Source organism: Populus nigra, chromosome 4 (genome assembly GCF_951802175.1).
Source record: "Populus nigra chromosome 4, ddPopNigr1.1, whole genome shotgun sequence".
Classification (NCBI taxonomy): domain Eukaryota; kingdom Viridiplantae; phylum Streptophyta; class Magnoliopsida; order Malpighiales; family Salicaceae; genus Populus; species Populus nigra.
This window is the reverse complement of record NC_084855.1, coordinates 23,836,156-23,886,723: the sequence shown is the minus strand read 5'-3', so window position 1 is coordinate 23,886,723 and position 50,568 is coordinate 23,836,156. Positions and strand designations below refer to the sequence as shown.

Below are 50,568 nucleotides of genomic sequence, written 5' to 3'. Positions count from 1 at the left end.
GCCAGCCAGGCTTCGATTTGTGTGGAGAAGGGTAAAAAAAGACAATTCAGTCTTGTAATCCAGTGGATTGTGTCGCACGATACAGCTGTAAATGCAGGGCTAGAATTTTAAGCAGAGAAATATATACAATTGGGATTGACTCTAGTATGAATACAGGTGCAGCGAATTAATATGATCGTGCATGTGGACAGAACATAGAGCACGATCAGATTCATTGTTTATCTTTTATCTTAGCTTAATATATATATATATATATATATATATATATATATATATATATATATATATCCACTGTTTTCTTATTTATTTATTTGCTTACTGAAAGGTTTGCTCTCCCACACTTCAGTAGGAAGTCACAGATTTTTAAATGTCCTGCATATGCTAGAACAGCTTCTACAGGATACTTAATTATCAAGGAATACTGTAAAAGGTGCGGGAAAGCACTATACCACGCCTTTCATTTATTAATATATTATATTATATTATAGAACTGTTTTAAAAAAAAAAAAAAAAATTTTTGTTTTTTTATAATTTTTTTGTTTGATTTAGTTTGTTAATGTTAAATTTTTTTATTTAATTATCAGATTTTCACAATACAGATCTCGGGTTTGATGGGTTAATCTGATTTGACGAGTTAACCCGGATTTTTTTAATTAATTTTTTTGCATTTAGTTTAGTTTGTTAATGTTAAATTTCTTTCTATTTAATTATCAGACTTTCATGACACGTATCCTAGGCTTGACGGGTTAACTTGGTTTGATGGGTTAACACAGTTACTTCTGGGTAAACCCGTCAATTTTTTTTTCTATTTAGTTACCAAACTTTCATGATGCGAATTCCAGGTTTTACGGGATAACCTAGTTTAAAGGATTAACCCAATTAATTCAATTTTTTTTCTTCATTAGTTTTTTTTTTCATGTTGGTTTTTTTCTTTTTAATTAATCTATTTAATTATCATATTTTTATGACACGACCTTATAGCCAGACTCACATCCAATATTCTTGGGTCCGGTGTTGCAGCTAGGCTCACTTAAATTTAGGTCATGCAAGTTTAATTTTATTATTAATATTATAAATATTACTCTTAGGTTTTGTGTTGCAGCCACACCCAAGACTCTTGGGTATAGTTTTGCAGAAAAACTCAAAACTTTTAAATTTTAGTTTTTTTATGCAAAAAAAATAACCTGCGGAATCACACGGGTTATGAAACTAGTTAATTATAAAAGGCATAGTTGTAAAACCGTGTTGACTTGGCAGGTCAACCTAAAATTTCGATTAATCCGGGTTAGAAAAAAACAAAAAAAAAACTTAGTTGACAACGTTAAAAATCTAGGTTTACCAATGACCTCGGTTTGACTCGGTCAAAACCCGACCAATTAACCTGGTAATTTTTTTTATTAAAATAATATTGTTTTAATTTTTTTAAAAAAATTAAAATTTAGAATTAATACAAGTTGACTTGAATCAACCCATATTTTTTTTATTAACGTGGATATCCAGATTAGTTTGCGTGCATTTCAATTAATCTCATAAGTCATGAAATTAATAATTATATAAATCTCTAATAAATATAAAAAAAATTAAATTAATGATCATTGAAGTGCAAACTGATCAAAACCGGATCATAATCTTACCTCATGTTGATCCTCGGAACGAGATTTACAACTATAATAAAAGAATGCTACCGTGATTTATTAACCAAGGTGGGAAACGGGTATGAAAGGTTTGCTTCAGAGCATTTCACAAGTAATTGGGATTTCGAAATTTGTTTTGCATCTCTTGGTAATAAATAATAATGTGATTTTATTGTTGAATGTTGTGGGTTAAGATGGAAAAGGATGGTTTATCCTGACACTTGTATTTATGATGCACCGTTTAACGAGAATATAGTTTATTAATTCTCAAAATCCTTCAATAATATAAAATAAAATAAAAAATAAAAAATTAGAAAGTAATGATATCTAAACAAGAGTAATTTAGGCCTTTTTTGCATATATATTGAATCATTAAAGGGGGGAGGGGGGTCCAAAATGGGTTTTTAGAGTGGATTTTGATGAGTTTTTGGCTATTTTAATCTCACCGTCGAATAAAGATATGTGAATTAGGTTTCCGAATTAATATTTATCAATCTGATATATATAATTATCAACTATATGTTTTATGTCAATTTATTTTATTATATGTCTAAGAAAGCAACCAAAACCTTATTAGATTTAGATTAAAGATAACATTGATATAATCCATCATATTATTCTTAATTTTCGGACAACTCAATCCCACATTACTTTGCGAAAATTATTATAAACAGCATGCTCTAATAAGCTTTGTCCAAATGTTCAATAAACAATCATGTCTACTAACTTTCTATCAACATGTTAAAGTTGTCGGGATCCGGTGAAAAAGCATGTCAAAGTGTCTGTGTTCGTACTGCAGTAGTTTTTGCAGTTAAGGTAGGTTTTTCGTAACTAAAATCCTAAAATCCATATAAAATTACAGCGTGTTAATTAATCAAATATTTTTAAAATTATGATTAAGAAAAAAACACATTCCGGACGGTGGTCTCTAATTATGGCTGTCTTTTTAGCAACAAGCATAAGCTCATTTAACATTTGAAAATCACTCAGGATGATGAACACTTCTTTCTCAAACGGACCAGGGTGGGCCAAACCTCGCAAACTTCTTATCATGTTAATTTGGTATGATTAGCTGACAATAATCGGTAATTAGTAGATAGTAGAACTTTTTAGTAGATTGGTGAAACATGGTGGAAATCTCTAGATGGTCAGCTATATATTAATTATTACACAGCTGTAGTAGAAGACATCTTTCAAATGACCCATCCTGTCTTGTGCTCAAGGCAAGAAGGATCAGCTTGTGGGGCATAGAATTATGATCCTTTTCTACATTAGCATCATTTCTCCTCAAGGGACAAATCAATCACGCACAATTCACCGTTTCAGCCATGGAAAAAAAAACCCTGTGGACAAACGAGCTGAAAGCTTCATTGATGCTTGCTTTTTTAGCTTGCCTGGATCAGTAAATGGCAACTTGGGATAAAGATGTGTTATTTAGAAAATCATGATCTCGTGTTATATTCTCTTATGAATATGAGAGGATCTAGATACTTAATGACCAACTCCAGCTTCTGTACATCGTCTACAATATTTATCTAGCTTACAGAGGAGGTCCCCCGAATTTAGTTTTCTAATAAGTTGTTGCTGAAGATATTTTTGGTTCTCTGTTTTGCTTCTCGTAAATACATCACAGATTCAGGAAGGGATCAACATTAATTTAAGGTCTAGCTAGTGTAGCCACTGTGTATCAAAGAGATGCTTCGGTTCTCTCAGAACCACCTCCTAAGGGTTCAAATTCTGGTAAAGTTGTCATCCGAGATGATAGATTTGGAAGGGTAAATTAGCCGTGTAAAATGTTTAAGAAAAGTCTAGTTTAGAGAAGTTGAAGAGTGGGAATACACGAGATTCATCTCTGATACAGTGCAAACAATGAGGACATGCTAGGCTGTGAAATCTAAATGTGTTTTTCGTTGTAATCACGCTCTCGACTTGCTTTAACAAGTGGTTCGATTATGGATTCTAAGAATCTTTTCTGCAAACTCATTAACAGGTAATTCTAGTTACCTTCAATCTTTTATCCTACAGGGATGAAGAGCTAGGACAAAGTACACGATAGAAGACTCTTCTGGTTTCTCTTTCTAATGATTTACACCAGTCTTATTATTCATAGATAATGAGCTAGACATATCATCAATTTCTCGGAGCCTCCTGCTGGGTCTAATCAACCAGGCTACAACTCAGCCTGTTTGGTGGCGCAGCCAAGAGCGCGGTTGAAATTGCTATCAAACAAAGCCTTAGAGACCCACCCTAATACTTCTTGGCCCAGTAAATATAATTCAGCAAGTTCAGGAAGTTCAGAATACAAAGAATTGTGTAAAATAGATCCAAACGGTTGTGATTCAAATTACGTCCCCCAAGCCATTCATGATCCAATTTGCCAGTAATAGAGTTGATTATGGACACTAGTACGGAGCTAAGGAAGTAGCCCATAGAGGTAGAGCACCATGACAAAGCAGTGCAAATACTTCTCATGCTATCAGGTGCTTCCGAGTAGAAAAATTCAAGCATCCCCTCAAGAGTCAGCATATCTGAAACACCCAACAAAAGGTACTGCCACCCTAGCCAAAACACAGACAATGTGTGCCCGTTCTCTGCTGCTTCACGTCTCTTAAACTCAATAATAGCAGCCACGGCCATGGATGCTGATGCTAGTGCTAACCCAAGTCCAATCCTCTTGAGTGGGTCGAGAATGTAATGGTTTTCCGACATCTTGTTTTTGTAAGAGTTTGCTAGATGTTCGAATGTAGGTATGCTGGCAAGCACGACTATGAGGGGGAACACTGTCAATGACTGGGTAGGGATTTGGAAATTGTTTAGTTTTCTATTCATGATGCTCCCTTGTTCCACTGAAAATGTCTGTAGCTGGGCCAGGCAACAGTTCATCATGATTGTGCTAGCAAAGATGGGAAGCAGGCCAAGGAAGGTCCTTGTTTCCTTGACCTGAAATGCACTAATGGTGTCATCAAATAATGCCTTGTCTAGGAATCTGCATATCACATAGTCAGGAACAGAATTATATTCAAAGATTTGTAGATCAAGAATAGTTTTATATTACTCTAACATACTCCTTCAAGTGCACAAACCCAGCACTATCTTTTACTTAATGATATTATGTTACAGAATCATACACTATCTTTTACTTAATAATATTATGTTACAGAATTATCTCCATTCAAAAACTAAAACTGTTGGATAAAGATAGAAGAACAGTTTTAGTTACTCTCTAACAATTTGAAACACTAATCTCAGGAAGCATAACTTTAAACACAACCAAAGATTGAAAATCATACTGTGAAGTATAAAGTAAAATCTACCTGAACTTCTTATGGGATCTTTCTCCAACTTCATCATTTATCAGCTCTAGTCCTGATGAGACTTTTCGGTTCCGAGAAGCAGAAGCAAATACCTATGCAGTGCCACACATGCCAAAGGAAAAGGGTGCCTAAATGATTAGCACCTAGTAGACTGGCTGAGTTTTTAATATTCTTGATTAATTAATGTTTGTTACAAACTTCTCTACCTTTAAGATTCTTGTGATTGGACTCCCACCAGGTCTTTTGAACCTGTAAATTGGAAAACCTGCAATGAAAATGCAAAGCGCCACACCCAAGACAACAACTGATATCTTAAAACTCCAATTCCAGCCTCGGTTCTCTTCAATCCATACCATAATAGTCGAGGACAGCAAGCCTCCTATGCATAAAGAGAAGAAGAACCAATTGAAAAATGAGGAAATGGACCGCTGCTTGCTGTGGTCGGACTGATCAGCACCATGTGCAGGCAAGGTAGCCTTGATTCCACCAACTCCTGTCGCAATGGCATAGAGTCCACTAAAAAGAACAGCAGCTTGAGAACTAGAAGGCTTTTCTTGCAATGCTGGTTGCAATCGAGTGTCATGAGCTTGAACGGTCAAAAGGATCATCCCCTTCATATAGTCCATGAATTAGATAAACACAACCTAGTCGCTTGCATGTAACTAATCAAGATCACAAAAATGAGCGTAACAGGACTGCATACCAGTAACTCAATTATACAGAAGACAACGAAAGTCCTGAATCTGGTGAAGAAAGAGTCGCCGATGAACCCACCAAATATTGTGAGAAGAAAAGAGGTTCCAATAAAATTAGTCACCATGTTTGCAGATTCAGAGAAAGTGTAATGCATTGTCTTAGTGAAGTATGCCACAAAGTTGGTGGCGTTAGACAGGAATACCAAGTTCTCTAACACCTCCACAACTGAGAAAAGAAAATTACATAGATGATTAACAATCTTTCTTGTGTAGACAACTTCAGTTGTGTTAAATGTTTCTAAATTTCTTTGTTCTAATTGACAATAAACTAGATCTCATAGCTACTTTTATTTGATAACAATTATTTTCAGAACTCGACCTTCAGGCCCTTGCTATATCCCTTCCCTTATTTTGCTGGGAGACTATCATTGAGCGTAAACCCTTTAATGATAAAAATAGATGCCAAATATTTCTTGATTTTTTAATTAATTTTATTTTGTCAATGATTCCATCATTCTGTCTGTAATTAAATTCAAAATTTTTGATAGACATATGCCGCAGATATTATTATCGAAAAGTCCCGACGAAATATCCGTTTCTATTTGAAATTTTCTGGTAGTGACCGAATATTTTCCTCTTCTACACTGTTTAAAAAGATGAAAACCACAGTACCACCTTTATATATGAAATACCACTAACATGATCTACCAGTTGTAAAATCCTTCCTAGATGATGCAATAAAATCAGTTCTATTGAATGCATGATTGACATAACAGACAGATTTGACCTCAGAAAATGCTTTATGGTTCAGAAATCATAGTTAAAAAGACCTGGATCCTTACAAGGACACGCACACAAAAAAAAAGCATGCATTTTGACAGAAAAGAAAAATGGTACTAGTTTTAACAGTTACCACAAGCCAAACTAGCAGCTCTCATTCCACCATGCTTTTTAGGATCTGCCTTCTTCCCTTTCCAGTCGAAGTACTCCTCAATTCCACTATTCCCCTCCTTAGTTTCCTATTATATTTATACAAAGAAGCAAGAAAAGAGAAGAATATTGAGCAAATTTTACTAATATTTTTCTCTAAGATATTAGTCCATTCTGAAACCACAAAGCATGTACGAACATAGCTAGCCTCCTCTATATGTGACTAGCTACCACCATGATCACCCAACTGGGGGGGGCTTGGAGTGTCAATATAGCAAAAAGTATGGTAGCAGTCACTCACCATGAGGGACGGAATTTGAGCTCTCTCTCTCGATCGCCAAATCAAACTAAACTATAGCTCAAAGAAATTGAGAGATGAAGTTAATTATGAATAAGGGGTTGGTGTTACTTTCGCTTTCCAATATGTGGATTGGTGGCTTGGTGTTGATCGCATCTGGAAAACAATTTTTTTCTACTAGATAAGAAAAGAATAGATTCCTGTGTTAAGGTTTCTGCAGAACAAAATTCCTAAGTAGGGAAATTGCGGTTACCTCTATCACTTAACAAAGTTGACATATGGACAAGGATTCTGCATGCTGTCAAGAGCAAAATAGTAATCAATGCATGGGTAGGATTCACCGGGTTCTCTCATTTAACAGCTTGCATGGAGGTTAAGGATTTGAAATATGCCATTCTAATCCTCTTCTTCCCGTTCGTATTTACTATATCAAACCCATTACTGTTACAAAAGTTCAATGTATCTGCACTTAATAATGTATTTAGATTATTTTTTTATTTTTTGAATTTCAGGATTAGATAGTCACTAGATGATTGCTCCGGGCTACACTGCCACTCGTATCAAAAACATTCGGACATAGCTAATATTTTGTTAATAAAAAAATTTAAATTATATGGAAGTTAATCCGATGTGATGCGGTTAACTCATCAGATTCAAAAATAACCTAAATAATTAGTAAAAAATATAGTTTAATTTAAAAAATTAAGATAATATTTTTTAAAAAATATTGAGATAACAACATAATGAATAGACCCGGGTCAATTCAGGTTAACCTTTTAAATCTGTAACTAAAATCATGAGACCACAATGATTCCATATAAAGCAAATTAAAATAATTTATAAATTTAAATTCTCAATCAACTTAATGTTGAAGGATGAAATTAAAAAAAAAAATTAAAAAAATAATAATAATCCAAGTCAACCTGAGTTAACATGCTACATCCATAACCCGACTCAAGAGATCATGATAACATCTTAATTCTTAACCAACTCAAAGTTGAAAGTAGAAATTGAAAGTAAAATCAATTTCTAAAAAAAAATAAAAAACAACACGATTCAATATGGGTTAATTAACTCACAAAACCCATAACTCGAGTCATGAGATCAGGATAACCTCATAGAAAGTAAACATAAAAAATAACTCAAGTCAATTCGGGTGAACTTGTCAAGTCCGTTATACGAGTCATAAGACTAAGATAAACATATAGAAAGTAAATCAAACAAATTATGAAGCCTAATTTCTAATAAACTCATTATTAAATGATAAAATTTTAAAAAAATCAATCTAAAAAAGGATACATTAAAACGACTTTATTCTACACGGGTTAACTCGCAAAACTCATGACTCGGAACATAAGCCCCGAATAACCTCATAAAAAATAAATTGAAACAAATGACAAAGCTTAATTTCTTAATCAACCAAATATTGACGTTCAAGGATGGAACTGGAAAAAATTATCAATTAAAAAAAGATATAAAAAACACTTGATTCAACTAGGTTAACCTGTCAAACCCGTGACATGGGTCTTGAGACTAAGATAATCACACAGAAAATAAACTGTAACAAATCATGAAATCTAATCTCTAATAAGTTAAATGTTGAAGAATGAAATTAGTAAAATAAACATAGATTAAGAAGAAAAAAAAGTAAAAAGCACTATTACAATGAATAATATTTTGTAAGGTGAAGCATAGTAAAAGCAACACCACTAAGCTTTTTTTTATTAATTTAATCATCACAAGATATTTAAATTGGGGTGGAAATTAAAATTAATAGCTTACAGGAGGATGAGTCCCCCTCTCGGGTTTGAATCTTGTACTTCTACTTGCTTTGTTTTCCACTTTTAAAGATTTTGTTTCTACTGAGATGAGGATAATTTCTTAAATTCTTTTCTCGTCTTAATCATTTCCCAAGAATTTCTAATATTCTTTTCCCGTCTCATTCATTTTCCAAGAAAAAAAAAGGTTTATTTTCCTCAATCGGTAGTTAGCATTCGGATTCGTTGAACTTCGAAAAGTCAAGAAATCTTTTTCTATGATATGAAATATTTAGGCCATGTTTCTCGGAAACTAATTTCCGGGAAACCACTTTACAAACTTTCCTGTGTTTATTTGTCATTAGAAAAGGTAGTCAACGGAAAAAACTTTCTAGTTAACAGAAAACACTTTCCAGTTATAGAAAAATTTTACTTGGTTTTCAGGAAAGTATTTTTCCTTTTGGCTGTGTTTGTTTTTCGGAAAGTGGTTTCCGGGAAATTACTTTCCAAACTTTCATGTGTTTGTTTGCTATTAGAAAAGTTGGTCAACGAAAAACACTTTCCAGTCAAAGAAAAATTTGGCTTGGTTTTCAGGAAAGTGTTTTCCTGGAAAATTTGAGCGGAAAACACTTTCTGGAAGTTGTGAAAAAATTAGAAATGTTATTATTTGCTGATTATATCAAATTTGATCCTCAAACTTTTGATTGCTATATATATTTTGTTTTGAATATTTATTTTTTAATTTCATCTCTTAAAATTTAATTTTTATATTAACTTTGGTCTTTATTTTTATAATTGCTCATTTTTCATAACATAACCAAACACTGGAAAGTGTTTTCAAACTTATTTTTCATTACAATATCAAATATCGAAAAATACTTTCCTGGAATTCACTTTCTCCCGGAATTCATTTTCCAAAAGAAAACTACTTTTCAGCAAACAAACGGGGTCTTTGTTCTATTCGAGTGGACCGACGTCTCTTAATATCCATGGTCTTGTTGTAAAAACATCTTTATGTGATGAAAAATGAAGGAAAGAATAATATTATGATAGTTTATTTGAATTCTATATAGAATTTGTAATGAGTAACATTTGTTTATGGATATTAAAGATGTGATTGGTGCTTAATTTGCCTATGAACGTACGTAAGTTAGCAAGGAATTGAATATAGTTTTTAAAATTAATAAACTTAATGTGTGTTAATAATTTTTAATTCTAGAATTACAAAAATAATCATTGTATAAGATGAAAATTTGTATTTTCAAATCAAAACCAAGTCTTAACTTAGTTGTTATAACTACGCTTTGATATTTAATTAAGTTATCGTACACTTGATTAAATATTTACAATTGTATTGATAGATAAATGTGTGAAAGAAAGTTAAAAATATATCTATGCTAGCAGAAATTAGAGGTTTTGAGCAATTACACGGGGATTTGTCATAATTAGATGTAAATCTGTTATAAACAGACTATGTGGATGGTCTAACATATGTTTTTATGAACCAATAAAACAAGGTTAGTCTATATAGGATATCTAGTCATGTCAAATTCGCAAAATGGCTAAAAAATACTATAACTTTTTATCTAATTATTGAATTGATCTTAAATATTTTCAGAAGATATCCAAGCCTAGTTTTATTGAGAGTCCGCTTTGTTGGTCCATCTATTACATGAATTTCCTCAAGACTTGGAGATTATGATTGAGTCAATTTTGTTGGTTTCCATTATTATTACATATTTTATTATTTTTAACTATCTTTCCCTTTTAGGTTTGTATAAAGACTTGTAAACCTTCTAAAAAGGTAAATTTGATCAAATTAACATTTCAAAAATAAAAATAAGACTTAAGGGTTTTTTGTGTTTTAACCTATTTCTATTTTATGTTTGTTATTGTCCTTGTTATGCTTCTACCTGCATCAGTTAGTATTGAAGTTAAACAAACCTTAGTGGTTATTTTGTTTTGATGTATGTTGCAGAATAATCATGATTGGAAGAGAGGCCAATGGTTTTTTGTGGTTGTTTTACTTTGTTTTGTGCTGCAAAACAATCATGGTTGGAAGAGGTTGCAAAATAGAACATGCTTATGTAGGATGGGATAAAGAGGTTCCCCATTGAAAAAACGATATCTAAGAACTAATGTGTTGGTTTCATCCGTCTTAGTTCATGTTATTCAAAATTCTAATGGTGGAACCCACGATGAAGTAGTCCACATAGATGTTGTGTTAGTGATCCACGACAGGACATCCGACACAAAGGTGTTGTGTTAAGGACCTATGATGGGTTAACCCCATACAAAGGTGTTGGGAAATCATGATGGAGTGACCTCTGCATAAAATAATGTTCTCAATAGAAAACAATTTTTAATTTAAGATTAAACTCGAGGACGAGTTCCTTTCAACCCGAGGAGACTAATGCAAGACTTTTTTATAAAAATAGATATTTTTTTATTTTTATTTTATATTATTTATTTCAATGCTTTTTTTAATTATTTAAAGAGTATTTTTCTTCTAATTTATTTGTTCATATTCAATATTATTAAGATTTTTTAGTTTTTTCTATAAAAATTACTGTAATATTTTTTTGAAAAGTGAATAAATAGATAAATAAAATTAAAAAATTTATATGTTGTTGTTTTTAAAAATATTAACTTATAATAAACTTCATTGTCAAAATGCTATGAACATCAGTTCATATACATCGTGATTGTCTTCGTTGAACTATGGTGTTAGGGTTTTGACTTCTTCAATTTCAGTTTTTTAAATCTAAATATTATGAACATCAATTCATGTACATGATGATTGCGTTCATTGAATTTTAGTTTTTATATCAAATTAGGTTAACTCATCAAATCCATGACTTACATCATAAATTTTATTAAATTTAATAATTTTATTTTTTTCAAAATAAGTTTAAAATTAATAGATTTATTGTATGTTAAAGAATTTATTTTATTTTATTCTAGAGCTACAAGTTAGCGTTTTAGGCTTTTGTTAACCCTATTAAATTTAGTTTTGACCCTTCCATGCTTTAGCTTTTACCTTATAAACAAATGGTGAAAATGTAAAGAATATAATTGAGAGGGGCAGAGAGGAAAACATATGTTAAAAGGGCATATGCTTTTTATATATATAAAAAATTAAATTATCTTTTACTTGAAATAATTGTTATTTTTTTTACAGTTTTGATATATTGATGTTAAAAATAAAAAATCATAATTTTTAATATATTTTTAATTAAAAAATACTTTTAAAAACTATCTATTGGACTCGGTTTATTCCTCAATTACATCATTAAAATTGATCATAACCATGCTCTTGTCGATAGTATCAATTGAATCGATGCAGAATCGTGTGATTTCTTCCTAAATGGATAAAAAATGGTAAGTCAAGATGAATACCAGAGGAAAGTAATTTCCGAGCATTAGTATTACAAATATATATTTTTATTTTAATTGTCAATAGAAGAACAGCTCACTTAGGGGCAGGGCAGTTTTGAGGATTAGATTGCAAAATCTTAATCCTTAGGGGCTCATATGCTGGGCTGAAGTAATAAATGTGATTTACAAAACCTTTTCACTATCCTCCATGTCCTCCGGCAATAATCTTTTAGCACATAACTTATTTGTTTGTAAGCCGAGCTCTCAGAGAAAAAGATGTTTGGGTGTGTTCCGTGGTTTTTTTTTAAAATGTATTTTTGTTTAAAAATATATGAAAAGAAATTTTTTTTATTTTTTAAAATTTATTTTTAACATCAGTGTATTAAAATAATTAAAATACACAAAAAAATCATTCCAAACAAAAAAAATTCCAAAATTTGCAAAACAAGATTTCTACCATAAAAATAAACACCTTCAAAGAACTAGATAATTTTTTGTTCTATGATGTGATGGAATAAAAAAAATTGACATGTAAAAAATAATATCCAACTCAAGAAAAATTATTTGACAGTGTTATTAAACTTAACTCAACAGATCGAACATGAATTCTCTCAGCCATACTTTTTGTCTGGCTCAATCTTCAAATTAAACTGTATAAGAGTTGTCTTGACATAGCTCGATCAACTTAATAGGTTAAAAAAAACTCATACAATTGATATAAACATGACTTGATTTTAAAAACATTTTCAAGATAATATCTCTTCATGAGAAAATAGTGGGATGGTGACATGTTAGATCAACTTGGGTCAACCTGGGTTATGAATTTCATTAAGTTTAATAACTTTGTTTTTTCAAAACAATTTTTATTTAATTGTATGATAAAAATAGACACTTGCAGAGCCAAGCACCAACTCAATAGTGAGAGTGTTTTTATGAAACCACAATAACCCCGTAAAAAAGTAAATTAAAATAAATCATGGTTTTCTAGAATTATATTTTATTTAATAATATGATAAAAAATAGATGCTTAAAAAACAAGCACCGGCTCAATGTCGATATGCCTTTCCAAGATCGCGATAACTCTATGAAAAATAAATCATGAAACCCAATTCATAACAATTATGTTTTTTTTTTATAACCATTTTTTATTTGACAATATGATAGACCAATTTTTATTTATAAATATGATAAAGACAAAAATAGATGATCGTAAAAATCAGCACCAACCTAGTTTTGTGATTTTTTTTTAGACCATAATCCCATATAAATATAAGTGAAATAAATAATAAATTTTAATTTTTAATAAATTCAATATCAAAAGATTGGATTAAAAAAAATCATGTTAGTATTCCAACAAGCATTAACATGCAAGGAGGAGAACCTTGATTTCCTCTCCAAGATTAATTTAAGTTAATAATTATAGAATAATCCATTATTATTTTTCACGGATCCAATGAATTGTCTATTTAGAATTTAATATAAATCGGATTTTATTTCAAATTATTTTGGATATTGACTTGATCAAACTCGAATGACTTGACAATTAAATCATTACTAATGACTCATCAATTTAAAAATTGAATCAGAATGGGTTCTATTTTGAATTGTTTAGACATTAACTAGATCAAACTCCAATAATCTATCAAGTTAAATTATAACTTGATTAACCCTGTTAAACACAATTATCTAGCAATCCAATAATTTGTCTTCTAAATTAGATTAAACCCGGATTAGAATTTCCAACAATTATGTAAATAATATTCTTGGGGATTGTTTGAGAATGTAATAGAGATTATTTTTAAAAGTATTTTTTACTTGGAAATATATTAAAATAATATTTTTATTTATTTTTTTAAAATTATTTTTATTATTAACTTGTCAAAATAATTTAAAAATAAATTAAAAATTAAAAAAATTAAAAACGTGGAAAAAGGAAAAGGGAGCCCACGGCCCAGAAAAACATTCTGATTAATAAAGCAGTCCAATCAGAAAACCCAAATTTTGTGGGCCAGTTAAGATAAATCCACGGCACAGTTTATTACGGTAGTACTGAGAAACACCAAATCTAAACTCACTAAATATATATATCGCATAAAACCCTAGCTCATTTCTTTATCCTCCTCACTCCTTTAGGGTTTTCGAACAGGAGAGGCAGCGCAGCTATCCAAGCAGGTTCCAAACACTACTCTCTCTCGATCGACCCTTTTGCTTTTCATGCATAAAAAACTATTCTATGAATCTTGTAGATCTTAGATCTCTTATTCATTTCTTGCGTGCTTTATGTTTTTGCAGAAACAATGGCTATTCCTTTGCTGACGAAGAAGATCGTGAAGAAGCGGGTCAAGAAGTTCAAGAGGCCCCAAAGTGACCGCAAGATTTCTGTCAAGGTATACATATTAATAAGTAACGACATTGAATTTATGTTCTTTGTTTGGTTAATGAATCTGGATCGATGCTCAGAGTTGTCTTATGCAAGGCTAGGTTATTGTTCGAGTATTTTTCTTGTAGTGTTCTTTTCTCAGATGGATTTGGGGTTTGCCCAGTGTTTTGTGGTGCCTGTCAAGTCGTCTTTCGATTTATTGTATATCTTGCTCTGTTTGTCTTTGAATTTCAGAAAATGTATGTTGTATTTTATCTGTATTGTGCATGTATGATTTGGCTAGAATTTAAAGCTAATGATCCGTGTACAATAAGCCGATGCTCTGGATTGACTTGATGAAGGAAGCATGGTAAGGTACACGGAAATTGAAGTTTTGGGTCGGCATGTCTGCTCCCTCTGATGCCTCTCTTTGGAGGATTTGATTTGGAGGCCTGGTTTAGACCCACATTTTTTCTGATTCTACTTGTTTACCAATGGATAGGTCATATTCTAAAAATTGGGAGCTCAAGAGCTGTACTTTTTCCAGTATATTGTCTCCTGGACTGCAACAGCTTTATGTTCAGATCTATGACTAGGGCTGTTGTTTTTTTGTTAATTGTAACCCATTATCACCATCAAATTACAACTACGGAAGTCCTAAGGGGCTGGGGTTGATATTGGTGATTTAAATTTGAACTGCACAAAAAAATGAAATTTGATATCTGTACTGCTATTGAAATTTAGATATACATGTTGAGTGGTATTTGTGTGTTCTTGTTTTGTCTTTTCGATGTTGATTTTTTATGTTCTTTGTTTTTTCTTTTCAGTCTAGCTCTTCAAAAAGCTTTATATGGCTTCTTGATGTCTCTTACACGATATGTTAAATGCTTATTAATGTTTATGGCAGACAAACTGGAGGAGGCCCAAGGGTATTGATTCAAGGGTCAGGAGAAAGTTCAAAGGATGCACTTTGATGCCAAACATTGGTTATGGCTCCGACAAGAAAACTCGACACTATCTCCCCAATGGGTTTAAAAAGTTTGTTGTGCACAACGTGGGGGAGCTTGAAGTCCTGATGATGCATAACAGGTACATGACTCATACCTCGATACTTTTGCTTCTGTCTAGTCCACTTTCCTCCTTATACGGAGACCTGAATTGCTTATAACTTGTGATAATTCTAGAACTTACTGTGCTGAGATCGCCCACAACGTATCAACCCGGAAGAGGAAGGAGATTGTTGAGCGGGCAGCACAGTTGGATGTTGTTGTCACCAACAAACTTGCTAGGTTGCGCAGCCAGGAGGACGAGTAAAATTTGGTTCTATGTTATGTCTTGTTTTGCTTTTGCTAAGATACTCCCCTTGCACTAGGCAGTTTCAGCACCTCGAGTTGACTGTTTTTATGATTATATTGTCTTTTGATCGGAGGCCTTTAATTTTGAATCAAAACAGTTCAGTTTTCTATAAATTCTTGTCTACAACTCAACTATCCAAGACTTAATATCCTTTGATGTCTCGGCTTCCTATGCATGGTATGACCCATTCTAAATGTTACTTGTGGATCATGCATAGTTGATATGGTTGCCCCAGCAAAGCTTGGCTAAGAACCGGTTGGGTTAATTTTAAGGATTTTTTTTAATTTTATTCAAAATTTCATCCTTGTGGAGTTAACTCAACAAACCTGAAGCTTGAACCTCAGCTAGGTCAGATCCCGGGCTTGGTTTCGTACTATGATTTTATGGTATCTCATAACACTTGTAAATTATATGAAATCTTTTAATTACTAATGCTGGATAGATGGGAGGGTTGCAGGTTTGTGTGATATTGTTTAATTTTGAATATATTTGAAGCAAAATTGATAAAATGAATAGGTTTTTGACTTGATTAATAGCTGGGTTTTGCGTAAGGGGCTCGAATGAGGTTTCTCCAGCTGTTAACGGTAGGTTTTGACTCTGAGGAAATGAAAGGTTTAGTGTGTTGCTATATGAATTTATGATCAAATATATGTTTTTTAATTATATATCCATACTATTAAATTCATCAATGGTGAAATTTTTCTTTAAAAAAAAGGTTACATTGATTTCATATTAAAGCAACCTAATGAATGAATAGACGTACAAGTCACCTTAAATCAATATCTTGTAATAAATTAGTTTTTTTCATTATAAAAATATAATTAATTATTTTTTAATGTATAATACGTAAATAAGTGAGAAAAATAAATTGATGGAAATTGTTTTAAAAAAAAGAAACGTAAAAAAAAACAATATGTAACCTAGGCTTGGACCAAGCTAGCCCATGCAAGCCCGGGCCACTGTGCAAGCACAGGTAGAAGGAAAGGAATGGAACGAGGCGTCATCTGTATGGATGATTAATATCTTCTTCCTCAAAGTTTTATTTCAAATTTAAGTTTAATTGTTAATTAAACATTTCTAATAAAATTAATGACGCAACAAATCCCATTTTAAAATAAATCATAACTGGACTTGCGAAGAAAAATCTAAATTGAAAAAAAACTAAGCTAAATAAAAAAAAAACAAGTCAAATTAATTTGAAACGGTTTTTATTTTTAAAAAAATACTAAAATTGATTGATTTGAACCGATTTCAATTTAAAAAAAAATCAATTTCATTATTTTTTTTTATAAAATTCAAACTAAACCAAAAATAATAATCCCTAATTAAAATCCATTAGAGTTTTAAAGTTAGGATATAAATAGATGCACCCATACAAAAGATGATGTCACAGATACATATCTTTCGTTAGCAGGGTCGGTTGAGTTCTGTAAGAGGGGTTGGTATTTAATGGACTGTCCTTTTCCTCAAGTACGTTCCCATGTGCCTACTTTTATATAGCATCTCTCAATAGTGCATTAATAACAAGCATGATGCATGTTTTGTGGTGGTAGAAAAGTTGAAACCACGTGATTTTGAAATAAAAAATAAAAAAAAAATAAAATCGAATCTCTTATGAATTTTAAAAAGATCAGTTAAGTTATGAGTTAATCTATTGAATTAACTGGACTTGATAAAGTACACTCCTCGCATAGTTTGATATGAAAATCAGGATAGGTTAAATCCCGGGTTAAAAAATTCAAAGCGGGGCCCTTCAAAATCTGATCCACGTGCTTTTAGATTTTTATTTTTTTATTTTAAATAAGCTATAAAAATTACAAATATTTTTTAATTTCATTCCTTTTATATTTTAATCTTTTAAATTTGTTGATCTTTTTTTAATTACTATTTTCTTGTTATTTTGAATAAGTTATAAAATTATATATATTTTTTAATTTTTAAAATTTAATTTTTTTAACTGCTATTTATTTTGTTTGGTACTGTTTATTAAATTGTTTTTTTATACATAATTTCATCCTTTATGATTTTTTACAAATTTTATCGCATCTGTGACGGAGCGTGCACAAATTTAGTTATATATTAATAAAGGATGGAGACGAGAAACAATGCTTTTGGTAATGGTACTCACTACTTGGTATATATTCTCAGACCACCTCCTTCTCTGACTTGGCATATATTCCTGGACCAACCCCCTCTCCTTGACTTGGCATATTTTCAATATTATATATATATTGCAATAACCCAACAAACCATATTAGAATAAAAAATTTGAAAGAACAAATTGGAGGAAAACAGAGCAAGGAAGCCGCTGGGAAAATAACAGCAGCAAATGAAACTACACAGAAGGGATCCAAAATGGACCAAAAAATGTATCCAACAGATTTGCTGCTGCTGCTGCCGCTGCCGGTAAAAGCTTGAGTTTTTTTTATAGTTTTAAGTTCGAGTTATTTGGTTGTTAATATGATAATTATTGAAGATTTATATAGTCGTTATTTTAGGGTATGTGAGATTAGTTAAGATGCACGTAAATTGACTCTAACACCTATGTTAATAAAAAAAACTCAAAAATATAGAAAAATATAATTTAAAAAAAAAATTTAATTGACGTAAAAAAGAAAAAGCTCTTCCATTACTTTAAGACTAAGCTATTTTAATTTCTTAGAAAGCTCTTACGGTTGTTATGTGGGAACTCTTGGAATAAATTAAAGTGAAAGATGGTAATCAATTTGCGTGTGTTGTTGAAAAGTTATAATTTATATTATTTTTAATGAGTGTAAAAAAACCCAACGATAAGATAATTTAGAATATACATTGTTACATGTGCAAAATTTTAAATTTTAAATATAATTTTAAAAAATAGAGGATAAATATAACAATGCTAAATTATAGAAGATAAAGTAATTTTTCCATTAAAAAATTAAGGATGTTGAAAATAAACTGAAATTTAGATTTTTTTGTACAGCGCAACGAGCAAGCTGCCATATTTAAAGATCCTTAGCTATTAAGTTTCCCAAGTAAAAACACAACTACTACGTGTTGAAATATATATATATATATATATATATATATATATATATATATATATATATATATATATATATATATATATATATATATATATATATATATATATATATATGGCCTTGTAAGCCTTGTTCAATATTGGTCCCTCCATCAGGACAACGCAAGCTGGCATGTTTGTGGATGTGTTGAAATTGTTTTTTAAAATATTTTTTATTTAAAAATTTATTAAAATAATATATTTTTATTTTTTAAAAATTATTTTTAATATTAATATATTAAAATATATGAAAATATAAAAAAGTATTAATTTTAAATAAAAAATTAAAATTTAAAAAAAAAAAACAAACAGGATATTAAAATAGAATCTTCGTATTAAAATAAAATTAAAAAAACAAAGAAAAGAATGCATCAAAGAATATCCTTATAATTGTGCCGGCACATATATATTAATTTGATTCGGCAGGAGAGTTTGATTAAAAATATAAAAGAATATGTCTCGAGTAGAATAAATTTATTTTATGTTTATATTTTTTAATCAGACAAGTTTCTATATTTTTTGTATTTATTCATTGTATTCTAAGACATTAACCAAGCACAAATATATTAATATATTAAAAAAAGAAAATCACTTATATCTAAAATAAATCATCTGTAGTAAAATCAAATAGCAGTTAAAAATATCTCAATATTCATGTGTATGTATATATGTTGGGTTAAAAAAATGAATAAATATTACAATTAATTAGTCAAAATTAAAGTTAAAAAACAAGAAAATTCTCAGCCTCACACGGATGGTTGGTATTGAGTCCATTAACCCAAACCTTTTTATTCTCATTACCATGATGATGACTACCATCAAGATTCTTCTTTTTATCATCATCACCAGCACCAAAAATTTCTTGGACAAATATCTCCACATCAATTTCCTTAATTCCATTCTTACCCTCTCCCTCACTCCAATTATCCATGAAAGGAATATACGGTGGCCTCAAGATTTGCAGCAATAAATCCCAATCAATTCCTTTAAAAAAATCATGACCCTTGATTCCCTCAACCCTAATCCTCTCCTTAGGGTCCTTGATCAACAACTTCCCAATCAAGTCCCTCAAAGGCGTCGCTTCACCAACTAAATCAGGTTTTTTAGTTAAAATCCTGTAAAAAGACTCCTTCCTATTTTCCCCCTTAAACGGCGTCACTCCATACAACATCTCGTACAAAACGACACCCAAAGACCACCAATCAACACCAAAATCGTGACCGTCCCCTTGAATCACTTCCGGTGCCACGTACTCCTCCGTTCCAACGAACGAGTTAGACTTGGAGGTCGAGTCTGGCTCCGACAATCTGTGGCCCAGTTCCTCCCCTGAGTCGTCCGGTGAAACCCCCCTGTTGAAAAATCGGTGGAGAGGAGACCGTCGTTTTCTCCGATCTGCCACTACCGAAACTGGGCTTGCAGATTTTGGAGGAAGTTCTGTGGATAGATCGAAATCTACTAGCATTATGTGACCGTTTTCTTGAACCATTATATTATCCGGCTTTAAATCTCTGTACGCTATCCCTAAACGGTGTAGATACTCCAATGCCAAAACCAACTCTGCCGCGTAAAACCTATAGATTCAAACCCAAGATTAGATTATACATATCGATATCAATATTATACGAGTTTGGAAACGAATATATAACACAAGTACTACGCACCTGATAGTATCTATGGCGAACATTTTCTCGCTCTGTTGTTTTCGCAAGAAATGAAGATCACGACCAGGGCAATAATCTATGGCGTAGGCAAGAATCTTGTCAGTGGCCAAAACACCTCGCAGTTTTGGCAAAAGTGGGTGGTTAAAACGACTCACAACTTGCTGTTCAAAATAAATCCTCCTGTATTCTTCCCCTTCTATGTCCTTATCATTACTGCCACGCTTCTTTTTCTTCACAAATTCCCTCGATACCACCTTCAAAGCGTAAAATTCACCGAGTGGCTCCTCTTTAACGAGAAAGACCACGCCTTTGGCTCCCCGCCCCAGTGGGGATATCACTTTCATGCTTTCCATGTTTAAAATCGGCAATCTTTCTTCTTCTTCAGATTCTTCAAGGTATTCGTGGTGGGCGATGTTCATGGAGATTAGAACTGACCTGCCGGAGATATCGTCGGAGATTTGCTTTTGTTGGCTGCAGGATGATCCGGTAATTCTGGAGGAAAAAAGAGAGCTTATTTATAAAGGAAAATGAGTTGGTGTTCTCACTGGGACATTTCTTGGCAAACAAGGACTGGCATTCCAATAAGGCAAGATTTGGTGCGAGAAGCCCATGACTTTGAAGATAGTGATGAGGTAGGTGATGCAATGAAATTTGTACACGTGAGACAAAGGGTCGTTTTACATGACGTGGCTGTATCTGAACCGTGCTAAGTAAAGATGGGTGTGTCCGCGTGAGAGGGGGAATAAAGGAGCCCTGGATGACGTAAGAAATTATTACTTGTCATGGAGGACTTCTAGAAGGGGTGGAGAGAGGTGGTAGAATTTTGAAAGCTTCAAACGCGGCGTTGGTTCATTTGTGGCAGCCAAGGTATTTACCTACTTTTCTTTATTTTTACAAAATAAAATAATAAAATAGAGAAGGCTTGACAATTTATTTTTTTCTCGGGATTTTGTACATGAATCTAGATTAACGGTGTGTTTGTTGTGTTTCAGTCCGTTTTTTAAATTATTTTGGTTTGAAAAGTATTAAATTGATTTTTTTAATGTTTTTCAATTAATTTTATTTTTAATGTCAAAAATTAAAAAAATTAATTTAAAGATAATTTTTTAAAAATATTTTACACTGCATTATTAAACACACCGATCCATGCACTTAGACATGAATGAAGATTATAAATGAAGATTAATTCATGTACAAATTTTTTTTTTTTAGATTGTTGAATTTGAAATTAGTTGGCGAGGTTTAAAGGGCAGTTGTGCATCCTAATTAATATCTAAGTTTGAGTATTAATTAATATAACAATGGTAGTACAATGGTTGTTGCTTGTATTTGAAATTTTATGTTTAATAAGTAATTAATAATATTTTATGAATTATTTTTTAAAAAAGAGATAGATATACAAAGTAGAGAGAATATAAAATCAATAATTTACTGGAAGTTATAACAATTTTTTTGTTTATAATTTCTTTTTATCAATTGTATCTTTTTTAAACGAGTTTAAAAAATAATTAATAAGATGTTTTTAGCTACTTCCTGACCACCGTAAAAATCATTGTCTTCCCACCCCTGGTTTGTGTATATTTAAATAATTCTTTTATTGGAATATTTTATTGAATAATTATCAATATGTAATGGTTTAAAAAATATTTTTCTTATATATTTAAATAATTCTTTTATTGAACGAGTCTAGTGTTTTTCTTATAAATTCAACATATAATAATATGTCAACTCTGAAACATGAAAATATTTAAATTTTATATTAAAACACTGTATATCATTTTTTGCAACACTTGCTTGTGCCTTTACTGAACGACACCTAAAAAATATTTGTATATAAAAATGGTTGTTGCTCATTAATGATTATTTTTATGATAATTTATGCTTCCTTTTTTTTTATTATGGTACAATCATGTTTTAAAAAAATTAATTTTTTCAAGTTTTAAATTAATTTTTTCAAACTTTAAATTAATTTTGTTTTTTTGTTTTTTGAATCTAATATAAAAAATTATTTTTAAAAAATAAATATTATTTCAATAAATTCTCAAACAAAAAACATTAAAAAATATTCTCTATATTAATATCACATTTAGTTTGCCGCCCCTGAATTATTAATCTAGCTTCGTCACTGCTGATATACATGCAATCAATGACGTGGCCATAATTTGTTTTCCAGTGGGTCAATTAAAGAACTTACATGGTCAAGAAACATTTGATATTTTTTTACTCTAAAAGACAGGCTGTTTTAGAAAATAAATTAAACGAAGAACTAAATGTTAAATAGCTTATCAAGAAATAAAAACAAAATACACACACATATGTATTGAAAAAAATATCATAGATTAATTATATAATCATCGATGGGGAGATAGTAAAATTGAGGCATTGTTGTTCAATTATGAATATAATTGTATTTTAAGAGTGTTTAGGAGTGTTGTAGTTTTTGTATTTTTAGTGTGTTTGAAAAGGTTGTTTCACTTAAAAAAATATAAAATTAATATATATTTTTTAGTATTTTTTTTTATAATTTTGATATGTTGATGTAAAATAAATATAAAAAAAAATTAAAATTTATTTTGTAAAATACTCCACACCATAATATCAAATACACTAGCAACTCAGACCTAAACTATAATTGAACCAAGTACCGCTTATCTTGAATCGACCGACAAAACAAAACATTAGGTTAACTCATGAATTATTTTTAGTTAAGTAAACAAAATAAAAGAAGTCAATTTTTTATTGACTTGGCAGGAAATAAATCAAATTGACAAGGGTTTAATCAAGATAACCAAATTTCATTAATTTCATTAATATATAGTTTGATTACAATCATCACTTAAGTTGAGATTTAGGTTATCACTGAAAGCATTATTAGATTGTAAGATCCTAAAAAACATATAGAATTTAAATTTTTCCTTTTATTTTTATTTTTACATGGAAATGCCTAAATAGATTGGTCCTTAGACACGGTTGGGCTGAACCTAGACTAGCCTGGGCTCGACTTGACTTGAATAATTGTTCAGATCAAAACTTAAATTCGAGCTTAGCCTTTGATGCGTGTGTGTGTGAAAAAGTCAAAAGATAAAAAAGTAAGCAACATAGCAGAGCTTCTCTGTTCTCTCATTAGTGGTCATGGAGGTCCGTAGGGCATCAATACATCAACCTGTGAAAGGAATGGCGGAACAGCTGCATGCCCAGGGAGATTGATGGATAAATATAAATGATTTTTCTTAAAAAAAAAATTAACAGAAATCAAGACGTTAAAGTGTTCGTAAGCAGAAATGATCATTTTAGATTTTATTCAGTTTTTATATAGAAAAATAATTAAATTTAATTTTTTTTTAAAAAACTGAAACCAGTTCAAACCGACCTCTTTCAGTTCAGTTTTTAGGACAAAAACCGATTCAAACCAGTTGGCTTGGTTTTTTAGTTTGGCTCGGTTTTTTTTCAGTTTGGCTTGGTTTTTTTAAAATTTTTAATCGGTTTTTTTTCACAATTCGGTTTTTTCAGTTATTTTTTTTTTCCAGTTTTCTCGGTTTAATCAATTTTTTAATTGTTTTCTCACCCTAACTATACGTCAATACATGTTTCATACAAAATATTATACGATAGTATATACTAGTTATAAGCCCTCTCATTTTTTTGATTAGTAAAATCTTCATGTTTTAGTAAATTTCTACATATTAAATCACCAATAAAACTTAATTTCTCATATACATTATATAAACTTTTTTTTTATATAAAGAAGTAATTTAATAGAGGAAAAATTGCTCTCTAAATGAATAAATATTCATACAGTAGGGGGGGGGGTTATATTCTTAATATTCAATATTGCCAATTTACAATCCTGAAACTATCAATCCCTCTTAGTTGCATATACAAATATTATTAATTTCTATAGATACTTTGTTGTCTAGATATGAAACCACTTGGATATCAAAGCATGCAATAAATAGATACTTATTAGGTTTGATGGATGCGGGATCAAGCTAGGATTCTGTCTTTTTCCATGCATTGATTTTTTTATTTTAGTTAATTGATTGAGTTGACTTATTAAGTCTAAACTGTTTTGTTTTATTATAGGTTTTAGGTTAATTTATTGAGTTTAAATTTTAATTTTAATAAAGCTCAATTCATAAAAAGTAACAATATAAATTCAATCTATAAATATCTATAACAACCATAAAAAATAATTTAACGTGATATATCTAACCTGCTAGAGTGAAAAAAATAAAAATAAATTGAGTTTTTAATTTATAAAATATAAAAAAATTAAATTTGATATAATTACGAGTTCAAACCTAACCATAAACTCTTTTATAATAATACAATCATATAAATGCTCCGGTTTGGCAATGCAATTCAACCTAATGTTTTAAATATTTTTCAAATTGTTTAATTTCTAAAAATATATTCAAATAATAGTTATATAAATATTATTTTAATATATTTTGAATTAAAAAAACACACTAACAAAAATAGCATGCAACATATTACTAATTACACGATAACAAGGGGGCCGTATCAGGGCAATGAGCCTCACTTGTAGTATAAGAGAAAAGGAATGGCCTCTCAAGAGGAACATGTCACTCCACATCCACCGGTTATTATTCAAAAAAAAAAAAAAAAGAGAATTTTTTCTGGTGAAACCGAGACAGCTAGAAATGTTATAAACAGAAGAGAGAAAATTGAGATAGCTAGAAAGGTCAGGAGGTTAATTGATAGAAAGCACAAGAGATTTTTTTTTTTTTGGTGAAACCGAGACAGCTGCATGTGATCGTCATTTCAAAAAATTCAAACAGTGTAATATAGTGTATTCCTTCTAAGTAAAATCATTAAAAAAAATTAAAAAAATATTATATTGAATTAATCTGATTAATTTATTCAGGCTCTATTTTTTATGTGGTGTGATATAGTGTATTCTATATTTTGCTTTAATTATAAATTTTAAAATTGTTTAGTTAATTAATATACATTATAATTTTAGATAAATTTAATTTAAAATTCTCTATTAAAATCCTTATTATAAAATAAATTTTAATTTATATATATACTTTTAAAACGTATTTAAGAGTGAATTTCAACTTGTTTTTTATTAAAATTTAAATTTTTTTAGTATTTTTTGATATTTTAATACGTTCAAGTTAAAAATAAATTTTAAAAAATTAAAAAATATATTTTAATATTTTTTCAAAACAAAAAAATATTTTAAAAAACAATTATTAAAACAATAATAAATTAAAACAAAACTAAATCAACACTCACTGCTGAAGACAACGATGAACAACCAAAGTGATAAGGCAGGGAGGGTCGAGGGGAACAAAATAATAGCCCCAGAACCAGACAGTCGACGAGTCCCGTACAAAATCAAAGAACGTGGATAAGCAAAGCCAACGCCTTCTCTGTAACCTCCTACGATCGAAACAATCCCAACTGACCTGTCTTGTCCTGTCAAAATCCTTCTGCCTCTGCCCTTCCAATCCTTTCAAACCCCTTCAATTTTCACGACACAAGTATTTTATGGCGACACTGGCGATTCTCGTTAAAGCAACTAATTTCGCGTGAATGGAGTCACGAAGTAGGCTCTCCATTATCTGCTCCCATCTCCTCCCTGACTCTCCCTCTCCGACTTCACGTTTATCTTCTTCCATCACTTCTTCTGCCTCCATTAATGATGCTGCTGGTGACACGAGGAATCACCAGCTAGACTGCGTTTTCTGCAGGATTGTTCGCGGTGAATCCCCTGCGTTTAAGGTAAATCTTCGTGCTTCCTAGTGTTTAAGCTTCAGATGCCTGAAAACTTTGCTATTAGCTGTGGTTATTTGTGCAAATTAATGACTTTCTTATATTTTAGCTCTGAAATTTTGCTCCTTCCTTCTGCCCATCTGAATTTTACAGCTCTATGAAGATGAGACATGCCTGTGTATTTTGGATTCCAGTCCATTGAGTCCCGGGTGAGTTATCATGTTCATAAAGCACTGCCATGTCCTTAACTTTTCACAATAGTAGAAACCCTCTTGGAATGGATTGAATTCTCATTAGTGTGCAAGCTTTATTAAATTACTGGAATTTCTTAGGAAGAAAAAGGAAAAAAAAGGGGGTAATTTTCGTGTAAGTGAAAGTGAGAGAATTTGATCAAAAGTAGGCACCAAGGTTGTCCCGGAAAGAGTAGTCTGATAAAACTACCAGTGTGTGTTCTATGTATAGAAATTAACAAAGTTTAACTCTTCCTCCTTAACCAAACATTGTCTCATATGTTATCATTGTAATGATTTCATGTCCTCCAAATACTTCCAGGATTCCAAGATTTTGAATTTTTTTTCCTGTAATTTTGTCTGTGGTTGAATGATGAAATGATATGAAGCTGCTATTTTTTTTTCCAGGCACTCTCTTATCATCCCAAAATCTCATTTTTCTTGCCTGGAAGCCACTCCTCCTTCTGTAAGTAACTCTCACTTGATGCTAATCCCTCCTGAGTTATTCAAAATTGTTCGCCAACTAAGTACACATAGTATGTGCAAGGGATGTTATTACTGGATTAAACATAAGAGAAACTCCCAACAACGCTGAATCCATGCTTGATCAGCTGCCAATAAAGGTGTAAGTGAGATGTTTTATTGGTATGCGAGGCTACAATTGAGGTGTTAGAAATGTGTAATTTGCTAAAATCGGCTTGTATTCAACTGGAGCCATGCCAGGGCTGACTTGACTGCCCGAGTCCTTCAATAGTTATTGTGCTTTTACCGCCTTTAGCTATCAACACCAAGCTCTGACAAGGAGGCCTATCTTTTGTAGATATGTGGAGTTTGATCTCTGAGGGTTGAAACCTTTTTTCAGCTCCTTGTGTTATTTCTGTAACTACATGATTCCACCCAAGTCACACGAGCAAACTTTTCTTTATTTTTGTTGAGATTACACCTATATCACGTGTTTTTTTTCCCCATAGTTACCATGTTAGCATGAATTGCATAGTGTCATGAAACCTGGGTTGGACTCTGCATCAAAGATGCAGACATGTTTGGTGCTCAGAAGATGACAAGGTCAATGACTGCGCTGAAAGTTTCTTGTTTGAGCAGTGAGAGAGGGATGGAAGGAGCCAGGGAGGGGTGGTTACCTGGTCTTAGAAGGCTGACTGAAAATTTGATTATAGAAAAAGAGAGTAATGGAGAGTAGTTCTGACCTTGAAGCTGCAGTTTCATGCTGGTACTGCTTTACTTTTACTTTTTTAATGGACGGTGTTTCTGAAAAGATATACAACTGTCTTCCTATGAATTAAGAAGTGAGCATTGCTGGGTTGCAATGTAAACTAGCCAGCAAGTCCAGTTCTGAATCTCTATCAATCAATTCCTATGAATTAAGAAGTGAGCATTGCTGGGTTGCAATGTAAACTAGCCAGCAAGTCCAGTTCTGAATCTCTATCAATCAATTTTCTTGCAGTCGAGCTGGTGCTCCATGCCCTTTTATTTTGCTCGGTATATGTGGAAGTCATGTGATTTCTTATTGGGGACAAAGGAAGCCCTGTATCAATGTTCAAGTTGGATCCATCTGACCCTGATGGGGACACCGAACCTGAAATACTATTTATGCACGCGAATAATCATAGACGATGGAAGATAGCCCAAACAATTAAGAGATTGGGCTTTAACTTATGTTTTTGGGTTTAATTTATATGAACTTTTAGTTAAGGTTTATTAATTTGGTTTTATTTGTTGGGTTTGATTTAATTATTGTTGGGGATTTTATTTAGTGGGCTAGAAGCCCAAACACTTGTTCTAATTAGGGTTTTAGTATTTATATCCCACTTTTCTAAATGTGGAGGAAAACTTTTGATGATTAATGAAAATTTGCAGATTTTGCATATCTCAAATCCCCTTTATTCTCTTTCTTTGCTTTCTCTTCTCAGCTTCTTCTCTAAAAGCTTCTTTCTTTTCCCGGCTTTAATTCTTTTGTTTGTTGTCCCGCGTCAGACCCCGATCAAAAATTGATTTTTCCACCAGTCTGGCCTGGCATACAAACCCTTGCATGATACTTCATGTTTTTGTGAAATGTTAAAGTTAGCCATGTAATATCAGAGTTCAGAGTGGTCCTTTTTTTCTTCATGAAAGAAAAATCATGGATGTATTTTCTAATAAATTGGGTCTGCAGGTGGTAGCAGCAATGTGTTCAAAGGTGCCTTCAATTGGTAATGCAATCATGAAAGCAAATGGTTCTGGTATGTATCCAACATTTCTTTACTGTTGCTGTAATTAACAAATATCCTTTTCCCCCAGCATCTCTGTTTATCGATATTCTTTCCGTTCATAACATGCCTCAATTGTCAACGATGTTCGGGAGCATGTATAAAATTACAGTAGAGTTAGGCTGATGATTTCTCATTTAGAGCTGGGTTTACATCTGCATACCTAACTGCCAACCAACCTTGACCCAACAAAGAACTACTGTTTTCTGGGTAGCCTGAGAAGTGCCTCAGATGGAACTGGGATTTCAAAAAAAATTCTAGTGTCAAATTGAAAATTTTCAAAACTTTGGGGTGCCATCTCCCCCCCAAAGCAAATCCTAGTCCTTCCCCTGAGAAGTGGGAATGCTGATTGACATCTAGCCACGGACATAAATGAGTTGAAATTCAAGTGATAACATATCTTTTCATTTTTAAACCTAGTGTTCTCTCGAACTTGAGCTCCATCTGAACTTCTGTTCTTGGAATGTTGGTGTTTACAGATTCTTTCAACTTGTTGGTAAATAACGGTGCTGCTGCAGGCCAAGTCATTTTTCATGTAAGTAATTCTAAAGTTGTCTCTATGGAAAAATAAAAGCTTGATGTAACAACGATGGATTGCTGATGTGACCAGTGTTGTGCTGTGTTTCTTGCTGAACCAAAAACAACACTTTCGTTGCTATTTATTTGTATAGAGAATAGATACTCTCATCTTATAAGCTGTAAATATTAACAACAACTGAATTGTTCGATGTTTCCTGATTTCTCTTTATCAACATTGAATTTTCAGACGCACATCCACATAATCCCCCGTAAGGCGCGTGATTGCTTATGGACCACTGAGGTATGCATCGTTTGTTTTTTGCTTGATTGTATTGTGGAACAACACAGTAGCATCATGAGAGAAACATTGGACCAATGACTTTTCACAGAGTTTGCGAAGGCGTCCCCTGAATTTTGACCAGGAAGCTTCTCAACTTGTCAATCGTGTTCGAGAGCAGTTATCAAGCATCTCTCCCGAAGACGGAAAAGATTCAAGAATCTAGTCTCTCCTGATCAGCAACGGTTAAAGATCTTCTGATACATTGTCTGCAAACGCGAATCTGTACCGCAAGAGTATACAGTACCAATCCATTCGTCTGGTTAGGCACCTTGAATGAGATGCAATGGGTTGCTTTGTTCACTGGAAGTCTGGAACAATCTGATTCCATACCCAAGAACAATGAGGCTAATTACATGTTTGCGCTTGGAAAGTGACCAGAAAGGGTACAGTTTTTCAAGAATAGATTGAGGACAGGTTGGAATAACTGATGGCTGCTGTCATTCTCAACACAGCTTTGTGGAACTCAAGCAGTTATTTTGTCACTTTTTACTATATAGCATTGGCTTGTCATATGTGGCATGGAATCTCTTCCTGTCTTTGAAATTAGTTGCATGGCAGTTTGTGCTTCCGGCAAGGGAATGTTTTTAAAGTGTTTTTTTATTTGGAAATATATTAAAATAATATATATTTTTTAATTTTATTTTTAACATTAATATATTAAATGATAAAGAAAAATAAAAAATATTAATTTAAAGTTTTTTTCAATTTTTTAGAAAAGTACAGTTTAATTGTAATCCCACACGCCCTCTTTTAACTGTATTAAATTTGAAATCAAGTCTTCTCATTGAAAACCATCAACCAGGTATTTGGCCCTTTAGAACAAAAGAAAACTTTTGCCCTTTGGTCAGTCTGATTTTTAATGGTTTCTTTTGAAATATCAAACTTTCTATATGCATGAATTCCATATTATCTTTTATTTTTTTTCCGAGTTGAAGATAGCCTTAATCTAAAAATCTACTTAGACACCGTTTGGCATTGCGTTTGTAATTGTGTTTCATCAAAATTTGAAATTTTTTTTTTGCTAAAATTAAGTGCAGTTTGTACTTTTTGGATCATTTTGATGTGCTGATGTCAAAAATGATTTTTAAAAAATAAAAAAAATCATTGGCATGCATTTCGGCATGAAAAGCTATTCGAAAAGCACCCGCAATCACACTGTTAAACACGTTCTTAGGCCGAGTTTCAGACCGCTCTATCGATTGGATGGGTTAATTTAGATTAAAAATATTTTAAAAAAAAAAATTTAGTTTTTGAGTAGGAATTAGGTTACTGGATCGTTGGATTTACCAGTAGAAAAAATAATGTAATAAAAAAAATAAAAATCTTGATTTTGTTTTTTCTTTTAAATCATGATGATTGGAGTTTTAGAACAAGTTTTGCAGGAAGTTGTAAAATTTTGGGGCTAGCGATAAACCGTGTAAAATTATTTCCATGTGAGGGGACGGAGCTTTTTTGGGCGGGGTGGCATTTTACAACAACTTGTGCTAGAAGTTGTTGCTTTGGGTTTTCTTTCCTTTTTAATGAAGAAACGACGACCATCAACATCATGTTGACTCGCCAAGGAAAATCAAAAGGTTGTTAATTAACTAATTTATTTGCCTAAACTGACGAGCATATTTTTGTCTCTCATGTATTTTCTTATTATTAACTAAGTTTTAAATCTCTTAAATTCATTATATTCACTTCAAATACAATCGATATACACTTAAATTTGCTTGATAGGATAACCTACCGAAAATGTTGGAAATGTTATGTTTGAGAGTGTAATTATGGTTGTATTTTAAAGTATTTTTTATACTGAAATGTATCAAAATAATATTTTTTTTTATTTTTTAAAAATTATTTTTAAGATTAGTACATCAAAACAATCTAAAATATATAAAAAAAATTATTTTTTAATAAAATAATTAAACATTTTAAAAACACGGGTTAACCTGCCATTCTAGACGGGCTTTTAAAATACTTCTTATCTTATATTTTTAGTTGCGGCGTGCTGTTATTATTAATGAAATCTTTTTTTTTTATGTCCTGGCTCAGCTAGGAAGCAACTAATTGAGAATGGAACAATCTAGATGTAAAAAAAAAAACTTGATTGATTTAATTAAAAATTTAGATTGGATATTAACTTAATCAAAATTCATTCCTTATTTATTAATTTATTTTTTAAATAATATTATTTTAATAATTATTTTTAGAATCCTCGTGACCCATGATACCATTCTTTGTTTGGAGTCCACCTTTAGGAGCGTTTTTTACAAGCAAAAATGATAAATTGGAGGTAAAAATGTTTAAATAAGAAACTTTAGAGCTCAATTGATAACAAAACAATAATACATCAAACCCACCCGTAATCTTCCCCACAACTAAAACCCCCACCTGCGACCCCTCTCTCCACGATCACTTTCCCTTTGCTCCTCCTCCAACCTCCAGGCGAACCGTTTCGCTCGCGTCGTCGCCTCCTCCATTTCGCAAGATTTTTACAGCTCCCATACAATAAATTCAGAAAAAGGAAAAAAAAATAGATACTAGTTTTTATTAATACAGTAATTAAAGAGAAAAATTAGAGAATAAATCAAGAGATAGATAGAGGGAGGGAGGATGGGACCGGGAGCATCCGCATTGAGTGACGAAGAGAAACGAGCAGAGAAGTTGAGGCAAGAAGGGAATATATGCTTTAATAAAGATCGATTTCAAGCCGCTATCGATGCGTACACTGCGGTGCGGTATTTTCTATATATATTTATGTGATTGTCTTTTTTTTTGTTTGCTGATTTAATTTTCTTTTTTTTGTTGAAAAGGCGATTACGCTGTGCCCTAAAGTTCCTGTTTATTGGACTAATCGTGCTTTATGCCATCGAAAACGCAAGTATGTAAATCATTTTTTTTCCTTTTTAGGTCGAATTTCTGTAATATTATTGGTATAAATTATTAATTTGACTAAGTTTTGTGGTTAAGTGATTGGACTAGAGTAGAAGAGGATTCTCGCAAGGCCATTCAGCTTGATCATTACTCTGTCAAGGTAATGGTTTTTTATTTGATTTTATTAATGTCATAATCGCAATTGACTTATAAGATAGAATAAGAATGGTTTGATGGAAGTGAGTGGGTTATGCGTTCGACTGGTTTGATGGAAGTGAGTGGGTTATGTGTTCGACGCGTCACGAGTTTGTGGATGTTGTACTTGTTTTTGTTGATGATGGATAGAGAAGTATCTTATGAGTCGGAAAATGGGAAAGTGATCGAAAATGTGATGAATGGTGTTAAAATCTTGAAAGGAAATTTGGGATGTGATTTTTTTTTTGGAATCTTGATTTTTGTTTTAAGAAAGTAGATAATGGTTCTAGGTGAACGTTTGTTTGTCTTTTGAATTTAGAAGAAAGCGGTTGCTTTTTTTTTTTTTTACTTCTATGTAGTGTGGGTGGTTGTGCAAAATTCACCCTTGCTTGCTGCTTTACAGGCTCACTATATGTTGGGACTCGCATTACTTCAGAAGCAAGAGTACTCTGAAGGAGTCAAGGAGTTGGAGAAAGTAAGAGTTGGTTTTCTTATCTCGAGTTGTTTCTTGAATTGTTTTTCATATCAACAAAAGTTAGTGGTAGATGTTTTTTCTGCTTTTAGCATTTGAACTCGTAGGTTGAAGAAGTTTTTGAGTTACATGATAGGTTATTTTTCACTTTCTTGCTCAAGTCTTTTGTTGTGAATCCATTGAATAAGACCTGCATTAGTTGTTTGTAAGCTGCTAGTTTAATCTTCTTTCTGTTGGCTGTTTTCTGAAATTAAGCTTTTTGAATGGGCCTTGAGGCTTCTTATTTAGATCTGCTATTCAATCGTTTCCTTTGAACTTTCAGTACATATTTGAGAATGTCTCTATCTGATTGTGTCTTCAGCATGGCCTTTTTTTGACATTATAATTGTTGAATAATAGTCTATGAAGTGGCATAGCTCTTTGTGCCTTTTCTTAGTTCCTTGTGTTAGCCATTTAGGCTTCTTAATCCATCAAAACTTCGTTTCTGGTAGAATCCACTGATCAAATGTCCATAACATAAACTATTATGAGGTTGTAAATATAACAATTGTAGATAATCAAACTTCAGTGACAAAAGATTGAAATGTAGGGAATGCATGGTTCTAGTTTTTTGTGGTTTACCATGATAGATTGTCGATCATAACAGCCTATTTCTTCTAGTTATTCCTGTGAAATTTATCGAGTTGGAATTTTGAATAAAAGCTGTAGGGTCACAAACTGTCTATCAAGTAGTTGTGTTGGTCTTGGTAAGGGCCATTCAAAGTCTTGGGCTTGTAACCCCACAGTTGCAGGTTTGAGTGCTGGGAGCAACCGCTTCATGCAGAAAAGCTCTAAAAGTTGTAGATATCTCCAAATTCCCTCCTCCGGAACATCATGTGATTGGACTACTATAGCTAGTGCTGCAATCTTGTTAATAGCCTGTTTCTTCGCGGAGGATCAAGAGAAAAGAAAACCCCTCTAAATAAGCCAAGGGAAAGAAATGTGTTGGAGTCACAGTTTTTCATGTTGCTGTTCCTCTTAAACTTGTCATTTTCTCTGCTTTTGCATGATTGCATTTGGCCATTTGGTTTTACCTGCTAGCACAAGGCTGATAAATGAACATTTACACCTCATATTTTTTAGCTTTGAGCCTCTTGTTATTGCTCTTTATAGATTTTTTACTTGTTTTAGCTCCAGCCTATTGATTACACATAATAATCTGGTCATAACAACATCAACTAAATATGGGTATGTCCAACCAGAAGTTATGAGATTGCTACTGATAAAGAGAATAGGAAGGTAGGGGTTTGTAAAGTATGAAGTGCATGTCTTCTCCTATGCACACATCAGCTGTATATGTTACCATTTCATATATTCAAGATTAGTATTGCAACCGGGATGTTCTTGTACTACAATGCATGTCCATATATCAAGATGGTTTACATGTATATTTCTAACATCAAAGCCAAGATTATTTTGTGTAGGTCAACTGGATTGCATTTCTTTGTAGCACATAAGAAAGCCATCTACCTTTTAAGCATGGCTAGAACTGTGTGCGGCAGCAGCAGCTGCTGCAGCTGAACATTGCTATTATATCATGATTCCAATAGTGTCAAATTATTTTTTCTGACCTTGGTAATCTGGATTGACATGGCCTATCTGGTGTTGTGATGCTTTGATCGGCTGGGGATTTAGTCTTGTCTACACTTGTTAGCAGCTGGAGCTAAAATTGTGTATGAGTGGTTGATGGTGTTATCAATCGATGTTAAGGGCCTCATAATCATGGTTATAGTGGGCAAAATGTAGTCTAATGAAGACTTGTTGGATAAGTTCTAGCTTTTAATTTTACAATGAAAATCCACCCTGGCTTATACATGCTTGTCCATATATATATATATTGTCTTCGGGTATCTGGTGAGCTTTGCATTAGGAGTATCTTTCACTCTAAGTAGGTTAAACCTAAATGTTCAAAGTAGTGACAACATACCCTGGCAATGGACAATATGATTTTTGTAGCATGTATGTAAAAATTGAACAGCAGTTGTTACTATCCATACTATGATGTTAATGCTAGTAGCAGCACTGTAGTAGCTTGTGGGATTGACATGATAGATGTTGGAAAGGGACAAAAATAAGATGAATCATTCATGGTACAAATTTTATGAGTGACTTTGATCATATTAGTTTCTATAGCCTCTGTTGCAAATAGGATCTTGATACATGTTGAATTTTAGTTGCTGTTGGATACAAAGAAAAGGTGCAGGCTATTAATCTTAGCACTAAATCTTAAATTAGCATTATATTTTTATCAGGCATTGGATCTTGGTAGGGGTGCCAACCCGAATGGTTACATGGTGGAGGAGATCTGGGAGGAGCTAGCAAAGGCAAAATACTTGGAGTGGGAGGAAGAATCTACGCAGCGTTCATGGGAACTACAAAGCTTGAAGTATGTAATTCCTCTGAGTTTAGGCTGTATCATTATTGCAGATCTTTGCTCATATGTGCTAAGAGAACTATAAATTGTCCTATTTCCTACCTTCTCATGCTAATTTCCCTGGTTTGTCTCAGAGAAGCTTGTGAGGTGGCTCTTAAAGAAAAAGGTTTCCTGGATGACCCAATTGTTTCAATTGTTTCCCGTCTGCAACACTTGGAGCTTCTAGGACAGGTATTCCAGAAAGCTGCAGAAGATGACACGCCATCCGAGGTATCTTTGGATTTGTTTAATTTACACCTTTTTTTTTCCTTCTCTCTTAAAATTACTGACCGCTGATTTATAATGTTGTGGGATTAATTTGAAAATTCCAGGTGCCAGATTTTTTATGTTGTAAAATCACCCTTGATATTCTCCGTGATCCTGTCATTACTCCAAGTGGGGTTTCATATGAAAGAGCAGTGCTCCTTGACCATCTTGAGAAGGTGATTTGTGTTTTTGATATTGCTTGTTCAAATTGAGATGCTTTTCACTTGCGTTTTATTTATTTGCATTGATTGGTGACTTAATTATACACAGGTGGGAAATTTTGATCCAATCACACGAGAACCTCTTGAACCATCTCAGCTGGTTCCAAACTTGGCTATAAGGGAGGCGGTCCATGCATACTTGGACAAACATGGTTGGGCATACAAGACTGAATCGAATTGATTGTTCGGGGAAAACTAGTAGACGTTGATGCCTGCGCTCAATGCCTGGTGGATTAATAGGGTGGGGTTTACTATCTTAAACTATAGATGATATCTTTTGTGTGCATCATCAATCATGCTAGCTATGTAATTTTTGCAAGTTCCTCAAAGTGTGAAGCCATGTCTTAAATTACATGAGCTCCATTTAACCTTTTAAATTGTACAGTTTATGTCATGGTGACTGCTTGCACAAAATCAACTGAATCTACCTGACTGAGGACCTTGATGTTTCTTCCCAATAGAAATGGAGAACTGCTATAAAATGGTTGCAGATTGACTTTGCCTCCCTCGTTTCTGTTCTTATTTGGCACAAATGTCAGGGACCATTCAGACTCTTTCCCCACGGATTATCATGTTTCTTATCACTCATACTCGAATCACAAACACGAGTCCGAGTCCAGTTTGGTGACTGTTTTTCTTTCAACTAATATATTATGAATTTTGTGAAATAACATGGCTACATTTTGTTGTATTTGGAATCAGCAGGGACCATCCAAACAAAACTAGTAATTAAGTAGATCATTGTTGGTGCTATGTTGGGGTTGTATAATTTCTTAAAAAAACATTAAAAGAATATATAAATGTTGTTAATGTGGTTTTCAGAAAAAAAAAATTATATAAAGATTGATTTGATAAATTTAAAAATAACTTGAATAATTGATAAAAATATAATTTGATTTAAAAGAAAATCAAGATATTTTTTAAAATATTAAAACAACAACATATTAAATTAACTTTGATCAATTCAGGTTAACATGTTATATCTGTTATCCAAGTTGTGAGACCTTGATATCCCATTAGAAAATAAATAAAGAAATTTATTAAGTTTAATTTTTAATCAATCCAATGGTGAAGGATAAAATAAAAATAAAATTCAACTAAAAAAATAAATCGAGTTAACCTTGGTTAATCTATCAAACATGAGTCATGAGTCATGAGACTGAGATAAATCTATAGAAGCAAATAATATTTTTTTATGAAACTTAATTATCAATCTTCTAAACGTTAAAGGATAAAGTAAAGAAAAAATTAATTAAAAAAATAATAAAATATAACCCGAGTTAGCACGATTAACCTGCAAAACTTACAACTCAGATTTTAAGATTGAAAAACTCTATAAAAAGTAAATTAAAATAAATTTATAAATAAATATTAGGTTAGTGAATCGTTAGATTTACCTTTGGAAAAATAGCATAAAACTACATAATAATAATAATAAAAAAAATCTTGATTTTGTTTTTTCTTTTAAATCATGATGATTGGAGTTTTAGAACAAGTTTTGCAGGAAGTTGTAAAATTTTGGGGATAGCGATAAACCGTGTAAAATTATTTCCATGTGAGGGGACGGAGCTTTTTTGGGCGGGGTGGCATTTTACAACAACTTGTGCTAGAAGTTGTTGCTTTAGGTTTTCTTTCCTTTTTAATGAAGAAACGACGACCATCAACATCATGTTGACTCGCAAAGGAAAATCAAAAGGTTGTTAATTAATTAATTTATTTGCCTAAACTGACGAGCATATTTTTGTCTCTAATGTATTTTCTTATTATTAACTAAGTTTTAAAATAATCAATATCATCAAATAAGCTCAAATATGCTTGATTGGATAACCTAGCAGTAAAATGTTGTAAGACTTAAAGTATTTCTTACCTTATATCTTTAATCGTCACGTGTTATTATTAATGGAATCTTTTTTTTTTATGTCCTAACACTAGCTTGGTTAGAACCTAACCCGAGTCAACACGGTTAAACTCCAAAGCTCACGATTCAGGTTATAAAGTTGGAAAACTCCATATAAAATAAATTGAAATAAATTATAAAGTTTAATATTTAGTAAACCCAAAGTTGAAGGATGAAATTGAATTTTTTTTAAAATAATAATAAAAAAGAATCCTCACAAATGTGAGGACCAAAGTGAAAAAACAAAGCCCTTTTAGTATATGTTAATAGGTGATGAGGTGAGGAAAAAAAACCGAGCGTGGCTGGTAATAGTTCCAACTGAGAGAAGAGAAGGTAGAAAGAAGGGGGAGAAAAGAGAGAAAAGAAAGGAGAAAGAAGTAGGAAAGAAGTAGAGATGGACTAGAACTAGCCGAACCAAGGCTCGAGGCTAGATGGGGAGGAAAGGGAAAAGAAAAGAGGAAAAAAAGGCTAGCCCAACCAAACCCTCTCCCCCTTTAATCTAACCAAACCTCTCTTCATTGGCTCAATTAAACCCTCTCAAGCTTAACCTAACCTTATCTTCTTAGCCCTCTCCAACCTTGGCTCATTCGATCCCTATTCATTATCTATAATGAACACCCTCTCTTGCAAATAATAATCTCTTTCAAACTATTATCGGCCAATGTTTTCACCAGAAGTTATCCCTAAACTTGAACATGTCATCATTTTCATCAATAGCTATCTATAAACTTGACTCTGCACTAACTTTCTTAGCCTGTTACTCTTATAACCAATGACTTAATCTTAAGCACTAATCTACCCACCAATAGCAAGCATGACACCAATTAGTGACTTAACTTTCTAACAAAGCAAATATTTCTCATTATTTGTATTTTCTTTAAGCGTATATTCATTTTGGTATCTATAAATAATATAAGTCACTAATTAAGAAAGACATGTTTTCTCAATCATATACCATATATAACTCTCACTACTCCACACATCATCTCTTCACACACACTTTACTTTTTTTATATTTACTAACTTAATCATTGATTATAATCCTATTATAGGATTTTTTATTCTTATAAAAGACTTGTTTTACAAGTCAATCATGACCTTAGAGGGAGTTATAGAAAACCCAAGTTCAATTTGAATTTTTTCACGACTTTATTAACGAGGGATGTTTGTAGATCATGCATTTTAATGAAATAATAATTATGGTCTTTATGCACTTATCTAAAATATAATATAACCGAAAGAACTTTAATGTTTTGGCACATATAGATCTATTTATGGGGTTATTTCAAGCAAATTTTTTTTTCTAGTTGGTGTCCTCTGATGACGGGCTTGTGATTGTTAAATATATTTTTTACGTTGCATGGGAATGATAAAAAAAAACATTGTTAATGTTGCAATTATATAATAGGATTATAACTTTTTTTTATGTATTTTGTTTCTCATTTTGAGCTTTGTTTATATTGCTTTGATCCCAACTAACTGAATTGAAACTAGATAATAATTGTGGTTGAGTTAGTGTGTGTTTCTAATATGACATGGGTGTTTTTTAAAACTAGTTTCCAATAAGGACATCAAAAAAAAATATTAGTTTAATAATTTTTTTTAATAATTTGATTTTTCATATCAAAATATTTAGAAGTACTTAAAAACCATCAAAATTGATGTTTTTATTGTCAAAATGTATTTTAGAAATCACTTTAAAACATATGGTTAATTATATTCAGCCTTATTTTTTTGTTATTCTTTTGTTTTTTTAGAAATTATACTTTATTTATATCCCATTGAATCTTATATATAATATATGAAACTTGCAAAAACAATAAATCACACTCTCCCTCATCTGGAATTATTTCTCTCTCTCCGAACAACCATAAATTGAAATCAATCTAGGTTTTTTCAGTCAATTCCTCCCTTTTCATGATGATTATTGTTGAAGAAGAAACAATTTGTTTCTTGCACTGTTAGAACCTCGTTGTCTTCTTGTCTGGAGCTATAGAAAGAACTGTCTATATTATAATCTCATTACTAAACAGAGCTTTATACTAATAGAATACATCCATTGTTATAGGATTGACTTAGAAATTTGTCGATCCAAGGTCCGATTTGTATTTATCCAGTGAAAAAACTTGATTTTTTTAAATAAAATTATTTTAATTCTATTTAAAAATTAAAAAAACTTAGATTAATCAAGATTAACTTTATTAACTCACAACCCAAGTTTTAAATCAATTTTATCTAAGATTAAGAGCGTGTTTGGCAGTGTGGTTGCGGATGCTTTTCAAATAACTTTTGATGCCAAAATGCATGCCAACGATGTTTTTTTATTTTTTAAAAATTATTTTTGACATCAGCACATCAAAACGATCCAAAATGTACAAACCATATTAAATTTTAACAAAAAAAAAAACAAAAAATTTTCAAATTTTTTGAGAACGCGATCGCAGCCGCGTTCCCAAACGGTGCCTAAGTCTTCTAGCTACAACCCCCATCAACCATAAGCAGTCATGTTTTAAAAAATATTTAGGGCTTCATTTATATATGAGCAAAAGGTGAAAAAAAAAAAACAAAATAGAAAGAACGTCAATCATGCTAGACCCATCTGGTTAATTTCGTTTTCATCATTATTATTTTTTTGGCATGGAAATAACCCTTGAGCTAATCAAAGCCATAATTTGAGCGTGTCGGTAATGCCATTGATGGCAATTTAGCATCTCATCGAAAGCTCCCCCGCCATGGAAAGCGACTGATAGTACAATAATATAATAGCTAAATCTAACACAAAATCTGTTGTCCAAGAACACCCTTTTTTCTTTTTAATTTCATAATAAATAATGCTTTCAATAAAATTTCTATATCAATCATAACAATTTTTTTTATTTAAACACTTTTAAAAATACCCCTCTCACACCAACTATATATTAAAAATATATATATATATTTTGAATATAAATTTTATAATCTAAACTAAAAACAACTAATTTAAATAAAAGAATTACTTGATTTTGTTTAATAATACGATTCAGTTTATATATTTTTTTACAGTGTTTTTCATATAAAAAATATCAAACTATATATTTTAAACAGTTTTTTAATGGGTTAATATTAAAAATAAAAAAATATTTTAATATATTTTTTTTTTAAAAAAACGAAAATTAGATGTTGCTTTCGGAATACTTTGGTTTGACTAATTCATGTTTGCACCAATGGTAACCATTTAAAAGGGACAATCATTCAAAGTACACTGTTCCCAATTCCCTCTTTTGACCTTTCACTCTGCTGGTGAAAATCACTTTATTGATTAATTACACCTTCATGCAGCTAGTGATATTTTGGGTGCCATCTTTTCAGTGTTGAAAAGTCTTTGCGACAACTATTAAGCTCTTCTTTTTCCAAAATTAATTTTATAAAATTAATTTATAAAATCCATCGGATTGGATCGTGTGCTTGGAGGGTTCAACGAGACAATATCCTCGAATAAAGGTTTCTTGACATTCCATGAAAACAGAACCTCGAATTCATAAAACAGTTCCTGAATATGACCATATCCATGAATCCAGTAAGAAATAATCTAAATAATTTATTTTATGTATTTGAATCGCATGAATTAAAACATTTTAGCAACGAGTCTTCGTGATGGTGTCTTTTCCAGGGTGTTTAATATGATTTTTTGTTTTTATATTTTTTTAAAGATGTTTTTAGCTTAAAAATATATTAAATTTTAGTATTTTATTTTTATATTTTTAATATGCTAATGTTAAAAATAAAAATAATTCTAATTTTTTTTAATTTAAATATATTTTTAAATAAAAATTATTTAAAAAAACATTTTTCACTAAACTTTCAAAAACTCTTTTCAACAAGGACGTCATTATGTTATTACAACATGGTATTTTTGACATCGTTTCAATTATTTTTGCTAAAATTTAATATATTTTATATGTTTTGGATCATTTTGATGTGTTGATATTAAAAATATTTTTTAAAAAATAAAAAAAACATTATTGATATGCATTTCAGCACGAAAAATTATTTGAAAAGCAATCGCAACCACACTGCCAAACAAGTATCCCTCCTATATACAATACAATTGAACAATGGTGTTGGCTTTTCTTTTAGGAAATTTATTGTTATTATTTTATTATAAATGGTTAGATTATTTTACGCGTATTTTAATTAATTTTATAAATTTTAAAATTAATAATTATATAAAAATCCAGTTAGCCAATTTTTCCTCATTTTTATACCAATGAGAAGTTCTAATTTCTCACCACCCATTCTTGTTGATCTAATCCAATCTCTTTTATGTATGGATGAATGAACAGACGTTCCTCCTCGTATCACTTCCAAAATAGCCAGCACATAGACCAATCATTCAGCAATAAATAAATCACATCAAGCAATGATTCACACACTCTAATAATACGACACATTGGGTGTCCGATCGAGAAATCTGTAATTATATAGCAGGATTGAAATAAAATTTCGAGTTAAATATAAAAATTTATTAATTTTTTAGAATTTAACTAATCAGATTAGATTAAGTTGATCTTAACCCGATCAAACCCAATTTAAACTTGAAAAGATCAATAAAATGATAACTATGCTTTTTTTTATTAAATATAATTAACTTAATGACTCACATAATCACATGTTAATTCAGTAACACAATATTTTCTGTACAAGTTAATGATAACTATGCTTTTTTATATTAATTTAATCTTTACACGTAGTCGACAAATGTTATATTTATGTTCTTAGTTGAAAGAAGTGGGAAACAAAATAAATAATTGCATCCCAACCTTGCTCCTCGGATGGCTGTGGATTTGTCAAGCTATCCAGTTTCAGAGCCACATGGCAAACCCAGTAGTATGATTGAACTTGTTTGATGTGGAAAATTACTGGCTGCTGGCACGAACGATTTCGCTCCTTCACTGATTTCTTGAGCATCGGGTTTTTCTTCTATTTTGCCTCTTTTCTGGTCTTTCATCTCATAGCGATTGGCAACATGGGATGGGAAGCTAAGATCCCCGTCCATTACAATGGCACTGGCTCTCTCCAAGCCAATGCCATCTCCACTATTGAAAATGTCTAAAGCAAATTTCTTTGTTTAAGGGTATCTGCTGAGCAAAAAAACAGTAGAAAACCATTGAGAGAAGGAGCTGGAACCCCTCCACATAGAAGCCCCTTGACTAATAATATCTTAAGATTAAATTTTCAGGTGATTTTCTTATGATTTTGATATTATCATATTAAAAGCATCCAAACTGCTTGAAAACCATTCATTTATGATTTTTTTTGAACTTAAATATACTTTGAAGAACACTTTCGTACAAGCGAATAACCAAACAGGCCCCGAAACTGAACCTATGAAGACTCAAAACAGCCAGCACTGCCATCATCTCCTTTTGAATTTAATGACAGGATCTTTCAACTGCTCGTGTGAATTGCTCATTTATGGAACATGTTGTACCTGTGCCGGCAAATGTGTGTTGTTATTATATAGTTAAAAAAGGGTCACGCATAGAGTAGAGAATGGAGATGCACCACCGTGGGATCTGCCTGCTTAATCACTAGTTGTCGCCTTCTGGCAACTATTATTTATATTGCAGCAGAGAGGATAGGGTTTGGTTCCATTGACCTACTTCCAGAAAAGGGCAGGCACCACCTTGATGGACCACATTACCAGAAATCACAGCTCCATTCAATATGGCGCATTATTCCCGTTGCCCTCCAGCCCTTTTTATGGAGTCTGGACCGTCCTTTCACGCATGTATCATCCCTAACCTTACAAAGGTTTGTGTCCTTCTCTAGGCCAGACAATAGCGTGGAAGGGCCACCCTTTGCTATTTGATAAAGTAAAGATCCTGTAGTATTGGTGCAGAAACTGGGAAAGGAGTAATAACTGGTAGAGATTCAAGGGAATGCAAGATTGGTGGGTTATTGACATGCTTGCTCCCTGCGATTTGATTTTGTATCACAGTATTTACCTCTATGATTTTGATTTCATCATTGTTATTAGGTTATATTTGTTTTTGCTATTAATTTTAAGATATTTTTACTCTCACCATAACTTCCCAAGAATTGATGCTGGCAAACAAGATGATTCGTGGGTGATTGTTTTGTTTTTTAAATTATTTTTTCATATGGAAAATCATTAAATTAATGATTTTTTAGGTGTTCTTCATGATTTTCATGAGTTTATATTAAAAAAATATTATTTTATATACACTCTCCATCACAGTAATAAACACACATGAAAAGTCAAAATGGTACCAGTAACATCCAGAATACCTAGAGTCAAGGCACATATGAAGAAGCTATAGCACCAAACAAAATTGAAAAAAAATTATGGCAAGTTTAGTGTTTATTCACAATGACTAACCCAAAAGCCTGAAATAGAAATACCGATGAAGAGAATTTACAGGAAGATGATTGAGAATGACACGTGCGGGAGCTGCCTCGACAACCAAAGTGCTGAAAACAGATGTAGAATTTACACGTTTGAATTTGAGAGGGATTCATAGCTGGATTCATTATGCTGTATGAGTCAGATTGACAGCCCTGTTCAGTCTCTCGAGGATGCCATTAGCTTTCCTCTTGGCCCTTGAAGTGCCATGTCGAGCCAGTTTAGAAATTGTTCCGTAAGAACTCTCCTCGTCCCTCATTACTTTCCACTTGGTTCGGTCGTTCAAACAGATGGTATGGAGAATGGCGATGCAATTTTCCTTGTTGCGGTCACAGGTGCTCTCCCTGATAATGCGAAGCAGGCAAGGAACAGCTCCAGAGTCTCCCAGTTCCTCGACCACCTTTTGATGACTAGCAAGCACAGCGAGGATAGCCAATAATTCATCAACATGCATACCATTCATGATCTTCGTCAGAATCACCTTTAATGCACCATCCCTCACAGCTCTCGCCTTGTTTTCATGGATGATACACAGGTTAAAAATTGCAGAAGCAACATCTTTCATAGCTGAAGGATGTCCCTCCTCTAAAAGGTCAATAAGTGGTTTCAGGGCACCTGATTTGCCGATCAGTGTCTTGTTGGAATCTAGAGCAGAGAGTGTGAAAAGGGCAGCAGCTGCATTAGTCCTCGTCTCAATACTTCCAGACCTTAATGCTTCCATAAGAAGAGGAATTACCATGGGGGTTTCAGCAACAAGCTTCTTGTTATTGTCGTGGATCGAAAGGTTCAACAGGGTGGTGATGATATCTTCTTGGAGATCAGGGTACATCGAACTTCCAGACTTACCCTCAGAGAGTGGTCTGAGCAATTGAGGAATGGCCTCAAGTGACTCGCTGAATAACGCCCGGAATGAAGGCATCCTCTTTGTCAACAGCCTCAGCTCCCTTGCTGCATCTTTTTGTTCAGGAAGTGTTAGAGACATTTTTTCAAGCAAAGACAGAAAATGGTCGCGATCTGCTTCTGTTATTCCTTCCTCGTTAACATTTTGAGAAAGGTCTGGCAATTCTAACCCCTGACTCTTACACCACTGCGATATCATTTCCCTTATCAACAGATTAGGAGTGAGAATCGTGTGCGACAGTACTTGTTGCGTTAGAGGGCACGTCCGATTGCCTGCTTTCAGCCATTTCTGGATGAAGGGTCTATCATACGTCTGAACAGTACAAGCATAGAAAGAAGAACAAATTAACATCCAATAAGAAGCTGATATGAAGGACTAGCAGAAAATGAACTCATCTCATCCACAGTACTTTGATCCCACCAATCCCACCAACCCCACAACAGATTTCGAACTCCGGTAACAAATATTTTACCAAAAAATATATGCACTATAAACCACCTAAACACTGTATGTTTAAACTCACACGCATACAACAGAACAATATACCCGTGTTTGGTTTCTGAGAAAATAAGAGAGAGAGAGAGAGAGAAGAAAAAGAAACTCCTACCAATTACGTTACCCCCTTTCTTTCTGACCCCTATGTGCAGTCAAAGAGCTGCCTAAACTGATCAAGAATTGAAGATAGTGTACTCTTAGGGCCAAGTGACAAGAATCAAAATTTTCTACCCAAATTCACAAATGGGAATCCAGAAAAGTACTCATTATAATCAATCCATAATTAAAACAGAAAAACAAAGAAGCGATTCGAGATTTTGAAACCTGGTTCTTTATTTTAAAAGACTAAAATCCCATCACCATTTACTCAAATTAATGTAAAAAAAATACAGGTAATTACAACGTTTCCCAGCTCACCAAGAGCTGAAAAACCAACAGACGCACACAAAAATCTGTTTATTTTTTGCGTTTTCTTGGGAACCAAACAGAGTGAAACTCAAAATTCCCTTAGAAGAAACACTAACCTGGCCTGTAGCCAAAACCACAGGATCTCTCATCAATTCCTTGGATAAAGGGCACTTAAACTCTTCAGGGCACAACACTGTTTCACGCAGCTTCAACGACGATGATCTCCTCTTCACCTTCAGTCCCTTCAAAGCAAAAAGAGTCTCTCTTGCTTGATCAATCAATTCCGTCCGGTAATCCTCATCATCCACAATGTTCCTCACTAGCTTCTGCAGTTCTTTCTTTAATTCCATCGCCTTAGTCATCACCATCGGATCGGATTTAAAGACCCCTGTTTTCGCCATGGGACGGAGAATATCAAACGAGGGCCGACGTTAGTTCCCTTGAGTGGCCGAACAGACTGCTCTGTTTCATTCTTCCTTCATTTATTTCATCTCTTGCCTTCGAGGGTTTTTGTTTCCTTCTCAGAGTAATTCTACCGGTCTGAGAAGAAAGCTCTCTCTCTCTCTCTCTCTCTCTCTCTCTCTCTCTGTCACCAAAACACAGTCTTTTCTCTAATATGGCTTGCTCTAATTTCTATCTATAGAAAACTTTCACACGCTTTAAGTGAGAGAGCAGCCAACCGCTTCTTCTCTCCGCTCCACCGGTCCATCCTTTTCCTTTTTCTCGGAATATCCTCTGTGTGTGTGTAATGTGTATATCATTTATTTTTTCAAACTAAAATAAATAAATAAAAATGACTGAGTTGTGAGTGTTATTAAAATGTTAAATGGAAGAGGGTTGCGTGTTAATTAAATAATTTTTAGAAGTGGTTAAGTATAAATTATAATCACAAGAGCTTTAGTTTAGATCATGATCCACTAAGATTTTGAATTCAAAAGGTGGATAGAACAACAAAAATAAAAGATTGTATGAATTTTAAATAGATATCAAAGTAGTTTTGATGATTTAATAATATTATTATTTAAATCGAGAATTCCTAGTTGTGTTATTTTGAAGTTTGAGTGAATAAAAAAATATATCGATAAATAATTAAGTTATAATTTATTGGTAACCTCATTAAATTTCTTTTACAGGTTATTATAGAAATAAAATTGGATGTTTAAGTAATGGGGGCATTCCCTCTTTTCATTTTTAATAAATTATTTAATATTTTATAGGATCATAATTAATTATTTATTACTTTCCACGTTTGTTTGTTTATATAGAGTTTTATTAAAATTGTTTGTGTTGGGTGCATAGTATTTTTCAATTGTTTTTTTTAAAAAAATTGACAGATTCTAAGAGGATATACTAATATTATGGGATTTACATGGAATATTTTATTTGAGGAAATATAGATTGAAGAAATGTATTTATTTTTCCATGTCACAGATGGCAGCAATCAAGTGTCATGTGGTAATGTTTTCAATTTTTTTGATAATAATAAATTATAAAATACTCATATTGCAATTTTCTTTAAAAATAATCCAATAATACGAAAAGAAAAATAACAAGAACAATGAGCGAGAGGGAGGAGCATGGGACCCGCAAGGTCTCAGCATAATGCGTAATCACGGAAAATCCATGGGCAGAAAGCTGGCATGCCGCGTGGATTTAAAATTAATTTAGGTTGTAGTTGGACACAAGCAGACATGTACTTCTTTCGATAAATTACATCCTCCTCCCAATAATTTTGATCTTTCTAATTAGTGATGCCCACCAGAACAATTATAAACAAAAAAAAATAACAATATTAATATGGTTATTTAAATCTGAACCGGTCCATGACCCGACTTCAAATTTAGATAGTAAATTAATTAACTTGTGTCCATTCAAATTAATTAATGTTGTTTCAAGATTTTTTTTTAAAAAAAAATTGATGTTATTTTGAAGAAAAAAAATATATTTTTTGACACATTGATCAGATCACAGATTAACTTGTTGAGTTGATTAGATTTGACTATATCAACTTTTATATATTTTAATTTAAATTTTTTTTTAAACTGACAAGTTATTAAATTGACATGTTAGATTTAATCGAGTTTATAAACACCAGTTAAGAATGTTAGTATTTATTTGATAGTAGTGGGGTTTTTTTTAAATTGTATTTCATATAAAAAAATTAAATTAATATTTTTTTTTAAAAAGTTATGGTTTTATATGCTAAAATTAAAAATAAAATAAAAAATAGTTGATTAGGATTTAGTACTAGGCTGTTTGATTCAGGAAGAGGAAAGTTTTGCTTGTCATATATCATATGTAAGTTCCGGGCAAAGACTTGCATCAATTCATTTTGCTTACATGTGGCAGAGTGAGCATAGAGAAAATTTTCTGAATCAATTCATCCTCTTAATTTCAACTTCAATTCATTGTATTTGTACCCGGTCCAGTTTAAGGTTCAAGTTTCAGGTTTTGGCCTGGTTGCTCGGATTAATTTTTTTTAAAAAATTAAATTGACGTTATTTTAGTAAAAAAAAAAAAAACAACGAGCTGCAACCGGGTTTTTGATCGGGTCTTACCGAGTCACACCAAATTTTTATTTTCCTTATTTTTTTTCAACCCGGTCTGGTTTTAGCTTCGGATAGACCAGGTTCTAAATCGATCCACCGGGCTGGATTTTAAAACTATACTTTTATTAACTTCATTTTCCTTACATGTGGCATGAGTTTTTTTTTTTAAGGGAACGAGTGAGATACAGACATGACAAGAAAGACTATGAGCGTGTTTGGCAGTGTGGTTGCGGGTGCTTTTCAAATAACTTTTTATGCCAAAATGCATGCCAACGATGTTTTTTCATTTTTTTAAAAATCATTTTTGACATCAGCACATCAAAACGATCCAAAATGTACAAACCATATTAAATTTTAGCAAAAAAAAAAATTCAAATTTTTTGGGAACGCAGCCGCAGCCGCGTTCCCAAACAGTGCCTATGATTACATTAAAAACCAGTTTAAATTCTTTTTTTTTAATAAAAAAATAGATTTGGTGATATTTGGATTTATATTGTTGAGTCCCATCTCGTTAATATTAAGTTTGGAGTAAATTTTAGAACTAACTCAACTTTTTTTTCCTATGGATGAAAGCCTGAAGTTTTGGGTGAAGGTGGTATTGAATTTTAGGCCTTTTGGTGGTATTAGGACGATTAGATGCGTGGTAGTGCCTAATTTTACGCTTTAAATTACTTTTTAAGGAGCGAGGGTTCAAGATTAATTACCTGAACTTTTAATGTATTGTTCGAAATTACTTTTTTACTGTAATTAATAGTTAAACAGATATTTTAGAAGAGTTAATTTTAACATTAAATTCTTTATCTTTACAATCGTAAATCAAAGGCTTGACCTTTAATTTATTTTTATAGTATTTTAAGAGATTAAATTTCATTTAAAATTGAATTCTTAACACAAAAGAATTCCATTAAAGTTCGGTATTTATATGGATAAATTTCTTTAAATTTTGATATGGTGTTTTCATTTATTTAACAATAAAGAACATATTTATTATTAAAATTTGTTTTCTGATGGTTGTTAGATGATCGGTGGAGTTAAGGCAGTGGAGAGGAAACTTATCTATAGTATATAGTTCGAGGGTCAAGTCCTATCACTTCCATGAGCATCCTGAATTAATTTGATATATATATATATATATATATATATATATATATATATATATATATATATATATATATGGATATGATTAGAATCTCTTTGTGAGTGTTAAAAGCGTAATATTTTCTATCCGGATGTGAGATCTTCTTATATAAATATCCATTTTTTTGTATGCAAAAAAAAAAAAGATGGGAAAAGCTCGAATTTTTTCATGCTAGAAAACCTGCAAATAAAAGGGGAAGATCCTCTTTATAATGGTGAGTTCGAGCTTGTTTAGCCCCTTACTTTCCTACCTTTTTAATGGTTTTTTTTATTAAATTAGAGTAATTAAAAGTATCAAATAAGTGTTTGATAAATTTTTTAATACTTTATTGCTCAATATTTAAAAATGGAAGGTGATTTAATTATGATAATCACCAAAAAATAAAAAAATATTTTTTTAATAAGAAAAAAAATTATTTTATTTTTTAAAAAATATTCTATGTACATGTTTAAAAATTATTGTAATCTCTCTCTCTCTCTCTCTCTCTCTACTCTCTCTCTCTCTCTCTCTCTCTCTCTCTCTCTCTCTCTATATATATATATATATATATATATATATATATATATATATATATATATATATATATATATCCTGATTTAAAGGAATGAAAAAAACGTTCATGCACGTTAATGTAAGAGAAGCTAGTAATAAGATATTAAATATCATTTTATATTGGATATAATATTTTTAACGTTAGAGTTACAATTATGCTAATTTCTTCATGGTGCCTGGCATTGTTTTAAAATCTAGATCAGTTTAATAAGTTA

At 31.9% G+C, this 50,568-nt stretch overlaps 6 protein-coding genes and 1 non-coding gene across 8 annotated transcripts; 4 read left to right on the top strand and 3 right to left on the bottom strand.

The window, feature by feature from the left end:
- Positions 1 to 3,680: 3,680 nt before the first annotated feature.
- On the bottom strand, positions 3,681 to 7,067 carry LOC133691879 (protein NRT1/ PTR FAMILY 4.2-like). The gene is made up of 6 exons (XM_062112497.1): positions 6,875 to 7,067; positions 6,557 to 6,662; positions 5,652 to 5,869; positions 5,155 to 5,559; positions 4,949 to 5,040; positions 3,681 to 4,620 (listed from the first exon to the last, which is right to left on the bottom strand). The coding sequence occupies exons 1-6, from the start codon at positions 6,875 to 6,877 to the stop codon at positions 3,882 to 3,884; spliced, it is 1,563 nt and encodes a 520-aa protein (XP_061968481.1). The 5' UTR covers positions 6,878 to 7,067; the 3' UTR covers positions 3,681 to 3,881.
- A 7,000-nt stretch (positions 7,068 to 14,067) lies between these two features.
- On the top strand, positions 14,068 to 15,834 carry LOC133691027 (large ribosomal subunit protein eL32z-like). Its single transcript, XM_062111334.1, has 4 exons — positions 14,068 to 14,178; positions 14,299 to 14,393; positions 15,273 to 15,454; positions 15,550 to 15,834. Exons 2-4 carry the CDS (start codon positions 14,304 to 14,306, stop codon positions 15,677 to 15,679), a joined length of 402 nt encoding a protein of 133 aa, XP_061967318.1. The 5' UTR covers positions 14,068 to 14,178; positions 14,299 to 14,303; the 3' UTR covers positions 15,680 to 15,834.
- On the top strand, positions 14,720 to 14,836 carry LOC133693048 (small nucleolar RNA snoR100). The gene has a single exon (XR_009842061.1). It is a non-coding gene; the product is annotated as a small nucleolar RNA snoR100 (small nucleolar RNA).
- Positions 15,835 to 19,423: 3,589 nt separating the features above from the next.
- LOC133691158 (serine/threonine-protein kinase OXI1-like) lies at positions 19,424 to 21,057 on the bottom strand. The gene is made up of 2 exons (XM_062111524.1): positions 20,444 to 21,057; positions 19,424 to 20,353 (listed from the first exon to the last, which is right to left on the bottom strand). The coding sequence occupies exons 1-2, from the start codon at positions 20,860 to 20,862 to the stop codon at positions 19,504 to 19,506; spliced, it is 1,269 nt and encodes a 422-aa protein (XP_061967508.1). The 5' UTR covers positions 20,863 to 21,057; the 3' UTR covers positions 19,424 to 19,503.
- Positions 21,058 to 25,714: 4,657 nt separating this feature from the next.
- LOC133690499 (adenylylsulfatase HINT3) lies at positions 25,715 to 30,188 on the top strand. Its single transcript, XM_062110722.1, is given in 8 exon segments — positions 25,715 to 26,197; positions 26,342 to 26,397; positions 26,827 to 26,884; positions 28,589 to 28,655; positions 29,162 to 29,217; positions 29,449 to 29,502; positions 29,591 to 29,692; positions 29,694 to 30,188. Coding segments are annotated over 8 exon segments (603 nt in total). The 5' UTR covers positions 25,715 to 26,008; the 3' UTR covers positions 29,715 to 30,188.
- A 1,658-nt stretch (positions 30,189 to 31,846) lies between these two features.
- LOC133692939 (E3 ubiquitin-protein ligase CHIP) lies at positions 31,847 to 36,507 on the top strand. 2 transcript variants are annotated; one of them, XR_009842030.1, is made up of 9 exons: positions 31,847 to 32,259; positions 32,340 to 32,407; positions 32,497 to 32,560; positions 32,999 to 33,070; positions 35,359 to 35,492; positions 35,615 to 35,750; positions 35,852 to 35,962; positions 36,057 to 36,248; positions 36,393 to 36,507. XR_009842030.1 is itself a non-coding variant. In XM_062114119.1 (8 exons), exons 1-8 carry the CDS (start codon positions 32,140 to 32,142, stop codon positions 36,186 to 36,188), a joined length of 837 nt encoding a protein of 278 aa, XP_061970103.1. In that variant the 5' UTR covers positions 31,847 to 32,139; the 3' UTR covers positions 36,189 to 36,507. The 2 variants fall into 2 exon arrangements, 1 of the variants encoding a protein (XP_061970103.1); XM_062114119.1 differs by having other exon boundaries at positions 36,057 to 36,507.
- Positions 36,508 to 44,224: 7,717 nt separating this feature from the next.
- On the bottom strand, positions 44,225 to 46,845 carry LOC133692379 (U-box domain-containing protein 9). The gene is made up of 2 exons (XM_062113275.1): positions 46,231 to 46,845; positions 44,225 to 45,523 (listed from the first exon to the last, which is right to left on the bottom strand). The coding sequence occupies exons 1-2, from the start codon at positions 46,513 to 46,515 to the stop codon at positions 44,438 to 44,440; spliced, it is 1,371 nt and encodes a 456-aa protein (XP_061969259.1). The 5' UTR covers positions 46,516 to 46,845; the 3' UTR covers positions 44,225 to 44,437.
- Between the last annotated feature and the right edge of the window lie 3,723 nt (positions 46,846 to 50,568).

What these genes read in the sequence shown, in the direction of transcription:
- LOC133691879 (XM_062112497.1), bottom strand. An exon ending in CAATCACAAGAATCTTAAAG is followed by an intron (nt 5,041 to 5,154) that starts GTAGAGAAGTTT and finishes GGCACTGCATAG; the next exon opens with GTATTTGCTTCTGCTTCTCG. An exon ending in AGATCCCATAAGAAGTTCAG is followed by an intron (nt 4,621 to 4,948) that starts GTAGATTTTACT and finishes TGTGATATGCAG; the next exon opens with ATTCCTAGACAAGGCATTAT.
- LOC133691027 (XM_062111334.1), top strand. Translation starts at nt 14,304, where the DNA reads ATGGCTATTCCTTTGCTGACGAAGAAGATCGTGAAGAAGCGGGTCAAG. An exon ending in ACCGCAAGATTTCTGTCAAG is followed by an intron (nt 14,394 to 15,272) that starts GTATACATATTA and finishes TGTTTATGGCAG; the next exon opens with ACAAACTGGAGGAGGCCCAA. An exon ending in GTCCTGATGATGCATAACAG is followed by an intron (nt 15,455 to 15,549) that starts GTACATGACTCA and finishes TGATAATTCTAG; the next exon opens with AACTTACTGTGCTGAGATCG.
- LOC133691158 (XM_062111524.1), bottom strand. Translation starts at nt 20,862, where the DNA reads ATGAACATCGCCCACCACGAATACCTTGAAGAATCTGAAGAAGAAGAA. An exon ending in TTCGCCATAGATACTATCAG is followed by an intron (nt 20,354 to 20,443) that starts GTGCGTAGTACT and finishes TTGAATCTATAG; the next exon opens with GTTTTACGCGGCAGAGTTGG.
- LOC133692939 (XM_062114119.1), top strand. Translation starts at nt 32,140, where the DNA reads ATGGGACCGGGAGCATCCGCATTGAGTGACGAAGAGAAACGAGCAGAG. An exon ending in CTATCGATGCGTACACTGCG is followed by an intron (nt 32,260 to 32,339) that starts GTGCGGTATTTT and finishes TTTGTTGAAAAG; the next exon opens with GCGATTACGCTGTGCCCTAA. An exon ending in TCCTTGACCATCTTGAGAAG is followed by an intron (nt 35,963 to 36,056) that starts GTGATTTGTGTT and finishes AATTATACACAG; the next exon opens with GTGGGAAATTTTGATCCAAT.
- LOC133692379 (XM_062113275.1), bottom strand. Translation starts at nt 46,515, where the DNA reads ATGGCGAAAACAGGGGTCTTTAAATCCGATCCGATGGTGATGACTAAG. An exon ending in TGGTTTTGGCTACAGGCCAG is followed by an intron (nt 45,524 to 46,230) that starts GTTAGTGTTTCT and finishes TGTACTGTTCAG; the next exon opens with ACGTATGATAGACCCTTCAT.